The sequence below is a fragment of the Equus quagga genome, chromosome 20 (assembly GCF_021613505.1).
Source record: "Equus quagga isolate Etosha38 chromosome 20, UCLA_HA_Equagga_1.0, whole genome shotgun sequence".
Taxonomy (NCBI): domain Eukaryota; kingdom Metazoa; phylum Chordata; class Mammalia; order Perissodactyla; family Equidae; genus Equus; species Equus quagga.
The window spans coordinates 27,439,374-27,511,462 of record NC_060286.1 but is presented as its reverse complement, the minus strand read 5'-3'; positions in this window follow the sequence as shown (position 1 = coordinate 27,511,462).

The following is a 72,089-nucleotide window of genomic DNA, read 5'->3' as shown; positions in this document are numbered from 1 at the left end:
ACCACCTTAATCATCACTGTCTCTTCTTATGTAAAGCAAATTCTTCTATTATTGCTCTACTTCTCATCCCCTCTTGTCTGCCAGGTGACCTTGGTTTACTGGCTCTTCCTTTTTTTTCTTAGATATTCAACTTCTTTCTCTCTTTACTGACTCCTTTCTTTTGTAAACAGAATTCAAATCCCATCTTGGGAAAAACTAACACTCTATTCCACACTAAAACCTCCTTAGCTTCTTCCTTATTGCTCATCTCCTTTTATAGCCAAGTTCCTTGAAAATGTCTTCTTTCTCATTTTCTCTTCCCAATTCTTCTGCCTCCAACTCAAGGAAAACTAAATCTTTGTTGCTAAAATCATTCACGTAGCCTTTTAAATGACTGGGCTGCCTGTTTCATTTGTTCCCATTAATTGCTTCCTTCTGGAGTCCTCTCCCTTAGCTTCAACATTCCTGGATTTCCTTGTTGACTTCCTTTTAATTTGCTTCTAGATATTACTCATGAGATTCTCTCCCCCTATGAATACTTTAAATTATGGTATTTCTCACTCTTATACCTGGAGGTTTCATTTGTTTCCACCTTTCTTTATTTCTTTTTTTTTTTTTTAATTTTTGTTGTTAATCAGAAGTGGAAGTTTTTCAGGCTCTCTGAAGAGTAAAAGTCATTTCCGTGAATTCCCTCTTGTCTGATACCTGAAGCCCAACATTAGTGCTAAAGCATTGAGCAAAATATTCTGATTTCTATAGGAATGAAATATAGCCTCTTTTATTTATCTTTAGTAAGAATAATGGTCCTGAGCAGTGTGGGTTCTGTCTGGTAGAAATCAGAAAATTAGAGACAGGAGCTTATAGAACTAAGTGGTGAGGACGTGAGGGCCTCTCTTACTTACCTGATAGTTTTGATGAGGACTTTGACTACCTGAACAAATAATAAATGTTTTCAACATAGATGTGTCAGGCTAAGGCAACTTTTCAGTGCTTACTTTTAGGCTACATCCATCTAATGCCAAAACAGTTAAAAGGAAAGTGAAAAAAATCTCATTGTCTGATGTAAAATATCATATTGTAACTGTTCTAATACTTGACAATAGGAAAAGAATTTAAAAACGTTGGGTGGGAGTTCATGTTCCTGCCTTGTGCTGTAATAAGTGCTCTTCCCTTGGGATTAGTTTGTTAAAATGATTTTACCCATGAAGGAAGAATTTCAAAAATTACAAAGAGAGAGGGAGGTGATGGAAGGGAGGGAAGGAGGAAGAAAGGAAGGGAGAAAAAGGAGAAGGAAAGAAAAAAATATATGCGGAATTCAATGTGCTGTAACTTCAAACCTCTTTAATGGTTTTAACTTATAAAACTCATGGGAGATGAAAGAAAGAGGGAGAAAAGAAAATGTGCTTGTTCTTAATGGATTAACAAAGAGTTTCTTAATAAATGCTGCTATATTGTTTATGGTACAACAAGGGGAGCCCATATTATCTTTAAGTTGAGCCTTTCCCATGGCCTATATTGTCTAACCTTTTACTACATTTAATCAAGTTTGATGGGCTGCATAAAAAAGGAGGAATTCCAGATAGTATTTGCTCTCATTCTTTTATTCCCTGGGTAGATACAGGGAAGAGGCCAAAACATGAGTCTGAGGAATGAAGAAGTTTCAGCATAATGCACTGACCTCTAGAGCAAACTCGTTCCACATGAGAGTGCTCATGTTAATAAAAAGGTTAGCATCATTAATTCCATGATCTCTTGTTTTGACAGCCAAGATGAATCTGTCTGTTTTCTTAAACATTCTATCCTCTTTCCTGGGTAGAGATTACATCCACAATCATGTCAGGGAGTCAATTAATACAATTTCTTGAAAGGATATATGTAATAATGACCATCAGACAAATTGAGATTCAGGGCATGAATAATAACATAAATCTTTACAGTGGTTTTATAAGTGTTGGCAAAATATCCCCTCCAAATCTTTTCCGGTTTCTATACATTCTTACAAAGTCACTGGGAAATCAGCTAATAAAATCATTGTAAAGTAAATGAGAATTAATAATAAAGAGAATTACCATGAAAAAGGAGTTGTATTCTTTTCATGGTCCAGACTAAATATAAAAATTCCTTCTGAATTGATTGCAACCTTGAACCAGCATGTTTTCATTCCTGTGCTGTCCAGATATAGAGAAACAATAAACTTTGACATTGTTTACCTAACCTACTAGGTCTCAAAAGCTGTGCTGAGCATCAATAATAATTTTCTAAATGACTTCTCAGAGCCATAGAATTCAAGGTGTCAGATCCCAAAGATCAGAAATAAATTGTAAAGAGGGGATGGGTTGCTAATGCCCTTCTTTTTTGTGATATGTCTGTCTCTGGTCCAGTGATTGAGAGGCATAAAAAGGGAAAGTAAATAAGTAATGCATAAGCTAAGAGTTTCTTGGAAAGATCACGAATTGTTTGATATTGAAGACACAAAGAAAATATGATGATGTCGCAGAGATTTCCCAGTTTAGTATGAGGTCTATCCTTGTGCACACACATTTTCCACCATGCGTAAATTCTAACCACGTGCCAGCTTTTGTATTCCAACTTCAGATTGTTTACCACTGGCACAATCAAAGAAAATTGGATTTTCTTCCACTTTTATTGCAGTATCTATTAATTGGCTGCTCAAAAGACATTTCCAACCTGCTTCTCTTTTACCACCTCCATGAAAGGGCTAGAAAGTCAAATATTACTTTCCTGGGAAGCTTTTCTGTTATAGTAGTTACTCAACACAGTTCCAGCCTCTGAGACATAAGCAGATCTCTGCTGATGAGAAGAGTCTAGTTCTGGGGGAAAAAAAATTACTTTCCAAAGAACAAAGGACGTAGTGGATTTTCTGCCCTTGCCCATTCTTTTTGCCTTCAGAATGGATGGACATATCCAAAGCTGCCACAAGCCCATGTTACCATGAGGAGATAGGCAAGTAGGGAAAGACCATCAGTCTTAAGATGGCAAAGTAGAGAAACAGAAAAAGCCTGCCTCTCTCATGTCATGATTGAATGCCCAAACAAATGCCAGCAAAACCTACTACCAGATTAGGTATGCACACAGAACAGAATAACTACCAGTGTTTAAACCATTGTTATCTGGCTTTCTGGCTGTTGTAGCTCAATACATGTCCATGTGATTCAAGATCTTCTTTAGGGAAATATTTTTAGTATTGTGTAAATTATAAACATATTTGATTTCATTAACATAAATCTCCACAAATATGATATGCTTTTTTTCTTTTTACAGAATTGTGAAACTGATCACACACAAAAATTCTAGGATATCTAAAAATATAGAGAGAAATCTCATCTTACATAAACAAAACATTTTAATCAATTGATTCTGTCTCAGAAATCTTGGTGGAAATTTATATTCCATCTCTATTGTCTTACATATCACTTGTGTTATCAACTCTTTAGCCTCCCAATGTAAGTCTGTTTCTCCTCCCAGCATTCCCTGTAGTGACAATAAAAGGACATTGCATGATTCATGAATTGTGCCACTAGAAAAGGCATGTAGAATAAAAAAAAAATATGACTCCATTTTGTCATGCAATAAATCATTTAAAAATTATATTTTTATGGCTCAGTACTTGATAGACTTCTATAATTACACAATGTCAGCACCCATGACCAACTCAACATTTTTCCACTGCTTTATGCCAACTCAATGAAGCATAGACCAATGCAATAAAAAGAACTTGAGGACATGACATCTGAGGAGGTATGATGTCCTACCTACTAACTATGTGGCATCAGGTAATTTTATCAATCTCTGCTTCAGCTCTATCCTCTATAACATGGAGATAATCTTGCATGTTGTTTCACAGTTAAATAGGAATCATAAAAATAACACAATGCAGAACTTGACATGTATTAAACACTCAATGCATGTCAGTAACTTTGTATCCTTTCCTGACATATTCATTTGTTTTTGTTGTTGTTATTATGAAAGAATTCACATTTACTTCCATTGGATGCTTGTTGAGGTAAAATATATAGGTCAGTTTGTATTGGTAGGACCAAAAGCATACATCACGCTCATCTCTCATGTAACAATCTGTAGAGCACAAGAGATAAAAGAGAAACGGTGATTATTTCCTGATTATACAATAACAATGATTAACATGTTGAAAACTGACTTTTTGTTTGACATCTGTTAGGGCAATGAGTGGCTTATCTTTTTTAAACCTCTCAAGAACCCATTCAGTTAGCTACCATTTTGGTCACATCCATTTTACAAATGAAGCACCAAAGGTTCAGAAAGTTTGAAGAACCTACTCAAAATCCAATAGCTCATCAACAGTGGAATTTGATGTACTTCAGATTTAAGGAAATTTCCATTATTCTAGAGCTTAATCTTCAATTCTCCTTTAAACAAGGCCCAGAGAACAGTTGATAAGATACAATTGATCAAGGACCATAAGATGGAGGAACTTCTTCCCTAGTCTCCAGAAATCCTTACACATTTTTTAACTGAAACTATTCATTTGCATACACTATTTACCCTTTTATTCTTTAGAAGGATGTAATTACATCAAATAATGATCTGTTTATGATCCAGATGACATACAATTCAACTCCTTTATTAAAGGGCATGTTACAATCTTGAAAACCCAGCTTCTCAGAAGTCGGTGGTTACCAGGGGCTGAGGAATGGGGAAAAAGGGGAGATGGTGAGAGGGTACAAACTTTCAGTTATGAGATGAATGAATTCTGGAGACCTAATGTACAGCATGATGACTATAGCTAACAAAAATGTATTATATACTTGAAAATCGCTAACAGTAGATCTCAAGTATTCTCACCACACAAATAAAAGGTAAGTATATGAGGCGATGGATGTGTTAATCAGCTTGATTGTGGTAATCATTTCATAATGTATATCAAAACGTCATGTTGTTCAACCTAAATATACACAATTTTTATTTGTCAATCATACCTCAATAAAGCTGTAAAATAAATAAATAAGTAAATTTAAAACTCTTACCTTAAAAAAAAGAAAGAAAGAAAACATAGCATCTCAGATTTTTGATAAATCCAAATTCCGAGATATGCCCTTCAATTCAGAAGCTTTTACAGCGTGTCAGCACACAGGACCAGATCAACAGATCTACTTAAAAGAAGCCAAAAAACCAAAAATCTGAACTATGATCTGCTGACTTCAAATGAATATTTCATTCCTTACACTCAAGGGTTTTCGTATGTGACAAAAAAATGTTTAAATAAATCGCTTAGTTTCATTTATTCATCTCCTTAGGAGATGAATGTAAGAGGATTCATCTAAAGTCTTGCTTAACTCTTAAAATGCATTTTTTAGAAAAGATGTGAATTGTGAATAGGCTGTTGGAAGCGTACCTTATAAATCACCTGAACTGCTCCACTATTGGCATGTCTTGGAGTCATTATGTGTAATTGGTTAATGGTGTATTTATTCTCACATTATTGGATCAGCTCCAGGGATAATCACTGATGAATTTCAAAACTCCAGGAGGATTTCTGTGCAGAGGTAAATGAAATTAAAAACAAGATAAAACTAATTACTTTTATTTAAATTCAATTTTGGGGGTAATCATTCTGTCTTGGGGGTCTTGCAGCAGTTTTCAGAAGTGATAAATTTTCCTTGGTTTGCTCTCTTGCATTCCCCTAGAGCTGAGAAATCAAATCATTGGTGATGAAAATCAGAAAGGAAGTCATTCAAACTACAGTTCATGGTAGAATTGTCCACCTTAGCTCTCTGTGCTTTCTTCTTTTGATCTTTTCTCTTATTTTAACTTGGCCTTTGGAATTTGATAAATAGGAGAAAAAAGAATCGCTTTCAGAGACAAAATCAAATGCACACTACTTAATGATGTTAGGATTTCCAGAAACTACACAAACACCACAATAGATAGGAGCTCACATGTCCTTCACAGATGGCATCCGCCCTGACTGGACCCAGAAAATGCTGACTGCTTACGGCTATAGTTTTCGTGGAAAGCCACTGGATGTGATTAAGTGATAAAAATTCAAGACTTTTTACATACAGATGGATTAAAAATTTTTTAAATGCCTGATAAGATATCATTACAGCTTATTTCTTTGACATAAGGATATGTATACCATTCAAGTGCGAACATCCTTGGGATAGGCTCATATATTAAGCATTAAAACTAATGTATGCTCCATAAGATAAAATATATTCCTGACATATAACCTGAAATAGGGAAAGGAGTACAGTGGGAAATGAATTGCATTAAGCTTTGGTGAGCATATCAGTTAAAATTAGATTCAGTTACATATAAAAGTGGCTTGAAGAAGTGATTTCTACCATAAGAGATGACTGGAGCTAAGTGTTTGCAAGTTAGTGCGATGACTCTATCATCATCAGGGATCATGGGTCATTTTATTTTTATGGCCTAAGATCCTCTCCTTTTTTCCACTTCTCTACCCTGTTGAAGCAATGAATGTCACCGATGGAATGTGTAGAGGAGAACAATGATGAAGAATCAGTAACACGATTTATCATTGCCGTTATCTGAATATTTGTGTGTGGTAGAAGCAAAGAAAACCCAAAGTACCAGAAGTCAGGAAGATCAGCAACAAGATAGAGTAAAGCCGACCCATGAAAATGAAGAGAGACTTTTAGAACTTTGGGCAGCTCTGGGTGCCCAGGTGATTCACGAGAAATGGAACTCACCTAAACTCTGACTTTTCTCACTTACATTTGCCCATCAGTTTTTACTTGCTCTTTAGTTCAAAGGACAAAGGACTTATTGATCTTGTAATATGTGTAAGCCGTAAGGCAGTATGTATCCCTGGCCATTTGAATCATTTATAATTTCACAGAAGCCACATATCATCATTTGTATGTAACAGCATGTCATGTGTCCAAGTCATAGATCAAAAGATGCCATAAAAGTTAAGATGTATAAAATATACAAAATGAGATGTCATTGGATGAACAATTAATTTAATGCCCCATCACTGCTTTTTACATAAAATGATATTTAAAATTTCTCCTTGAGGGACTAAAAGTCTGGTGGACTAGACACACTTTGTGACCTGGATTAAAGATCTTTTGTCTAGGTAGCAATGTGTTGTTATGGGATCACAAAAAAGGCAGTGAATTTATTCTCAGTGCCCATTATACTGCATGGAATATAAGAGGATGTCTATAAATATTTGTTGAATAACTAAATGTATGAATAAGGTAAGGAATATTTAGGAGAGTCACTATAAGATAAAGTTTTAAATTTCATTATCATTAGTGTTTATGAACTACCTGGTTGCTATGCTCCTTCATGTGGACTATAAACTGATTCTGTAACAGAAAATTACAAGAAAGGTGCATTCAGCTTTTAAATAACTGCCCTCTTGGAGGTCATACCATTGCTGAATAATGAAAATCATTTGATTGTTCTTCCTTTCTGTCAAAAAGAGTTAAAACTAGTAAAATACATTTTTAAAAAATGTGTGTACCACATGTGGATGACTTGTCATTATGCCCTGTTTAACAAGCTCAGATATGTGAAAATCAGATATGGTATGGAGGTGTAAGTTCAAGAATGATACAGCTTTTTGAAATCCTATGTAAATTGCTTTTCCCTCTTTATAATTCCAGGAGAGAATAAAAAAGCAAGTTTTTGCAAACTTGCCAGTCCCTGGATCTGTTAGTTTGTCTTATGCATGGTTCTACTTGGCATCTGATGGGCCAAGGCTCTTATACATAAGCCTTGTTGTCAAGGACCTTACATCGGATAGTGGCAGAGAAGTAACTCAGAAGTTCTTGTTGCAGAAATGGGCTGATGCTAAAAGATCAAGACCACTCCTACTGGGATATTTAATAAGGTTATTATCTACTGAACTCACCACCACCGTTCAGGTAGAGGAGATGAGAAGGGGTTGATGAAGAGCAGTATTACAGTATCATGACTATTTTTACCTATTGATTTTCATATTTCCTTAATTTTATCTTGGAAAAAAATGATTGGAAGAGATAGCTGACTACATTTCATCCCGATACCGTATTTTTAGAAAGATTCTTAAGTTTTAATGTAAATACATATCACCTATAGACCTGAAAAACAGATTCCCACTCAAGTGAGTCTGATGCAATGGGTCTGGGATGAAGTTCAAAGAGCTACAGTTTCAAGAACACCCCAGGTGATCTTAATATAGATGCTTCCTGGACCACACTTTGGAAAGCATTCATCTAGGGGAAGGTCAGTATTTCTCATGATCTGAATATAGGAGCTCATGATGTTTGTATTTTGATACAGAAACATAATGGATTTTCTTTCTTTTAGTAAATTATTCTGGACATGTGCTTAGATTTGTAATTACGTACATGATTACGATGATTTCACGGACACAAAACATCCTTCACCTCATCCCAGCTGACCTAGTTAGTCTTACACAGAGGGCTTAAATACTAACTTGTTATAATATAGCATGGGTTTATCACCAATTCAGTCTTAAATGTATTTGTCGCAAAGTTTGTAAGAGGAATGTACGCTCATAATATGATTTCACCCCAGGCAGTAGGGAAACACAACTTTCCTGATTTTTATTTTCTGCTATGATTTCTACTGAATGTTTGAATAAATTCATTGACTTTTAAAATACCTACAAAACTCAGAGAAGTCTGATATAAAGAATATTATTAAAATGTAGGGCATCTAAATCCTTTGTCATTTTTGCCCTCCTGATTTTAGACTTTTTATCATTCTGGAAGGCTTTCAGAGATTTAGTTGACATTTGCTCTCTCCAGAGGTTCAGTACCTATGGACAAGATTTCTAGAACAGGGTTCAGGGTGAAATCCCAAATCTCACTCAGGTTTTATCAGAGATAACTTAATCTCTAGGATTGGGAACAATACTTCTCCTAGGAAGATAAGGCAGCCCTTCTCAGACCCCCAAATTCTCCACCTGCTGCCACCCACCCAGTCCTCGCTTTTACCTGCACCTCGCTCTCCCCACAAACCAGCTTCCTGGCTTCCTGGCTCCAGCCAACCTACCCATTTTCACTTACAGAACAATTTTGTTTCTGGCTTTCAATTTGCATTTTCACATCTATCAACTGACAGTGTATTTCCATGTTCAAGATACGTACACTTTTAAAATTCCAGGCAAAAAAGATGTAAAATTTAACTATGTTCAGACAAAAACTGATTCTCATTGTTGAATATCCTGGGAAATGCCTTGGGGACAAGGAATGAGATAGGGGTATGCAGAGACATGGGAAAAAATCTGGCACATTCTATCAGCTTAAGACAGGAAAGCAATCAGGGGGCATTCCAATAGACTAACAACATGAGAGTCTGGGACTTCTTATCACATGAATCAAGGTTTGTATCCTGGCTCTTCCACACACAACCTGGATGGCCTTTGACAAATCATTTTACTTTTCTGCATCACAGTTAGATCATTTGATAAAATGCAGTTAATAATATTTTTTGATGGATTGTTACAGCAATTAAATTAGACTTTACATGTAACATAATTATTAAAGTGAAATTTAGCTTAATGCATATTACTTGCATTCCATGGTTTGTCTTTTAATTTTTAAATTGCTTTTTGGATACATTTGCTAACATTGTCTTCATTGCATTTTCTGTTAGGTCTATTGTATTACCAGTTTTCCACATATATTGATGCAAAACATAGCTACAATTTGTATATTGATGCAAAAAACAGATATATTTATTTTAAAATAAACAAATGTAAATTTTTAAATAAATATATCTATGTTTTAAATGAAAGATAATTTGTAACTAGTAGTGCAGGCCAGACTTGGATATACCAAAAAATTTTAACTGGACTATAGGTTGAAAAACTACTATATGATAAGCTGCCACTTAGGTATTTGTCTTCATTAATTCTTCATAGCTTTTTATTCTTAGATGCAGGATGTGGAACTGTAGAATATGAGTGATAGAAAGATATTATTGCTATTATTCATTTTATACGGGCAAAAACGATGGTGAAGCAATATGCGTATTTATCTTTCAAAATACCATTCCTTTCCTGGAGTTCTGTCCCAGGTGCTGACATTCATCACAATGTAGTGAGCCCACATCAAATTGGACAAACGGAGTCAGGTTAGAAACACAGATGAAATAAATATTTCATTTTGTCTAATCTCTCATTAGAGGCATGCATAAAATAATTTGTTTACCAATGAGATCCAAGGCTCAGAATTGATCATTTATTAATAGCTAATAAAGCATTCCTGTGTACTCTGAGTTAATTGTCTCTCTTTGACAGGGAAGTTAATAGATAATGATATTTTTTAAATCAAATATGACCATGCTTTCTTTTTTTATGTAGACTCTTTCAGAGAGGATGTGCAATGGAGTCAGAGCTTAAAAGCATTCTTGTTTTAAAAATAATGCTTGTAATGTGGGGAAACAAAGTTCAAACTGCAAAAAAATAAGGTTAAGAAGACTAAGGGTCGTTTTATAAATTGCCAGACATGTTCACATTCAAGGGACAAAGAAAAACAGAGTACTTGCTATGCAATTACTCTAGCTTCCTGCAAACTTGGCAATGCATCCACTTACATCCGTTTCTTTCTTTCACAAATACGCGCGCACACAGACGTCCCTTATCACCAGGGTCCAGAAAAGCATTGCAGATGATGCTGGTCAAAATTCTAGCCACCTGGAAGGTTCCGTACTAGTAGCTATTTTATGGAGTCTTTAGAACACCTGCTGGATATCCTGAGGAGTTTTCTCACGTGCTCTTGGGATTCAGTAAGTGGGAAAAACAATTCTTATAACACGTGGTGTGAAATGTCTGTACTCCCAACTAAAACTAGCAACCATTGCAGTGATTCACAGACTTTTGAAATCTTTGCTTGTCACGTGCTTTAAATGAAACATATTATCATAAGTCTGCCACAGTCTACCCACAGGAGCTGAAGCTGGTGTCATATTTGATTCATTTTCCTTGGTTTACTACAGTGGAACACTTATGGGATGACAGAAAATAAAGCAGCTTTTGTCAGAAGAATAAATTATGTCATCAAGACAAGGACTTTTTTTTTAAACTCACATATGTTATGCGTGGCCCTGTTCTAGCATAAGCTCTAAAACTAGTTACTGCTCCCAGCAGGGAAGATCACTTTGCAATTCACAAATCACTTATGTTACACTTTTATTGTAAAAGATGCTAATTTGTTTGTTTAAATAAACCTGTAATCTCAAGTATGGATACTGGTATATGAGGGTATTAATGCTCTCAGCCACTGATCGAACATACAGAGTATAAAATATTGAGCTACTTATGAAATGTTCCTGCATTAGCACTGTTTTATGAAATCAGATTCTATGCCTTAAATTACAATTAAGGTGTAGATTTTATGTTACAGTCACGCGTCGTTTAACGACAGGGATACAGAGAAATGTGTTCTTAAGTAATTGCGTCATTGTGTGAACATCACAGAGTGTGCTTACACAAACCTAGATGGAATAACCTACTACACACCTAGGCTGTATGGTACTAGTCTATGGGACCACCGTCATATATGCAGTCTGTCATTTATCGAAGCGTCATTGTGTGGCGTGTGACTGTATATCATAAAGAGTGTGCTAAACTGTTAATACATCTTTTAGTCTTCCTTCATGCAAATATTAGCCAGCATTGAATGCGCATCTGTGACTTACCCTCTGCACTCTTTTTTGACAGAGTCAGAGATACATTTGTGGGAATAGCTTATCATGACCATGACTTTAAAGATAACCTGCCTAGATGTTTTCAATAAGTCAGAGTGCAGTGTAGAGAGCTCATGATTTGGGGTAGGAGCTCTGTACCCATTCTGCTGTTATTGATCCAATCTTTACCTTACAAATGCTTCTGAGATTTAAATAAAATAATTTATATAAAAGGTTTCCAATGATATCTGGAACAGAGAAGGGATCTAAACGTACATATTCTGCTCTATTTTTGAAAATAGTATCTGGTACATGTGCTCTCTCACTCTGCCATTAAGAATGAGAAAGAAATGCCATTATTCCCTCTTTTCATTTCTAAGAAAATATTCCCTGTCTGTTTGTGTATGTGGATACCATAAATGCATGTGGGCAGACACACACACATGATATATTTGGTTTAAAATATATACTCTCTAGAATTTTTCCTAATCTGATCACTGACTGGGTTGCATGGCATTGTCTCTAAAGTTCCTCTATAGTTCTGTGATGGCTAATTTTCTATGTTTACTTAAGTGGGCTAGGGGATGCCCAGATAACTGGTAAAACATTATCTCCAGGTATATCTGCGAGGATGTTCCTGGAAAACATTAGCATTTCCATTGATAGGCTGAGTAAAGAAGATGGCCTTCACCAATGCAGGTGGGCATCATCCAATTCATTGAGGGCCTGAATAGAACAAAAATGTGGAGGATGGGTGAATTGGCTGTCTCCATCTGAGTTGGGACATCTGTCTTCCCCTGCCCTCACATACTGCGACTCCTGGATCTTGGGCCTTTGGACTTCTATTGGGACTTACATCATTGACTCTCTGGTTCTCAGCCCTTCAGGTTTGAACTGGAATTACATCACCAGCATCCCTGGGCCCCCAGTTTGCAGATGGCAGATCATAGGACTTCTCAGCCTCTGTAATTTCATGAGTCAACTTCTTATAGTAAATCTTTCTCTCTCTCTCTCTCTCTCTCTCTCTCTGTTTCTCTCTCTTTCTATCCTATTGGCTCTATTTTTTCTGGAGAACTCTGACTAGCATGAGCTCTAAAAGACTATTATAATTCTTAAAGAAAATCTCTATGAGTGTTTAAAAAAACACCCAAACAGAAAAAGAAAAATGTTTCAGGATAGATGGTGTGAAGAAAGTAGGGGTTGGAGAGGTAAAGTATTTCAGTTTTATAGACGTTAGAACCATGTCTGTCTTGTTAATTCTGCATGAATAATATCTGGCATGTATTATCCACTCAAAGTTTGTTGAATGCATCTATTCATGCATGACTGAAGGAATGGATGGATGGAAAAATATGACAGAATCCAAAAGAAGGAAATGCAAATCACTTGAAGCAGAATTGTGAGAGTAGTGACTGAGAACATGACCTATGAAGTGATTAAGGTCTGCGTTGGTGTCTTTAACTTTGCTAATTATCAGGTATGGGATTCTGGACAAGTTACAAACTCCTTGAGGCAAATTTCCTCCTTAGAATAACTCTAGGTGGTGAGTATTACTATTTTCCCTATGTTTCAGATGAGGACTATGAGACGGATAAAACACTCTATACCTGTCAGGGTAAGTAGTCAAAACGGGTGAAGATTATAGCTCAAAAACAATAGAGTCTTACTGGATTTCCTATGTGGTGTGAACTCTCCCTCCATTACCACTTTCAGTCTATTATGAAAATTCACCCAACTGAAACTTATATTTCTCTCACAATGCCTTTAAATGAAAGACAATGTGACCATGTGACAGACTCATTTTGATCTCCATTTTGGTTACAGTAGTTTGTTTTCCAGCTTACACGGTTTAAAGTGGCTACTTAAATGTAAGCACATTAGTTAGCATTTCCTGCTAACTAATACCTCTAAAACATAGCAGCTAAAGACAACAAACTTTATTATCTTTCAGGATTCTATATGTCCTCTCGGCAATTCTTTTGGTCTGGGCTAACTCATGCAATCTTTGTGGTCAGACAGTGGTTGGGTTTGGGCTGGATAATCTATCATGTTCTCTCTCACAGGCGAAAAGTTGGCATAATGTCAGCTTGGTCAATGGCAATGACTTGTCGGTGTCTCTCTCTTTATCCAGCAGACTATCTTGGGCTCATTTACATGGTGGTGGTCACAGAGATCAAAGAAAGGGCAAATCCCAATGTATAATCACTTTGCAGCTTCTATTTATGCTATTGTTGCTAATGACTCTTTGGACAAAGCAAGTTACAAGGCCAAGCCCAGATTCAGAGAGTGGAAAAATACACTTCACCGTTAGCTAGGAGGAGCTGCAAGATCAATGGGTTATCCATACAGGTGTGGGAGGAATTTGTAGCCATTGAACCATTGTACTATTGCAATCGACCACAATCTATTTAATGGCAACTCAGTATTAAAATTAAACAAATTCCATTCAAAATCTACTATTCTTTGCTTTCTATATCATCCATGAATGCAGTGACTTGCTCATGGTAGTTGTTGATTACATGTAATTGAATAAGCAATTTTGACTTTCATCAAGTCATTCTTCCTTATAATTCACATTTTTAATTAAAATTCTTAGTGTAATTAACTTATTTCAGGTACAAAATGACTCTCATTTTTCAGGTACATAGAAAGACTGTCATGTAGATAAAAACAATAATTTTGTTTAAAAAGGCTTGACGTTTGCTTCCTAGCAAGTCATTTAAACTCACTGCATCTGCCTCCACAATAGAAATGGGAAACTAATTTGATTTTCTTACCTGTGAGACAAATGAGAAAACATATGTGAAAATACAGTATCAATTATAATGTGAGACAAAATATCTCAATAATAAATAACTAAACAATCCATGTCTTTGAATTTAATTGTTTTAAAAATGAAACCTTGTTTATCTAGTTACCTATCTCTATGTGCATTTAAAAGTCTTGCAATAAAAACCAATTACCTTTTGGTTAATTGCATTATAAATATTAAGCCAGTGTATATCAAGACAGTTTAGGTATGTACTCAGCAGTCTTAATAGCATGAATTTTTTTCCCTGAGTCTTCAAATTCTTTTGTTCTATGGGGACTTGAAAGGAAGTATCACTGTGACTTTGTGATTCTCAACTAGGATGATTTTGCCCCACAGGGTACATTTGGCAACGTCTAGAAATGTTTTTGATCATCACAACTTGGAGAGATTGGGTATTGGCATCTAGTGAATAGAGGCCAGAGATGCTGCTAAATATCCTACAATGCACAGAGTTCTCGATCCACCTCCCCAACAAAGAATTATTCAGCCCAATATGTCACTAATTCCAAAGTTGAGAACCCATGCTCCACTGAGTGAAGAATTTACTGTGGTGTTATTGTTTTATGGAGAAGGTAGTTGATAATAAGCAATATGGTGGTGGTGCAGAGGGTGTGGTGGAGGGGGACTTCTTTTCTATTTCTACTCTCCGGAAGTGGCCAACTTCCCACAAAGGCCAGGATGCTGAGGAGCAATCGCAGATCCATACACCCATTAAGGGAACCTCTGCCCTTCTGGTGTTTCCCAGTGTCACTCAACATCTCAGTGGCTTCCTCCTTATCCAGCTTTACACTAGCATTTTCTTATTGTTGTTTTCTTGAAGCATTATCTGAGCTACAGCCTGGGTCTTTAAAATTGATGAGGTACCATCAGCCATTTCAGTTTTTATCAAGGGAGCAGAGGCAAGGGGGAGTAGAGTTCTGGTATGTGTTTGGGAGGTGTTTGTTTTGACTGCCTGATGGCTGCATACCAGCCTGAGGGAGTCACAAATGTCACTGGTGTGCGATGGTATAATTTTCCTGCCGTTCTGAAGAGTCTTCTGTGTTAATCTCTTGGCATGTCTGGCAACTTTCAAAATAGAAGTTAAAGGCAATTCCATGGAGTAGTGAAAAAAGGTTCAAAGTCCCCATTCGTCTTTGTAAGGACAGAGAAAATTGCTAGCGTGCAGTTGGCCTTTTTCATTATTGAGAACATAGAGCAGCTCGGTTTTCACCAGGGCTAATTGATTTTCACAGCTGGGGCAGGAAAGTCTAAGGATGAGATGAAACTTGAAAAGTCCCTTTGTCCAGACCCTGAAGCTCATGGGTTCTGCAGGGACTTAAAATTTGGGCTTCCATAAGAGATGCTGAAATCTCCTGAAATAACTCTGGGCACCAACCGGAAAAGAGTTAGTGGTTTATGTAATGCATGGTGTGAGTAGGTTATGGCCTACCATATGGCATCCTTTAAAATTCATTATTTTCCCCTTTACGTTAATTAGCATTATGTACGTGGCACAAACTTGATTTCACCCTTGGTACCAAGTGATTCCCCCATCTAACATGATATGTTAGATGATGTTGACGTCTGCCTTTCTTTTGCCTTACAGATGACAGAGGACACTACCTGCTGACTAGAAAGTGGTCTACATTATAGGCGTTTTGGAGCTTAATTTCTCTACTTTAGGAAGTAATTGCTTTTTGTATTCCTTATTACAAAAACTTGGAAAGGCAGTGGGAATCTGAGGCAGGGCTTCCATACAGAAGCACAAAGCAGGGATGTAGTTACTGGAACTGGGATGAAAGGGGAGGATTTGATCTCATGGAATAATGTCAGTGTTAACGGCATGAGCTATTATGAGAGGTAGCAGAGTGCAGTAAAAACCATGGACGTTGGGTCAGATAATTCTGGCGTCCAATCTGAGTTCTGCCACTGAAAAGTCAAGGGATCTCCAATAAGTTCCCTTAGCCTCCTTGTAGTGTTGTGAGATCTAAAATGCATATAGAAGGCCAGGGGTCTCAAAGCACTTGGCATGCTCTCCTCCTCTTCCATTTGCCTCATTGGAAACTAGATTCAGTCTGTCTTGTTTATTAAAGTTTACTTAACGTAAGTCTTGAAATATGGTGAAGACCTTCTTGTATTTTCAACAACAACAAAATTGGTCTTATATTTTGGGATACAACTGGAGTGCTACTTTATCTGAGAATGTCTATAAAACACAAAAAGTACCAGTAAAATACATTACTAAATCCAATAAAGACAATTATCTGAAGCAACAGCCCTCAAACATTTGACCAGGCTCCCCTTACACAGAGACAGAGAGCCAGTTGCCCTGTACGCAACATATTTCTACTTTGTAATAAAAAAAAAACTTGATGATAAGAAAAGAAAAAGGAAAAAATAGACCTACTAGTGACACATGAGCATTGCATATTATTTACTTCATAAAAGAAAAATAAACAGTTATGTGATGTTATTTTAGATTACAATGTTCATAAAATTACGCAGACATTGGTCTTGACCTCATATTAAAGTTACTTAAAATCCACAATTTTTTGGCAAGATATCCCCAATAAAGTGTAAACCCATAGGCAAAGTGGGGGTTGGCAGGTAGTATATATATCTACTCAGATATAAAAATATATATTGGGAATAAGAGTGGGGGATAATTGCAACGCAAACTGTCTTAAGGTCTAGTTATTGCAATACTATTGATCAAAACTACTGATGACTCAAATATTTACCAGTACACAATGAAGTGTTGTCTATGCACTCACCATAAGTAAAGTAAATAATGAGGGAACTAAAGGAAGATTATTTTTAAATAAAAAGGAAAAAAATAATTGTATAGTGTGCCCAACTCCACACATCATTAATCACGTATCCTTACTGAAAATTGTCAGCTTTTAAAACGTGATGGGTATGCTTGCACAGTAAGGACTTTATAGCCTTGTGCAGAAGACAGACTTGCTGGCAAAATATTAATTATAGTTACCATTAAACTGCACTGATGTACGGCTGTGCTTATTTTGCAGTTTGAGGTCCAAAATCCTTCCTTACCTCGTTATCCTTTTTGAGTAACCATAACATCCTTTCGTTTTCCTTTGAAATAATTTAATACTTCAGACAAAATAACATATTAAAGTGATTATGCACTGTCCCGTTATTGCTTCCTGCAGTGAGTTGTCGAGTAAAAGGCCTCAAAATAGTGTATGCAAAACATTTGTGACAATTACATTTTTAATCTATCTGTTATGATCTTTCAAATATTTTTGGTATATTTCACTTTATCCACTTTCTATTCCCTTCATTTACAATTAAACTTATAATTTAAGAATCATTACATGTTGTTTAATAAATACTTTTAAAATTGAATGGCTTAATTAAATTAGTCAAGACAGCAAATTCACATTTCTTACTACAAACTCAAAGCGTGTTGCTCAGATGCTCTCAGTTCCATGTAGATTTAAAAACCAAGAGAATTCACATCTGATAAACAAGTGGTGAAATCCCAAACCAGACAAATTCAACTTATGTGATGGAACTCCATAATCCAAATAGACAAGATCTGAATTAATACATTAATATAATTTATCACTATAAATATTTGTTGAATTGCATAGAAATTTATCCTTGAGGTGCAGTTAATTGAACCTATGCCATTATGGAAATATATTCTGATATCTTTATTTGATTTCATAGTTTAATCTACTTCTTTATCCAGTTTTTAAAGAGTTTTATACATTTTAAGTAGGAAATATATGAAGATAATATCATATTCTTGACATTTTTTTCATTAAAGAAATGCCTAGCCCCATGAGTTTAGAATGAATCCTTGGTTGGATATGTTCTTTGAGTCTGTAGTACATTTGTGCTCTGTGGCTCCTTATCCTTTGAGAGCAGGGAACAAAATGTTTTTTGAACATGAATAGGGTTGCAATGTACCTAGTGACTGGTTGAGAATTCACCTTGAATCTTGGCTCAAATCCTTCCCATTGGGAGTGGGCACTTCTAGAGGCTTCTGAAAATATCCTATTAATGAAGAAATGACTTAAAAATTGCAAACTTTGCCCTTTACAAGACGTTGTGTGGACTCCTCACTGAAAATTCTGGCAGTTTTTATTTACAATATTACCAACAAACTTCAAAATAAAAGGATAAGGGGGCCAGCCCTGTGGCCTAGTAGCTAAGTTTGGTGCATTCTGCTTCGGTGGCCTGGGTTCGGTTCCTTGGTGTGGACATACACCAGTTGTCAGTGCCTGTGCTGTGGTTGCAACCCACATACAAACTAGAGGAAGATTAGCACAGATGTCAGCTCAGGGCGAATCTTCCTCAGCAAAAATAAATAAGTAAAATAAAAGAACAAATTAATTAGATTGTCTCTCCTTATATTTCAGCTCTTACGCTATCTTCCCTATCACTACAATTTACAATGGACATTCTAGGCTGTCAAGGTTCAGGTCTAGACCTCAGATTTGGATTTGAAGAGGGTGTCGCAAGCAGAATCGTGTTTGTGTTTACCTTTATCCTCCCTCTCTTGATTTTTTGAACTGAAAGAGAGTTGTAAGAGATATTAACTAAACAATAGTGGGAGAAGACACTGACTATTTTTTCCCACTGACATTTACTTTCTGCCTTTTTAAACCATTTATTCACTTATTCAATAAAATCTGAATTTATTTATATATTTAGGTGTTTCTCACCTATACTTATTTGGGTGTTGAGTACCTACTATGTTCCAGGCACTTTGGATACATCAGTGAATGAAATAAAGTTTCTTGTCTTCTTAGAACTTACTTTCTAAATACAAAAAATATCAATCATCATATATAAATACATTAAATATTTTGTTGTAAGATGATGCTACCATGGGAAAAAGAGAAGTTAGAAGAGAGGGAAGGATATCAAGAGTGCTGGGCAGGTGAAGGAAGGATAGGTTAAACTATTAAATAAGATGGTCAGCGCAAGGATTAAACAAGTAATCCAGAGGAGAAAATTTGCTAAGCAGATATCTGGCAGGAGGGGGTCTTAAGATAAGGAGCAAGTGCAAAATTCCGCAGGCTAAATCTGTCTAACTTTCATTCATTTACTCCACAAGCATTCATTGCCCACCTCAGAGAGGCGGTTCTGTAAAACTGACCTCAAGAAAAGGAGAAACACTGTGCAAATAGAGGATAAGTATTTAGTTCCAGATAGAACAGAAATTAAAGTGACGTGGAGAAGGCAGTGTGGCGTGGAGGCAAGATATCTAAACTGATAGTGATATAAACAAAGATAGAAAATACTCTTACTTACTAACTGCAAGTTTTTAAGCAGCTTCAGTCCTCTGAATCTCAACATCAGTAAAATTAGGAGCTGGAGAAAATTATGTCCATAGTATCACTGTTCACAGCTATATCCACTGGTTCTTAAGATAGTTCTTAGTACCTAGTAGTATTTAATAAATACCTGTGGATGAAATATTAGACACTCTGTTATGTAAGATCCTTCATGATCTGGCCCAGACCCCAATTTTATTTCTTCTATCAAATCAAATGCCTCGGATCCCAAAATTATTTTTCATGATTTCCTTCTTCATGTACTGCCTTAGGCAGTCAATTTAAACTTCTACTTTCTTTTTCTCTACTGGAAGATTGAGGTGATGTTAATAATATTACTTACCTCAAAGAGTTCTCATAAAATTTAAATAACATACTACATTTAAGGTACTTAAAATGTCCTGGCAATAATTAATGCTATATAAGCTTTGGCTATCATTACTCTTTACTTGTCTTTGCAGCATATAGACAAATACTTATGTATTGGACAGTGGTATTCCTATCTCCTCTGTTAGATTGTTGTTTACAATTTGAGGGAAGATTCTAGATCACGCTTTAGACCATATTCAACTATGTGTTCAATGCAGGAACTTGAAAGTGGTAGAGATTCAATACAGTAAGCCGGCTCATAGTATACACGTGTCCATCGATCAGAACACCCACTTAAATATCAGAAATATCAGTCCACTAGAGCCTCTTGTGTAATAAAGTCCTATCTATCTATTCACTTATCTAACAAAGGTACAGCTAATGTGAGTTACTAAGATCATGATTAATGCAGTGAATGATGATGCTAAAACAAATGAGTCATATGCAATCCAATTTATTACATCCAGATTAAATATTTCCAAAGTCTGTTGTATCCATTTGTAGGACTGTCTTAAATGTTATTCCACAGTATTATTAGTCTATATTTGAAATGTTCCATCCTCTCACTATGGTTCACCTGGCTAACAGAGAGTGCTGAAGAAAGCACAAGAAATTGGGTGAGAAAAGGGTTGAGCATCTGAAGTTCAGGGGTTCAGCTGGCCTCATTCCATCTTTGTAACAGAGCTCTACAGGCAAGAAGGAGAGGGACCCTCCCATTCCATAGTGCTATTCTAGTTCTTGTAAAAATGGCCCAACTGCTGAAATCTGAGGGCAGAACAATTCTTTCACAAAAGGACTATATTTGGAAAGAATTTTTTTCTTAACCCTGCATAGCAAGACACCCACAATCATAAAACCCAATACTTAGTGAAAAACATTGGGTTTGTGACTGCAATCAATCAATCAACACGTATGTATTTGAAAACTCATTGCATGTTCAGCCTTATAGAAGCTTAGTGGGAGAGAAAGATAATGTATTTTTTCCCTCATTTATTGATGCCACATTTTATTTTAAAAGGAAATATGAGGCAACTTATGAGAGAAAAAGTTTTAAATAAATGAGGCAATGAGAACAAAAATAAAATAAAGCTAAAACAGTAGGTAAGAATAATAAAATTACATGCTATATAGCTGTGGACAGATGCTAGTGATGTATTATTAATTTGATTTTCTAGAAGCTCCAGAACAGCAAACAGCCAGAGAAAAAGAAGACTTAGAAATGTCATGTTAGCCATATTTTTGAAGACAAAACTTAAAGAAAATCCATGAGAACAAGTGTTTTATTCGCTTCTGCAGTCTCTGTACCAAACATCCCATTTATTGAGTGCAAGGAGGCTCTCCATAAATACGTATTTAATTAGCAGGGGTATATTTTTAAATTTGGAACACTTCACATTAAATCACATGTATTACACCTTTAAAGAAATAACCTATGTAAGAAGATGAAATAGCATGAAAACAGAACTGTCTCCAAAAGTCTGTGACACATTGTTAGCATTGTTGCTTCCTTCGGAAAACATATGCTCTTAAATGAGACAAGATTAGCAAAATAATATTCGTTGAATTTTAGAGACTTTTATAGTATTTACAATCTTTAAAAGAAATATCCCATTTCAAAGGTCAGGCATAGTGTCTTAACCTGTCTTATAACCAGTATTTTAAAGTAAATAACTAGCTATTTTTTTTCTCGTAGATGAACTCTGCCCCTCCATTTCTTCCAAGACATATCACAATGAATTTAAAGTTCCATGAATGTTAATGAAGAGCCGGGGATAAATCTAATTAAATTTTGTGCCAATGTAGCATTCTAATAATTGCCTTTAATTTGAAAAAAAAAATAATTCTCTCTTTCTTTCTCTCTCTGATGAACCAAATCACAGCACAGTAACATGTCCTCAAACACTCAATATCAGGGAGAACTGAACTTTTTAGAGTTTACCATTCCACACTCCTTTTATCCTGGAAACCACTGGGTGAATACATCCTACTGGTTTAATAATTTATATTAAAACTCAGAAAAGAGATCCAGAAATGGCCAAAATCACACTACCACAACAGAGGTAAGGTTACAAAAACAGCATTTCAATCTATTGCCAATGGAGCTCTGATAAAGGGCTTTCATTCTAAATAGGGTTAACTGGGCATTGCTGTGTTACTTAAAACTTTCTCCCATAGTTGACTATAGGAATGCTGCCACCTGGAATGCATTATAAAAGTTAACATAAAAAGCGTACAGAGACAGGAGTAGAGGCCTCTGCCTCACCTCTTTTCCTCCTTTCCCTGACCAAACAGCTGAGAATGTTGATCTTTTGGGAAAAAAAAAAAATCTGATCAAGACCTATTCACTAAAATTGATAAAATGCTCCATTACCTCAGGATCAAAGAGAAGTCAGGAAAAAATTACACCTAAGGGGACCAGGAGAGCCCACTGAAACCCATCACCAGGCAGGCAAATGACAGATCAGGAAGCAATTGCAGAGCCATCAACCTAACTGCCTGTGAAATCTACCCTGGACCCACACTCTGCCACCCAGAGAATATCATCTCTAGATGAGAACACCTGGGACCTGTCAGTCATCCAAGCCCAGAGAATTAAGAGCTACATTATAATTGTTGCCGTTTCATAGCCTAGTTGTCAATGAACTAGAAAAGAACTAGGCTCAAAAATAATTTGCTTTTGAAAGGACTCAAGGAAATCAAAAATGATGTGATTTGTTAAGCTTGTTAAGATAGAAATGCAGAACAAATTGTATTGAAACTTGCTAACAACAACATATTTTATTTTTAATGGTCACTCCCAAAATACTACCCAAATTGTGACCCTCAATATTGCTCGGTAACTATACTATAGGGACATTTTCTAGATACATGATCGGTTTTTTACAAGTGTATCTCTGATTTAATAACATATTTTGCTCAAATCACAAACCAAAAATTCAATAACTTTTGAACAGATCTTAAAGGCTAGAAGTTAGGTGCCTTACTGAAAAAGGCTCGAGTCCATTAAAGAGAGAGCAAAAGAGTTCCTTTTGTTTTTGTTGGTGTTATGTTTCTCCATCACAGTTTGTTAATTTCTTTTAAATGCTGTCCTTTTTAAGGGTCTTTATTCTAATAGTGATGTAACGTTAAACCCAATAACTAATCTGAAAAGAAAAGAGCACAACCTATATTAACAAATTCGCTAAATCCTCTTTTGATAAAAATGAAAGCCATCCCCAGAATATTTAGAGCCTAAACAAGTAAGTTTTGAATATGATAGCACGTGGTTGGTTTACAACCATGCGTTTGAAGTTGCTATTTATAGTTGAGGTGTTTTTTGGAACTGTCTGTGGATGTCTTTGATCAGTGATGAATCCTAGCTTACAATTTCATAGCACATTTTCATACTTTAGAAAATATTTCCACATATGCTGTTCCATTGGATCCTCATAATAACTCCATGAGACGGGTAATCAGGCTATTGTCTTCATATGTGGTCCTTTCTTTATATGCTTATGAAAACCAGAGATGTAACCTTTCTTGAGCACAGTCACACTACCAGTCAGTAGTAAACCTGGGGCTTTTGTCCGGGGCCCTGGAGTTCCAAAGACTCTCTTCTTTCCACTCTATCCAGCAGATCTTACCAAGTAAAGCTGATTTACTGCTGTTATCACAATGTAGGCAATGTCTATTTGCCTAATGTGTTTGTATAACTTTGGCATCTAAAATTTACCTATTGCTACTATTTACAAGTTTTACATAACCATGTAAAATAATTTAAATGGCAATTTGGACAGCCTTATCATGTTAAAAAATTGTGTACATCTTCGCCTCTTGAGAATTTCACATGCTGTTTCAAGATCAATGACGGTTTTATAGTAGTGATGATGGTTTTTATACCCAATTCTCCTCTATTTGCTCAGCAGGAAAACAATCAAATATTATAAATATGGCTTATATATTTCCAATAGCATGGATTCTAATCCTGTTAGTGACAAGAAGTTGCTGGTTATTTGTAACTTAAGGTACACTTTTGTCACAGTTCAAGTGTTTCTTCAAGGATTTACCATCTCTTACTCTTTATGTCTTAGACAAAATTTCGTATCAGCAGTTTGCCTTTGATTTTTCTTTGTCTTCCTTTCAGATACAACCATCTTCTTTATAACACGTATAATAACTGTTTGTTCACCAAGCTTCCAGAATGATCATGCTACCATTATACTGGTATTCCAAACAACACCATGCATTGAAGTCGTCCTGGGTTCAGCCAGCTGACATTTCCTGACTCAGATCTTACCCAAACAGACTTAACTGTCCTATGTTTCATTTCCTCCAATCCTGTTGTCCTCACCCCGATACCCATTTATTTTCAACCTGAAGCAGAATTTCTTAAGCCGCATCTTTACAGCTGCAGTTTCCATTTCTCCCTCTTTCCGAGGTCTCAATTCATATTTACCATGTTTTTCTGATTTATGATTTGAAAGGATTTGTTAGTGTGTTATACTAGCCAGCAACTTCATATAGAAAAATATTGGCTGCTAAAATTTCTCTCTTCCTACCGAAAACATTTTCACTTTTCATTTTTTTGCAAAAAAGATCTTTTTATACTTAATCTAACTTTGGAATTTTAAGCTCTTTAGAATATAGAATGGCAATAGGAGACACGATTTTGTCTGGCTGGACTCAATGTTGAGATTTCCCTATTTAGAAAGAATGTGGTTCAGTTGCCTGGATGGAAACATCATATTTGAAACTATTGATGAAGCCATTGACTTTTTCTCCCCAGAATGGCTTCTAGTGATGGTGGGTTTAATCAGTGATGGAAGGCAATCTGTGTATTTCAGCAAAACCCTTTAGTGCCAGTCAGATGGTTAAACAGTAAAGTTTAAAAATGAAACCTAAATAGAGGTTTTCTTCCAGAGCTAGAGAACTTTGGAAAGTTCATACTAAGGTAAAGTCCTTGTTAAAAAGCTGCTTCTTCATATAAATTGTAAGTGATGAGAATAAAAGGGATATTGGAAGGGATCTCTGGAAACCGGCAGTATTCCTACCCAGGAATCTCTTAAACAATATTCCTGCTATTAGGTGGCATCCAGGCACTGTGTTACTTCACCACAAGCTGAAACTGGCTGCTTCATTATTGGATAACTTCCTGTTCGCCACTTCAGCCTCCTTAAACTTCTCCATATATAATCCTACTTCTGTCAAATGGAATACCAGATAATTAGTTGATTCCTTCATCTACCAAAAACCTCTTTAAAGGAGTACATAGAATTTTTAGCTCTCAGCCACCTAACCCTACTGCCCTCACCCCATATCCTTTCTTCCTTATGTAGTACAGCTTGTCTTTCTCCCAAGTGAAAATGCATGAAGTGTCCTGGAATCATCCGAGGAATTCGAATTAAAAATTCATTATTTAAAGGAAGAAGTAATTTGAGGAGAAAGTAATGTGGAACTTTCTAGAAGGTGGCATAAAAATGTGAGGAGCTATGTTGAAGCAGAGTGAACTTTTATTGCTCCTTAAATCACAAGAGTGATAGCCACTTTCTTGGTCTGCTTATAAAGGTAGTCTCATTCAAAATGCTAATTTTCCATGGCTTCTCCCATCCTGGGAATATGGGTAATGCTTGATCAGCTATTTTGGGGCCAAAGGTATTTCAATCAAGAGAATAGTAAAGGAATCTCTGAAAAAAAAAATTTCTTTCTTCTTTCTTCGTATGGTATTGTTGGCTTCATCTGTGAAGAACATTAAAAATATTCACTGAGTCTTGAGAAGTATGCAAATCAGGCTTAAGTAAGGTTGCTTGGGTGGGAGGAGGATGGGAGACAGGAAGGGAAGGTTGAGAACCCTGAAACTCTACCCCTCCAAATAATAAATGAAGGACTTCCTCTCTTCCACAGAGCATGCCTTTCTCTCATGCCCCATTTCCCTGCAGCTAATAAACCCTAATGAGATAGCAATGCCTGTGCACTTCTGTGTTATACAGCTGTCCTTTCTCACTCTGACACCTCCAGTGACTAATTTGTCTCTCTCATTACAGGCACTCACTCCTTCCCCTCCTTTCCCATTTCCTTTTGTCATTCATTCTCATTCCTGTGATCCCATTTCTTTCTTTCTCTCTCTCTCACCCAGAGATAAAGCAGAATGTTTGTACTCCATTATCATCACCTGAGAGAACACTGTCTCTCTCACGAGTGATGGAAAAAGAAAAGGAAAAGAGGATGTCGTAATGCTTCTTGGGCTTGAAATGTCACTCCAACAGGTTAATAGTAGGAGCACAGCATGGTGCATATTGACTCTATTGAATTGTAGTAATGATATTCTAATCATACAATTTTCTGTCTTTCCCCCAAGACAAAATTAGTTAGTGTGACTGTTTGTAATTAATCTTTGTGACTGATGTCTTCTTAGAGGTGCTCACGTTGAACATCTATAGTCATATTCAACACAACTGTACCAGTCTCATAGAAATTTCTGGCAGCATTTTTGGAAGAAAAAAAATAAAAACGTAGTGCCATGTGAAACCTCTCCAACCAAAAGTCAGAGGAGTGACTTCAAGTCTCTTCTTTGAGATGCTTACGTAAAGGACAGTAAGACTTGGGAGAAGTTGTTTTGCATTGTTTTTCTACATTAAGGTTTAAAGCAGCAGGAACTAGCATACTGTATCTAAGTTTTGAAACTCATGAGTATTTTACTAAAAATTTAATCCGTCTGTTTCTGATTCGTTGACTCTATGCTTATCAACATAGTGTGCTGAGGGTGATTGAGTTGAATGAGACTTCAAAGGTGTTTTTAATTTTTTTTCTTTTACTAGGAATTTAAGGGTTGCCATGGATAAAAACAACCTACGCTACACAAATTCTTAGTTTGCTCCCAGGTAGAAATTTGGAAGGTATAACTCTGTTCTAAGAATGTCAGACTGATGTGCTTACTCAGGCTTCTTCCTCCCTGTGGTTGATGGGATTGTTTACGTGAATTAAAAGACTTTCCACTCCCTTCCATAACTATGACCCAAAAGGAGTAAAATGCTATTTCATCACTTTAACATTTTGAAGTAGAATTAGGTCTGGCCTTTCTTAGCGGCCAGAATTTATTTTGTTCTTCCTTCAAAGAAAGCATTTGGCAGGAACTAATGTACAGAAAAGACGAAAAAGACAGACATTAAACACTACAAGATGTGAATTGAATGGTTAGAGGGTAATTTGCAGATCTTGCTGACAAGAGATACACATGATAGTGGGAAACAGCAGAGAGGTTTAGATTAGCTGTGTGATGAAGGAGACACCCGGAAAGGGTGAAAGCAGAGGCTTTGCAAACTTTTCCTTTTTTCTTTTCAAAGGGCCCGTTCAGATGGAGGGTCTTGGACAGTGGTTCTCATCATTTGGGGAACTGATGATCTCAGGATATCCTATTGATTGCTAATGCAAGAACACCTAATCTTAATAAAACTGAAGGAAACAATTGCTTTGAATGAGACATCAATGAAGAATAGGGAAATAAATTCATCTTAAAAAATATTTTATTACCATTATAAAATAATCAATGACAAATAGACCAGCTTACTATGCTGCCTATGATCCTTTCATAGACAGTGACTCAAGGATCATCTACACTTTGAGAATTTGTTTCCTAATCGCAAATCAGCCCTGATTCAGTGGGATTAGGAATTTCTGTCCCATTAAAAATAATTATCCCAGGTGGACTAGAATGCTTTCGAACAATGTAGTGTTGAAACCACCTAAGATAAATGCAATGGATTCTTTGCTTATATGGTCTTTCATGAAAGCTGTAGTGATATTTGCAAAACAATAAGAACTGGGATTGGTTTTATCCAAAACCACCTTCAATTGCCTGACCTGTTTCATTAACCCACCTGAAATGAAAGATCTCCTGGCATTAGCCCTTGCCCTCATAAAATCAAGTTTTACATGGTAATCAGGGAGGTCTCTTTTCTATTTGTATCAGCTTTATTGAGAAATAATTCACGTACCTTAAAAAGTGACTCCTTTAAAGTTACATTTCAGTGGCTTTTAGTGTATTAGCAGAGTTGTGCAATAATAACCACTATGCAATTTTAGAACGTTTTCATCCCCGAGATGTCTCTATGCATTTACCACTTTTGGACTCTTCACATAAATGGAATCATGCAATATTCAGTCTTTCGTGATTGGCTTCTTTTTTCTTAGCATAATGTTTTAAAGATCCATCCATGCTGTAGCTTGTATTAGTATTTCATTCCTTTCTAATGCTGAATAATATTCCATTGTATGGAAATATGACATGCTGCTTATCCATTCATTAGTTGATGGTCATTTGTGTTGTTTCCACTTTTTGGCTGTTATGAATAATGCTGCAATGAACATTTCTATACAAGTTTTGTACGGATATTTGTTTTCATTTCTCTTAAGCAGGTATTTAGGAGTAAAATCACTGAGCAATGTGGTAATTCCATGTTTAGTATTTTGAGGAACGGCCAAACTATTTTCCAAGGAGATTGCATCACTTTTTATTTCCATCAGCAATATGAGAGTTGCAGTATCTCACAACACACAGTACTTGTTAGTGTCCCACTTTTTAGTTATAGCCATCCAAGTGAATGGGAAGTGGTATCTTAGTGCGATGTTGATTTGCATTTCCCTAATGACTAATGGTATTGAGCATCTGTTCATGTGCTTATTGACATTTGTGCATACTCTTTGGAGAAGAGAGTTCGAATCCTAACCCATTTTTTAAAATTGAGTATTTATCTTTTTATTGTTGAGTTGTAAGCGTTCTTCATATTTTCTGGATAATAGTCCCACATCAGATAGATGATTTGCAAATATTTTCTCCCATCCTGTGTAATCTTTTCACTTTTCTGATAGTGTCTTTTGGAGCAGAAAAATCTTTAATTTTGATGAGGTCCAAATTGCCTTTTTTTCCCCTTGGTTGCTGTAATTTTGGTCACATCAAAGAAAATATTGCCTAACTCTAGGTCATGAAGATTTACTCCTATGTTAACTTTGAAGAGTTATATGCTTTTAACTCTTACGTTTAGGTCTTTGAAACATTTTGAATTAACTTTGTCTACAGTGTAAGGTAAGGGTCCAACTTCATTCCTTTTCGTGGATATTCAGTTTTCAAACACTATTTGTTGATAAGACTATGCTTTAGACACTCCTGTCTAAAATCAATTGAACTCAAATGTGAAAGTTTATTTCTGTACTCTTAATCCTATTTCATTGATCTATATCTCTCTTTTTATGACAGTATCACACTGTCTTGACTATTATAGCTTTGTAGTAAGTTTTGAAATTGCAAAGTATGAGTCCTTCAACTTTGTTTTCTGTTCCTCTTCTTTCACGATTGTGTTGGCTATTCTGAGTTCCTGCAATACTTTGTGAATTTTAGGATCAATGCAAAAAAGGCAGCATGGACTTTGAGACAGATTATTGTAAAATTTGTAGATCAATTTCGTAGAGTATCGCCATGTTAACAATATTAATTTTTGTAATTCATGAACACTGCCTATCCATTTAACTCAATCATCTTTAGTTTCTTTCAATGTTTTATAGTTTTCAGTATTTGAATCTTGTACTCCTTTAGTTATATTTATTCTGAAGAATTTTATTATTTTTGATACTATTATAAATGTTTGGGTTTATTTCTTAATTTTATTTTTACATCATCATTGTTAGTGTAGATAAATACAATTTATTTTGCATATTAGCTTTGTATCATACAAACATGCTGAATTGTTTAGTAGCTATAATAGTTTTTTGTGCATTTCTTAACATTTTCTACATACAATATCATATTATATGTGAAGAAAAACAGTTTTACTTGTTATTTATTTTCCATTATGGATGGCTTTTATTTCTGTTTTTTGCCGGGTTCTCCTGGTTACAGCTTCTAGTACAATGTTGAATCAAAGTGGTGAGAATGGACATCTTACTCTTATTCCTGACCATAGGAGGAAAGTTGTCAATCTTTCACCATTGTTATGTAAGCTGTGAGTTTTTCATAGATCCTTTTTATCAGATTGGGGATATGCTTTTCTATTTCTGGGGGTGTTTTTGGTGTGTTTTAATCATGAAAGGCTGTTGAAGTTTGCAAAATGATTTTTCTGCATCTATTGAACTGATCATGTGGTTTTGCTATTTATTGTTTTAACCTAGTGTTATACATTGATTGATTTTTGTATCCTGAACCAAACTTGTGTTCTTGGGGTAAATCCCAATTTGTCATGGCATGATCTCTTTTATATATTGCTAGATTTAGCTTGACAGTATTTTATTGAGGAATTTATGCCTAAGTTCATAAGAGATATTGGTCTATAGTCTTCCTGTGTTGTCTTTTGCTGCGATATCAAGACAATATTTGTCCCAGGCAATGCAATGGCAAGTGTTCCTTCCTCTTCTACTGTTTGAAATGGCCAGTGAAGGACCAATGTTAATTGTCCCTTGAATGGTTGGTATGATTTTCCATAGAAGCCATTTGAGCCTGGGCTTTTCTTTGTGGGAAATTTATTGAATACTAATTCAGTCTTTTTAGTTGTCATATGTCTATCAAGATTTTTGAATTATTATTTAATGAGTTGTGGTACTTTCTGTCTTTCTACAAATGGGTCTGTTTCATCTCTGTTATCTAACTTTTTGGCATGTGATTATTCATTATATTTCCTTATAATCTTTTTTATTTTTCTAAGATCTATAGTAATGTACCCTCATTCATTCTTGATTTTATTAATGTGTGCTATTTTTCTTAGTTTTCTAAGTTAACTTAGTTAATCTAAAATTTCGTCAACTTTGTTTGTCATTTCAAAGAAGAACTTTTAGTGTTGCTGTTTTTTTCTATTATTTTTCTATTATCTATTTCATTTATTTCTGTCCTAATCGTTATCATTTTCTTCTTTCTGCCTCCTTTGGTTTTAGGGTAGTAGTCCCAGCTTCTTTAATAAATCCTGATGCTCAAATTGATCTCTCTAGAGAACTTTTAAAGGATAAATGCATGAATGAATAAAGAATGAATATGCAGAAGTCTCATTGCCAACTTCGTTTACACCAAGTCTTTTTACAATAATGCCGAATAGCATGGAAAGTTAACCATACAACAGTCAGCAATTAAAGTTGAAAGAGCGAAAGATCATCAGTTCTGGAAGGTGGAATGCTGTGAAGATTTGTAAGATAGCAAAGAATTAGGTCTTATAAAGTGTTTTTTTTTTTTTTTGAAACCAGGAGTATGTACCCTGAAAAAACCTGTCAATTTTGCATGTCTTACTTTAAGCGTCTTCCTCACTGCTTCTTGATCCCCACTTTGCCCCTCTCATCAGAGGTATTCTAAATCCAGATTTTCTCTTAATAGCCTCCACTCACTGTGTTTCTAGGTTCTGCCAAAGGGACACCCCAGTCGGAGCAATGCCTATTATAGAAATGAGGAAGAAAAGAAGCAGATAAATCCACTAAGGAGAGAAAGTCTCTAGAGATTTTAAAACTGAGAGGAATTTGTCACTGGATCTTTGATTGATGGTCAATGCTAAGAAATGTGCAGGTGTCTGAACATCTTTGCAGTTTCTATTAAAAAAAACAAAAACACTCTGCAGATGATTTTCCCTGATGCTATCCAATGTCCCTTAAATAAATCTGAGAATAAAATGGTAATTCATGGTTCTATAAGCAGGGTTTTCTTTGCTTCAAAAGGAAAATTGAACAAAAAAGAGCAAAAATTTTTAAAAAGCAAATCCAAGTAATAATGAATATATTAATGTTTGGCTCAAAAGCATACCTAGAACAGAAGAGTTATTGGTTCATTTTTTTTAAATAAATGAGTATATGAATGGATGAATATACACATATGTGCGTATATATACATGTGTAAATTAATCAATACATGAATGACATGAAATATACATGGACAAGTGACTTAAATATTACTTTCATTACATTTTCCCTGACTCAATTAAATGGCCATGCTTACAAACATATGTAATAGCCATTTTCACATAGATTCTCTAAAAATATGTTTCTTACCATATGTGAAAACAGAGCAAGGGATTTTTGAAATGCTCTAAAATGAACTTCATAAACTATATTTTAATAGGCTATCGAAGTACTTTTTCCCTTAACTATAAAATGTATGGTTTTATTATAAATATTTTGATATCCAATACTTCTTGAAACTGATGATCAAAATGCGAGTATAAATGGCTCTGAAGAAAAAGCCGTGTGAAAACTGGGATGCAGAGAACCGGTTTTATTCTGACAGGAAAGATAGCCCAAAGGAATATGTCATTCTCTTAGGCAAACACTAGGAATGGGGATGTGCCTTTTAGGGGAAGACTCTCTGAGTAGAATGAAAGGGTATAGGGTTGGTATTCTTGATAAATAAATTTGATGAGCATTCCTAGATCATAGTGAGATGTAGCATTGGATGTCAGAGGGTTATACAAAGAGCTAACATTAAACCATAATTTATTTTATTCTGTAAGCATAAAAATTCATTAATTAGATGTGAACTTTTAGAATAGGCCCATGATCTAAACTAATGGGAAGAGTTCTACTTTCCTGTTGGTAATATGTGCTCTGACTATTTGAAGTCTCAATCTGCTTTGTTACCATGTGAGCAAATCTTCTAAATCATGTGCTGTTTTTTGTTTGTTTGTTTGTTTGTTTCAAAAGATCCCTGCTCCAGAGGATCCAGAGGGCATATATGGGGAATCACATTCTTGGACCTTCTAAAATGATAGCTTATTAAAGAAAAACAAATAAACCAAAATACAAAACAAAAACGAAAAACAAAAGTTGAGCCTTTAGTTGATAGTAAATTCATCACTGTGAGCATAAAACTCAACAAAAGTAGCTTAAAGGAGGAATCATTTTTTTTCCAATTCCATTTGCTTCCTTTTTTACTCTCCCTTCTATCTCCTAATTTCCCCTCCCTTCTTCTTCTCCCTTTTCTTTCATTTATCTTTACTGCTCTTCTCTCTCTCACTGCATCATTTGCTGTTTTTTTAAAAAATTATTATTTTATGCAAAAGACACCCCTTTTTCTTAGGTGACCATGGTATTTTGATGTTCATTAACATATTTGTAAGCATTGAGTATTTGTGCCTTAAATATCATTTTAAGTTGACAAATTGCAGAGTAAAGATTTATAATAAAGCCAGAACCTGGGAGGGGCAGCAAGCTTAGAAACACTGTCTTCAACATTTTATTCTTTTTTTTGCATGACATGTTATCTTTCTTTTTTTTGGTTTTTTGAAGAAGATTAGCCTTGAGCTAACATCTGCTGCCAATCCTCCTCTTTTTGCTGAGGAAGACTGGCCCTGAACTAACATGCATGCCCATCTTCCTCCACTTTGTATGTGGGACACCTACCACAGCATAGCTTGACAAGTGGTGCCATGTCTGCACCCGGGATCCAAACCGACGAACCCCGGGCTGCCGAAGAGGACCGTGCACACTTAACCACTGCATCACTGGGCCCATGTTATCTTTCTTTTCAAAACAATTTTACAACTTTAGTGAATATTCTAGGCTCAATGGAATATTGGCTAATAGAAGAAGAACAATGAGCAGGTAGAGAATTGTGTGAAAATTTTTACTGAGAAATAGAACAAAATTTTTCCCTTTCATAAACTAGTTGCTGGGAACAAAATTAGGAGATATATTAGAATTGGATGTAACCAGTCTCCCAGCTCAAACTGGATTTATTTGTACAGTACTTTATTTTATTTAAGACTCGATGAGTCCAAATTGAAAATTCTGAGGTTGTTTAGAATTTCTGGAATGTGCTTGTCAATGTCTGGTTGGCCCTCGTTGACAAGAAACTATACTTTAGTAATGAAAAGAGTCCTAGAAGAGAGAGGACCTGAGAGTCAATGGCTATAGATTCCGTTCAGGACTTGACAAAACAGTGGAGATGAATATTTTGCAGGGGGCTAGGTCCTAAATTCAGTGTAAAAGGCTGAAATTAAGTAATCACATACCGAGGTAATCACATACATAGTTACAAGTATATGAATTCTTGTTGAATGCATGGATGACCTACTTAACTGTTGATAATTTATTCTAAAACAAACCAGAACATACATGGTCAACTCTCTCTTCCCCCTTTTGGGAATTCTTTTACTTACTTATAAACTTAGCAATATATTAAAACATTGTTTGTTGGCATTTATCTAGCATGTTTACTTTTGAGTTGGGTGAGGGGTTCAAAAGATTCCCTAGTGAGGATTAGAAGAACACCATATAATATTTAATGGTTTTAAATACCCCACATGCTTCTATCGACCAACAGGGGCTTCATAATTATATATTTAGAATACATCCTTCACTCAACTATCTGAATAATTCAATTTACTCAACTATTTTATTATACAAAGTTTTTACACCAAAAAGCATAGGAATTAATGACAAGAGTTTATGCAGTAAAATTTTTCAAGGCCAAACTTTCAGATATGTTTTTGAAATACATTTTTTAATATGGTTAATCTTGAAAGTTTTAGACAAGTTTTGAATTTGCCCTAGTCATGTGTGACGGTAAAATGCACATGCATGCATACATACACACACACACACAGATATACACAGACACACAACTACAAATCATATGGAAAAAGACCTGTATTATCTGCATTTCACCAATAATGACAAGCAGTTAAGTTTTTTAAATACTTACTATTATATGACAGTGAAGGCCCATTCTTGAGTGAAATTCTCCTTACTAAGTTTTCATTAAAGGATGAAGTAACAAATATTGAAGAATACGCTGCTGCATTCATGGATTTCAGATTCGAGTCATCCCATTTAGTGATGTTATCTGGGAAACAGGAAACAAGGGTAATTTTCACAGCTTCTTGCTTCTTTCTGCTATGAAAGATTTAGAAGTTTGGGGCTTAGGGCTATCCTTCCCATGTGGCCACATCAGAGCATCTAAGAATGGTGGGAGGGAATTTTGACAACCATTACAGTCCAGAATGTCTTTGAAATAGAAAAGATACACTCTAATTCAGGAATAAAGTCTAATATTGAATACCCAAACGTAACACTGTAGAACCCCAAGTGTGACAAGTTTTAGGAATAATCTAGCTCAACAGATTCATGTTCTTTATGAAGAAACCAGTGTCCAGAGTGGATTGATGACTGACCTAAAGCCACAAATCAAGTTACTAGCAATGCTTGTCAATGTCTGATTGGCCCTCTTTACCAAGAAAGTATACTTTAGTAATGAAAAGAGTCCTAGAAGAGAGAGGACCTGAGAGTCAATGAGTATAGATTCCGTTCCGAACTTGACAAAAGAGTGGAGATTCATCTTTTGCTGGGGCTAGGTCCTAAATTCAGTGTAAAAGGATGAAATTAAGTAACATCAAAATTAGCCTTAAAAATCCCTTCCAGTCATCCAGAATGTTTACTGTGAATGAATAAATCCAATTTGGCCAGTCCCCCAGCATTGGAATGGATCACTATTTCTTTGGTAAATACAGATGAAACAATTGACTTTAAATATCACTTGGCACAAAAGATGCAAGACTTCTTGAAGTTTACTTGTTGGTTATTGATAACTCAGTTAAGTTAAGTGTACCTATGGTGAGTCTCTTCCGTAATAAGATTATGTGACCCTAAGAAAGTAAACTAAGATTGTTCAATTCCAGTTTTTAAAGGCTTAAATTCAGACTTTTTTTTCACCTCCAAATAAGCTGGTCTTTAAGCTTACCTTCAACAGTAGAAGGTTATCATGTTAAATTATAATGATATCCAGGTGTTAATTAAAATGGTAGAGATTTTCAAAGTGACTAGAGCTATAGTCTGTGATTCTTGTTGTTTCCTTACAGCCCATTGCATCTAGCATAGACTCTTACACATGGGAGCTTCTTTCGTCATTTGTTACGTGATCAAGTATAACGCTGATTTAATTATTGAGTGGTGGTTGTTGAAGATGGTTTAAAATTTTTCTCAATCTTATTGGATTTAAATCTTTATGTAAATCATTTCCACTGCTTTTATACTTCTATTTAAATCCATTCTCTGTAGCATGGGTGAAAACTGGTTTTATTTAAAGGATCTTAATACACCCACACACAAACACATACAAACACATTTATACATATACACAAATACGTGCATATGAATATAATAATTCCCCACCAGGCTGTTTGTTTCATTTCACATTGTAAGGAAGTAATTAAGAGATCTCAAGTCTATTAGGCCGTATGTGTGGTGTAATTATAAATAAAGGATAGGAAGATGAAAGCCAGAAGATAGATAAGGATGGCTAGATGGCCTCCAACAACGTCCATTATAATAGTGAAATGCAGCTGTTCTGTGGAGTCTTGCAATTTACTATTATTCTTTGCTCCGCAAAAAGAAGTAAAAGAGAAAAACAAAACCTGTTTCAGGGTGCTTTTTTTAAAAAAAGAATCTCTTTCCTTTTATATTAAATTATAAAACTGGCTGGTACAAAATATGCCATTTTAGCTGCCACCCAATGCCGGAGATATCAAACAAGCCATAGGCAGAATGTGACACATAGAACACTGTGGCGACTTCTGTCCAGCCCAGGGAAAGGTCCACACACCCATTATCACAGTCGATTACCAACTGTTCTGTGTTATTACTCAGAAAGACTTTCTTTTCACATTCAGGGCAGATGAAGGACTTCTACGGGCTCCTTGGCTCCTGGCCTAGATTTTACAAGATCCTAGGATTGTGTTGAGTATTCAAAATTTAAAGAGGCTCTCACTCAGGCAGCCAAATCACCTGGTAGAAAAACTATAACTAGTTGCTAGTGTTTTCCCCACCAGCTGACAGACCAGGCAGCTGACTTTCGAAGAGTTGCTTTCATTGTTACCTCCCATCCAGTGAAACGCAATTTGAGATCAGTTCCTCCACTTGCCTAATATCAGACTTTCCTCACTGAGGTCTTACTAAATGGGGCTTGGTGAAAACTACACCAGAGGGATTCTTTTATTGCAGACCAGTTTGTTCCTTTAATGAGGCTGAGCAAATCTTGGTTCTAATTTAGCAAATTCGCATATTGCATAGTGGTATTCCTACAATATTAATGGACCCAAGAGATACTGCCTAGTCCTCCATAGATCATACGCTCTGCTCCTGCTTTCAGAATTATTCCCCTTCTCCCTTCAGGTTTGCGAAGCCTCTAGTAAATCCATCAAGGCTTAATGGGGGCAGTGTGTTTAGATGGAGAGATGTGAGGCACTTCCATATGTTGAAGAAACAACAGATCCTTGTGCCAGAATGACACCTTTTACTCCTGTACAGAGGTGCTGGCTCCATTGGAATAGGAGCTCAGTGCTTCTTTCCCCCACAGGGTCTTTTTGTCACAACATCTGCGTGAACTGAGTTTCCATGTATTACTGACACATTTTAGCCAGAAATTAGAAAATAAACAATAACACATTAAATGCACTTATCTAAAAGCGTGGAAAGAACAGAAAGATATCAATTCAGGAGAGAAAGAGCAGGTACCGTATACTTATGGCAATATTCACTCTTGACAGATGGATGTTAATCTCAGTCAGCAGATCAAAATGGTTTCTTAGGGAAAAAATAAAAAAGAGGCAGACTCCTTGGACAGTTTCAATTGATAGAAAATGGAAAACAAAAAGGGTAGGATCTAAATGTGAGCAAGAAAAAAGGAAATGGCATTATGAGTGTCCATTGGATTCAAGGATTTTGAGAATTGATCAGCAGTTGAAGTTGAAGAATGGATTTAGCACAGGACTTCTTTTGGGATGGCATGGACCTGGAAAAGCACAATTAGTCTTCTTGACAATAAGGCAGAGTCCTTTGTTTGTTGTTCTTTAGTTCTAGCTCATTTTATCATCCATGGTATTTCCTTTGATATTGTATTTAATGTTGATGTTATCAAGTATCCGGGGGAAAAGTCACAAACATCTTAGGTAGAAGTAGTTCCTTGAGTCCATATTGGATCTTTGGATTCTGTTGTGTCCCCCAAATCCAACAGGGTATACACTTAGATTGAAAAAGTCCTGTGTATGTCGTGCTAAGAGGAGTTCAGACCCAAATAAGATTGGATGCATACTGATGTGACGGCTAAGTTACATAGTTAAGAAAGAAACCTGTTTACATAAAAAAATTGATTGGCTTTCTTTTCTTTTCAATTGAGTTAACACATTTGTTTGGTCATCACATAGGGATACATGGTTGTGATGTCAGATGTCACTCATTGATAGCAACTTTTACCCAGTATGGTATGGCCTTCTGAAATGGCAAAGTGCTCATTGTCCAGCAATTAGGATGATGTCATGTTGCTAGAACTTTTAGATATCCTTAGCTTACCAAAGAGCCAATACAACCTCATGCTCATTCCTAATTTGTTGGAAAGTGTCACCATTCTAACCAGTGTCTAGTTCATATGTATAGAACAAATTACATCCCACCTGTTCTCTCCCTTACCTCATCTCCCCTTAGGTCCTCCTTTTTCTTTGCTTCTGTGCTGAACAGGTTTTGTTTTAACTCCTGTTTTTATGTTTTTGTTACCCTTTCACTGACTTCGCAACCCTCAAGACCCAAAAAGTTAATGTGTAGCACAGAGATTTTGTCATATGCTTGTTCTTCGCAGTTATTCAGATTGCCAAATGGGATTTCATGCCTAACCACCTGCCTAGAAAACAAGCTGGGCAATAGGCTCATTGCAAAACAGAAGGACCAGTACCAGGATAAAAATGGATTCTCAGACTTGCAATTTGTAGCGAAGTAGAGTGTTAAATGGTGGCCCTATTAAGATTCAGAAAATCAGGGTTTTGAAGCAGGATACATCCTTTGTCCAATTAGAATAGCTCCAAATGTTTAGAGAAAATCTCCCACTGCTACCACTGTGGCAACACTATTAACATTCGTTAATAAGAACAGAATTGATAAAAGAGCAGAATTGTTTTCCCTTACTTGTTAACCAATTAAAATGTTTCACTTGGTGGCTGGCTGCAATCTAGATCCACCTTTTTCTTTGAAGGAGAATGTTTCATAAAATGCATCATCATATGTGCCAAGGCCAGAAGCAGATTCACGGAAGACCCATGGCAGAAAGTTTGAGCCAAGTTTCTTGCTAAGAGAGAAAAAGGGAGAAGGGTTGTGATAATGGGAATGATGGACAATCTCTGAAGGCCATTTGAAGATAGTCATCCAAACATGTGAATGTACAATAAGTGAGCATTTAAGAGCACTGAGGCAAGGGATGAATGGTCCTGGCAATCAGTCTTCATGTGAGAATATACAGAACTCAGTACACAGGAGCAAATGATTTCAAATGTAAACAGATTTATGGTCAAAGACTAGTATTGATTTTAAAGGAAAATGTAAAATTTAGCCTTCTTGATTGAGTAAACATACATTGTGTTTTGTTTTCAATTAAAAGGGATGTTTTTAAAAAATAAAAATCAGAATTATAGCTCTGTCATGTTACTGTAGGTGAATTATTTACGTTCTCTGCAACGCTTTTTCCTTATCTGTAAAGTGAAGGGGATAATGACTACTTTTAGGATTATAAACCAGGCTAAGCTACAAATCCAACCAGGCGAACAAAAACATATTCCATAGTTCATCCATTGTGACTGCTCTGGAGGTGGTCTCTTGACCCAATGTTGCCTAATCAAGAGATGTTTTTCAGGATATCTCTGCTGGAACTTTTGGAGAAGATTGATTCGTTGTTTTCATAGTGTCAAAATTGCTTCAACAATATTGAAGGATCTCCTGCAAGATACACATAGAAGCCTTCAGGTCGTTTATACTTGAGTTGGGAATTTGAATCCCTGAACTCATCCGGTTCCTCTACCTCTTTGTCCAGTGACATAGGACCAACTAGCCAACCTTCTTATATTTATTAGCTTTCCAAAAATCTTCAAAAGTATCATAAACACAGTCATCCAGCTCCTTGTTTCTGATAAGTGGTTTATTAGGAGAATCCAAAGGAGATACTTTGTGTATCTCTATTGCCAGAACACATCATGAACGATCAGTGCTCTGTTTACTACTGGCAATAGAGTCACTAGCATCTTTAGATCTAATCACAATAGACAGCCAATTTCAGAAAGTCCAGAAGCAATTCAGAAAACTTATCCTTAAAATTCTGTTCCTCTAAGATCACTCTTGGTAACAAATCTGTATTAATGAGGGTTCTCAACAGAAACAGAGCCAATAAGATAGATAGACAGCGAACTATATATAGGGAGATAGATTGATGTTATATAGAGATACAGATAGAGGTATAATATATATCTACATACACATATATAGATATATCTATATATACATATACCTATGTAAAATGTGTATACATACATACATATAAAATTTGTATGTATATAAACATATATATACACATATATAATTATATAGCTATACATATATAGATATATGTAATATGTATCTATATATGACTAACATATATATAAATATATGTGCATGATATATATGTGTGTATATACATTAATATATGTGTATAATGTATTTATACATATATTCATATGTATATAAGCATTTTATATACATATATTGATATTTATCTATATCTATATCTATATATATGTATACTATTGGTTCTATTTCTCTTGAGAACCCTGACAAGTACAGATTCTGTATATATAAATACATGTCATATATATGTGTGTATATATATATTATCTGTGTAATGTATACTCATACATTAATATCATGTGTATATATGCATATATGTGTATCTGTGTATATATATATGTGTGTGTATATATATATTAAAAACGAAATTTTGTTATAAGGAGCTGGCTTATGTGATTTTGGAGGCTAAGTCCTACGCTTTGCCCTTTGCAAGCTGCAGACCCAGGAAAGCTGGTAGCCAATAGTGGTTCAAAGGCTTGAGAGCCAGAGAGTTGATGGTGTAGATTTGAATCTGAGTCTGAAGGCCTGAGAACCAGGAGGCTGAGGGCAGGAGAAAACTGGCATTCCAGCTCACTCAGTCAGGCAGAGAGTGAATTCATCCTTCCTCCATCTTTTTATTCTATTCAGGCCCGCAATGAATTGGATGATGCCTACTCACATTGGGGAGGGCCATCTGCTTTACTCAGTTCACCACTTCAATGCTAATCTTTTCTGGAAAGAGCATCACAGACATATCCGGAAATAATTTTTAACCAGATACCTGGGCATTCTGTGTCCCAGTCAGATTGACACATAAAATTAACCATTGCAGCCATATATCATCATTTGCAGTATCCAAAGAATACTTCTGCTTCAGAATTTCCAGTAAGAGTTCTGAGAAAACTCTGATTGGAGCAGCAGAGGTCATATGTTCACTGATAAAATAGTGACCCTGGCTAAAGAGATGGATGTGGCAATTGGTTTAGTTTGAGTCATGTTTCCCCACTTATAGATACAGAGAAAGAGTCAGCATCCGTGGAACCAGAGACGTTCAAGAAGGAATTGAATAGAATTTCCCATCTACATAACTGTGGGTTATATATACCTGACCAACCCTGTGACTGAACATGAAAGAGAAAGTTGGACAATTCTTTTCAAGAATCTTCATAAAAGCATTGAAGAACAGTAACATAGTGAGGAATTACCATTTTAAACTCTGGTAGAAGTAGAAAACTCAAAGGCTTAAAATTAGGACTCAAAACAACTTTTGCCCAGATGTTCTTTGCTTATTGGAAATAAACAATTGAGAAATTGAACAGATTTTCAACAAGCTGGCAGGTTGAGGGAAAAGTTAAACTCCAAGGTTGTTTACAGCAAATATAAGAGCCAGTTTTCTTTCATTAAGTAGGCCAGTAAACTCTAAGTCTTGAAATTGTATTTAGATGGTTCTAAAATGGTACTGAATCCAGGAACTTAATAAAAACTAATTTAAATTAGTTCTGGAGGAAGAAGTTATATTTGCATGACTCAAATTGTTCTTATAATGCACATTCTGAGAAAATTCAGTCCATCAGAAAAAGACACAGAAAGTGAGAATCCAGAAAATTGACAGGTAACTCTAACAGTCTTGTAAAATATTACATATTAAAATCAGATACAAAATTTAGAAGAGAGGAAAAAAAAACAAGGGGATATGTGAGAAGGCAATATATGTTTAATTGGAGTCAAAGAAAGAGCTGAGAGAATGGAAAGAGAAAAGATGATATTGGAGAAATAAATACTAATTTTTCACAACTAACTGTGTTAGAGGAAATATAAATTCAAGAAATTCAATTATATCTTGTCCTTTGTATTCCTTTTTATCCTTTTTTTCCTAGCACTTCATTTTTACTGTGTTTTGCAAAAGTATTAATCTGTGACACACTGAGAAATAATAAAAAGGAAAAGAAACCCTGCTTTTTAGCCACAGATATTTTGGGAAGCACACATATACATCATTTTCTTATCACTTGCCAGAATCCAGCCTCATACTCAAGCATGATATTATGTGTACCTAAAAGTAAAATAAAATGACCTTCAATGGCCTTGCAATGCTAGATTTGTGAATAAGCAGAAAATTGTGACCTGTAACCACAAGAAACTTTAATCAATCGAACTAGGCTCAGGAGAACACAGGTGACAAAATTAGCAGATAAGGACTTTATGATAACTATTATAAATAAGTTCAAGAACTTTATGGAAAACATGAGCATAATGAGAAGAGAAAGAGAAACCATAAAAAAGAGCCAAGTGGAATTTCTAGAGTGCACACTAGAATATTTAAAATTTAAAATTCACTGTTTTGGCTAGAGAGCTTAATAGACACTGCAGAAGAAAGGATAAGTGAAATTGAAAAAAACTAGAGTGCATCCAAATCGAAAAGGAGAAAAAGTGGTTGGGAAGAAACAAAAGATTGTCAATTACTTGAAGGGCAATATCAAGTGGGCTAATATATGCATAATTGGAATTATCAAAAAAAGCAAAAGAATATGACAAAAAATATTTATAGAAATAAAACATAAAATTTGTTTTCTCAATGAAATGACAACTGTAGTTGATCAGATAAAATAAGCACCGTGAAACTTAATGAAAAGAAACAGAAAGAAAACACCACCAAGGCTCATATAAAAATCAAATTGAAGGAAACTAAAATAAAGAAATATTTTTTAAAAAGCCAGAGGAAAAAAGATAAATTATATGCAAGAAAATAAAGCTAAGAATTATTGAAGACTTATGAAAAGGTACAATTCATGATAGAAGACAATGGAACAACAAATCTGAAAGTCAATCCATCAAAAACACACAGGTACAAAGGCAAAAGACAAAAACACATCTTCAGCCAAATAAATGCAAAGAGAGTTATTCCAGCAGACTTGCTCTACAAGAGCTATAAAAGCAAGTTCCTCATTCTGAAAGAAGACAGAACCACATGGAAGCCTGAAATTAAACAAAATGGAGGCAGAGAGAGTATGCGATGTGCGGTTCTTTTGCTGTTTGCTTCTTTTAATTTTTGTAAAAAGATTAGACAGTTAAAAGTAAAACTATTAACAATTTATTGTTGAAATTATAAAATACATGAAAATAAGCTGATTATTGATAATATAGAAAAAGATGGGGCATATGAAACTATATTGGAATGAAAATGAAGTGGTATAATTTTTGGAATAGACTACGGTAAGTTACAAATGCATTTCATAAACACTTGAGCAACTACACACACACACAAAGCTAAGAGAGGAGTGAAATGGAATGAAAGACTAAAATAATTCAAAATAATAAAAGAAAAATAATTTAAGAGGAACAAAAAGTTCATGGCACCAATATCAAGATAGTAGAATTAAACCCAAACACATTTATAACTATAATGTATTTAAGTGAACTAAAAAATTATATGGTAGAAACTGTCAGAAAGATAAAAATGCAGGATCAAATGATATGCTATCTATAAGCAACACAATGTAGAAAATATTTATCTTTTAAATAAAAATAGCCATATAGATTAGAAGTAAAATGATCAAACATATTACGGAATATATAATCATTAAATTGATGGAATGGCTATATTTATATCAAACAAAGTTGACTTCAGAGCAAAGAATTTTACAGAGATAAAGAAAATAAATGTCATAATGATAAAGCATCGATTCATGAAGACATAAAGGTAAATGTGTATGCATCTAACAACAATACTTTATAGGGCATGAACCAAAAATGACAGAACATAAAAGAGAAATAGATACACAATCATAGTTGGAGATTTGAAAATTATGAGAACACATAGATAGAAAGTAAGTGTGAATTTTGAAGGTCTGAACAACACTCTCCTCCAACTTAATATCAAATTTCTTTATAGTTCACCATACCAAACAACTGAAGAACATACATATTGTTTATGGGTTTATAAATCATCTGCCAAATAAATCATATTCTAGACTATAAAGCAAGGCTCAATAAATTTCAAATAATTGAAATTCCTTGGAATTAAATTAAAAATCAATAGCAGACCATCTGGAAAATCCACAAATATGGAGAAAGTAAACATTATTGCATATAAGCCTTGAGTCAAAGAAGAAAGTACAAACAAAATTATAAAATATTTTGAAAGGTTAGATAATGAAAACTCCAAAGGACAAAATTTTCAGGATGAAATTAAAGGATTGTTTACAAAGAAATTTATTATTTTGTATATTTATATTAGAAAGGTTAAAACTCAATAATCTAAGCTCTGTCTTAAGAAGCTAGGAAAAGAGCAAATCAAACCCAAAGTAAGTAGCAGGGAAGAAAGAAAAGCCAGAGGAGCGAAAATCTGAAAGAAGAAACTGGGCAAATAATAAAGAAAATCAATTAAACCAAAATTTGTTTGTTTTTCAATGCCAATAAAATAGATAATTATTTATTGGCCCTTTTAAAGGTAAATAAAATGAATATTGGGCTGGGTGTTAAACAGCAAGCAATACTACAGACTTTACAAAGACAACAAGCACATATGATAATTCATAGCAGTAAATTTGACCACTTCGATGAAGTGGATGTATTTCCTGAAAGATATACATTACTGAAATTGACAGAAGAAGGAATAATTTGAGTGGCCCAGTATAAATAATTGAAATTTGTAATTAAAGACTTTTTGAAAAATTCTAAACCCAGATGGCTCGGCTGGTAAATTCTGTCAAATATTTAAAGAAGAAATATTGCCTATGTGACCTAAGTTCTTTCAGAAAATGGAGGAGCAGGGAGCATTTTCAATTTATTTTATGAGATCAACATTATATACAAAGACATTACAAAAATGAAACAGTACAGTTTTGTTAAGATAGCTGTCCTGAGTACAGATACAAAAACCTTTACAGAATATCAGAAAACAGAATCCAGCAAAATGTAAAAGTAAGTAATTTGTTTTCTATCCGCTGCCTCCTCTGCCTCTAGCCTGGTTCACAGCTTGGGCAGGGGAAAGATTAATGTCATTTATTAAACAGCTGTGTTTTAGTCCAGGCCCTCCATTAAAGTGACTGAAATGCAACTCATACAGGCTTAAGCAAAACACTGGTTTTTTTTTTCTCAGAGCAATCGTTTTTATTTAAATCTGGAAAGTTTGAGATATTCCCAAGTCGTCGTTGGGATTATGTCTCTCTATCCCTTTAAACAACTTTTATTTATATTGGCTTTATTTTCTAAGAAGCTTGCCAGGTTTCTGTGAAAAAGACCTCTAGAATCTTCAGAGTTACAAGGTCCTTAGCACCTGCAATCGCAGAAGGAAAGAGCAACTCATCTCTGATGTCTATAACAAATGCTGAAGAAGAGCTCTGACTTGCCATGTGTTTGGCTCGTGTACCCATTTCTGCAACTCTTATAAATGTTACCCAGGGACACACCTTTCATGGGCCCCCTGGACCATTTTCCCTCTTCTAAATGGTCAGGGCCTTGTGTTGATGCCACCTGGAGAAGGGGAAGTTTCCAGAAGGGAAAAAAAGTCCCAGGCAGAACAACGGCCAAAGATTAAAGTAAATGTCAGAATTTATTTCATTTTTATATTTCTCTGTTAAAAATCTGTGGAAAGAATGTTGGAAATGGAGTTAGAAAACCTGAGATTTAATCCAGGCTTAACCAAAGGTAGAAAAGTGTGTGCCATGTGCCATAGTTTTTCCTCATCTCTCAAAAGGGATAAAAAAAAAAAAAACAACATTTATTGAGTGCTTACTATGTGAGAGGCATTTTTAATGTATTCACCCAATCAATAAGATCAACTTTCTAGATATACTTATGAGAATCGAGTAAGATAAGTTAGATAAACTGTGTATCATAGTGCTGGGCACTTAGGAAACATTCAATACATCTTAGCTATCATCATTATTACTGCTCCAGCTGATGATATCAACAATTCAATAAGAAACCATATATGTTGTTTCCTATCACCTGATACACCCTCAATAACGTAGTTAAATTTACTTAAATAGTATATTGACAAATATTTCTTGAGTGATAAGTTGTATTTTTACACACTTTTATAAATAACTAAGCTAATGTTTTACTGTTGTTGCTGTTTTTTTTGGCTGAGGAAGATTAGCCCTGAGCTAACATCTATTGCCAATCCTGCTCCTTTCTTTTTTCTTTTTTGCTTGAGGAAGATTAGGCCTGAGCTAACATCTGTGCCAATCTTCCTCCACTTTATATGTGGGTTGCCACCACAGCATAGCTGACAATTGGAGGGTATAGGTCTGCTCCTGGAATCTAGGCCTACAAAACTGAGCTGCTAAAGTGGAGTGTGCTGAATTTACCCACTATGCCATGGGGCCGGCCCAAACTAATGGTGTTTGTTAAGATTGTAGCAGACTAGTACAATGAATTAAAGTCACATTCTAAACTTTTTCATTTCCTCAAGACTTTTTGCCAAATCAGCAAATTCTGTTTTAGAATAATCTTTTTAAAAAATTGTTTTCTATTCGAGTGTGCCAATAGTGTTTAAAAAAATACAACCAAAATTTAGAGTATCTCTTTATATAACAAAAAAGGTATAAATTCAAGAACAAGGGCAACTTACAAATGACGTTAAGTAGAATAGAGAGGACATAATGGCAAATGAAATTATGTTGTCCTTAGATTGATGTTTAATAAGAGGAAATTAATTTTATTTCTCAAATACAATTATAATTCTATTTAATCCTGTTTAATCATCAAAAAGTGGTTCCAGTATGACTGGAACATAAAGAGCAAAAGCAGAATTGCATTATATTGAGATTGAAAGTAGACCTAGATTAAGCAAGGCCACATAAATGAGGCTGACATTTTTAGAGCATATCTCAAGGACAATGAGAAGACATTAACGTGTTTGACAGGATCAGATTTGCATTTTCAGAAGGTTTATCTTCCACAGTGTGGAGAATGGACTGGAGGAGGACAGTGTGGGAAGTAATCATTTCAAAATGACTTGCTGTCATCAAGGAGTAAAAGGATGTGTGAGCAGGGACTGAGGTTGGTTGGAAGATCTGAACAGACTTGCTAAATACTGTTAAAAGGAAATTTCCCAGACATGTAAATTTCTGATCTAGATGGCTTTATTTAATTATTCCTGAATTAGGAAGCATCCAGTCTAGAAAATGGAGAGGACCTTCAAAGACGTGCACAGAGCAAGAAGATTTTATAAACCAAAGTGAGCAGGAACAAAGAAGTTATTTGGGGCAAACACTGATTGGTTATGGCAGCATTACTTTCCTTCTCTGGGGCAAATGGAAGTTTTAGAGTTAGGTTATGAAAAACTAAAGCTGAGCAGGAAGATTCTGAGTGGCTGGCTTTAGGTTTTGATTTCTTAACCTTGCAGCCCATACAGGGTTAGGTTTTAGTTTGCTTACATAGGCTGCTGAGGTATTAGAACCACCTGAGTCTATAGGCCTCCTTGTTTAGTAATGTAACCATACTTCGAAAAATTTGCTAATTGGTGAGTATGTAAGTAAGTGAGAAAGAGTATCCGGAATCGCTTTCGGGTCTCTAGCTTATTTAACTGGGTGTATTGATAACGCAGTTTCCCAAGACAGAAAAAAATGGCAGAAGTTAGATGCATATTAATGAAGAATTGAGCTTGACATGTGTTTTCTTTGAAGTTGTTTAAAATAAAAGGGTTAATTAAGTAGTTAGATATTTAATTCTAGAACTTTGGAGATAGTTCTGGACTAAAGATATAGATTTGGAATATAGATATGAAATAACATCATGATAGTGGATATCTCCTGGGAAGAAAGTGCAGTTTGATAAGAGACATGAACTTAAGACAGAATCTCAAAGATTTCTACCATTTAATATTGTATAAACCATGTTTTCTCTTTGGGAAGAAACGGTTATGAAGCAGTGGAAAAAGCTCTAGAGTAGAAAACAGCATTCTAGGACCATGATCCCATTTTTTTGTCACCTCTTTTGTAGAAACTTGGGCTCAACAGGTAACTTTCCTGAGTCTTAGTTTCATGCTTTGTAAAATAAAAATTAAACCATATCAGTGCATCTGATCAGAGCCATTCTTTTTAAAAGGCAGATTATTGGGATCATTCCTGCTCATGTGAATTACATTCTTTGCAAGAGAGACCCAGAAATCTGTAATTTTAAGAAGCACCGTGAGTGGGAACATGTGCACTGCATAATTTCTATAGGTCCTCTCAAGTTCAGAGTTCTGTGATTCCGTGAGAATATGCAAAAAGCTATGGTCAGTATAAAATAAAAGGAACAATAAAGATGGCAAATTTATTCCAAAGAAACGGTTTGAATTTGGGGCTAATTTAAACATCTTTTGTTCTTCTTTTATTCAAATTGAATGCCTCACCTTTAGATTTACATCAGAACTTGAAACCATATGTCTTAAAGCTGAATGGCTTTAGTGTCTTAAATGGTGTGCCCCCTGTGGGAACTAACTTTATAATTAGTGACTGACGGGCTGACTTAAATCCCTGATTATAGAGATTTCCTCTATAGCGTATTTACTAGTTGAGGTTCATGAATTTTGTTTTGCTTTTCTTGGAATGTTTTCTTAATAGGATATATTTATTACCAATTTATCCAAAATAAAATTAAGTTTTAGCTCCTTATCATGTTTCAGCCAAACAATCTTTAAGAGCAAGCAATGTGTGGAGATTCAGAACAAAACAAAACAAAACAAGCTATCATTGTGGGTTTGGAAAGTTAATTAGAGCACAAATTAGCAATGGTTCCTATAATGATGGCCAAATGTCGAATTGTTCCCAGAAGTCAAAGAAGTCGACTGTAATATGAGTTTGCCAGGTTCCTTAGGGTTAAGTTGTCAGACGTGGTGAAGTAGTATTCACACATAGGATAGGAGCATTCTACCGAGGAAAATGAATTTCAGTGACCTGCAGATTGAAGCAGAAGAGCATGGCAATTTCATCTGGGACAACCCTGGACCAATAAGGGTTATGTTTGGCATATTAAAATTAGAGCATTGGAATCATTTCTACTCACTTTAGATAAAAGAGGTACATTTAAATATTTAATGATAGGTGATAGCGTTAAAGAGTTTCCTCAAGACACCCAGTCTCACACACACTTCGATTAATAGCTTCATGTCTCTGGATGGTTGATATTCCTTATCATAAGCATTGATTTTAATATAAATACTTCTTGGGATATCCTTTCAAGGCAACGTAGAAAGAAATTTTTCAACCTTTCTAAGTTATCTGTTAGTCTAGCGCAAAAAGACATAATCTATGATTTGGGGCTAGTTACATATTTGAATGCATGTCATTCCCTCGTAAATAATTCCATAAACAACGGGCAAAATATCATACAAACTTGAATTGCAGGCCTTTGTCTTAACTGATTCTTTGAAGCAGCAGCTGGCCTTCTAGTGAGGAGCTTTGGCTTTTTTCTTTAAATAGTCTATAAGTTTTTTAATTCATTCATTCAAAAAATATATACTGAGGGCCAACTATACATTAGGTATAATATTAGGCAGTGAGAATAGCAAGAAAAAGGCAGACACCTGTACAACCTTCATGAAGTTTATGAAATTAAGGCCAAGATATTCCTATCATGCCAGACTGAAAGTAAAGCTGAGACTTCATGTTCCAGCCATGAAAGCGTCATGATCATTGAACCAACCCCTATCCCACGGATAACTAGAAAACTTGACAAGATTTTCAGGCATTGGACAACAAGCAGAACAGGACTATGATCATTGGAAGAAGGGAAACAAAGATTGTGAACTCTACAGTCACCCTGGCTTGCTACCTGGAAACTTCTCAGACTACAGTAGAGGGGAAGGAATCCCAAGTACAGTCAGTTTGTCATGCTTACAGAGGTTGGAGGTCAGGGAAGCAGACATGGTTAGAGTGTTCACACCCAAGTGCTGGAGAAGATTGAGCTACACACAGAAGGAGCTTCAGAAATCTGCATAGAAGTCTCCTCAAACGGCTACACATAGATATGTGCAGAATCGGGAAAAAGAAGTTAAACATTCTCAGAGCTCACACAGAGCTGGGAAAATTTTTGGTTTCCATCTAGCCAAAGTAGTGAGACCTTGCTGATCAGTTAGAGCTATTAGTAGAGCCCCTCAAAAGATCACCTCTTAAAAAGGGCTATTCAGCTCTAGAGTAAATGCCACTTAATGCCACCATAACTAAGTTTAATAATAAATCTTGAAAAGACCATGTTGATCTGCAAGAAACATAAAAGCCTTGTAAAAACAGATTTTAACTCTTTATAAAAGCATGCATCAAAATCCAAACACTCAACAAAGTAACATTCACAGTGCCCTCCATTCAAAAGAAATTATGTGACACATGAAGAAGCAGAAAATTGTAATCATAACCAGAAGAAAAATCTATTAATTTAAACAGACCCAGACATGACAGAAATGATGGAATTTGCAGAAAAATCTTTTAAAAATCTGCTATAAATATGCTCAAGGATTTAAAGGAAGACATAAACATAAGAGAAGGAAAATAAAAGATATAAAAAAGAACCAAATGGAACTTTAGAGGAAAAGACAAGTCTGAAATGAAAAATCTGCTGAATGGGATTAACGGCATATGGGATACAGCAGAAGAAATAATCAGCGAGCTTGAAGACATAGCAATAGGAAAATATCCTAAGTGAAGAACAGAGAGAAAAATAATGAAACGTAATGAATACCTCAGTGGATTTGTGGTATAAAATCAAGGGATCTAACATTCAGGTAATTGGAGTCACTAAAGGAAGGATGATGAGAGAGAGCAGAAAAAAACATTTGAAGAAAACATAGCTGAAAGTTTTCCAACTTGATATAAACTATAAACTCACTTGATCAAAAAAATCCAATAAACACCACACAGAAAGACACACAGAAAATACCCCAAGACATCAAAGTCAAGTTGTTGGAAACCAGTGTTAAAAACAAAATCTTGAAGGGATGGCCTGGTGGAGCAGTGGTAAAGTTCACACGTTCCACTTCTTGGCGGCCTGGAGTTCACTGGTTCAGATCCCAGATGTGGACATGGCACTGCTTGGCAACAGCCATGCTTTGGCAGGCATCCCACGTATAAAATAGAGGAAGATGGGAATGGATGTTAGTTCAGGGCCAGTCTTCCTCAGCAAAAAGAGGAAGATTGGCAGTGGTTAGGTCAAGGCTAATAGTCCTCAAAAAAAAAAAAATCTTGAAAGCAAGCTGGTAAAAAAGAATGTAAAGAAAAAGAATATTTTTCACCAAAAACTGCCAGACAAAAATAAAACATCTTTAACTGCTATAAGTTTTTCTTGCCCATAATTTTGGTGTCAAATCCAAGAAATCATGGTCAAGATCAATCAATATTTTGAAGATTTTTCCCCTGTGTTTTCTTCTAGAAACTTTGTATTTTCACATCTTATGTATGACTTTATTCTATTTTGAGCTGATTTTTGTGAATAGTGTAAGATTAAGTTCCAATTTCAGTCTTTTTCATGTGGTTATCCACTTTTCCCAATACCACTTATTGAAGAGACCATCCTTTCCCCATTGTTATTCTTGGCATCTTTGTCAAAGATCACTTGACTCTCTGTGTGTGGGTTTATTTCTGGGTTCTCTATCCTGTTCCATTGATCTGTATGTTTTTCTTTATGCTGGTACCATACTCTTTTGATTACTGTTGCTTTGTAATATGTTTTCATTTTGTTTTGTTTTGTTTTGTTGAGGAAGATTCACCCTGAGCTAACATCCATGCCAATCTTCCTCTATCTTCTAGTATGTAGGCCACCAGCACAGCATGGCCACTAACAGAGTGGTGTAGATCCACACCAAGGAACCGAACCCAGGCCGCTGAAGCAGAGTGCTCTGAATTTAACTACTAGGCCACCGGGGCCTAGTAATATGTATTGAAGTCAGGAAGTGTGAGGCCTACAGCTTTGTTCCCCTTTCTCAAGATTGTTTTGGCAATTGGGGTCCTTTGTGCTTCCATATGAACTTTGGGATTGTTTTTCCTATTTCTGTAAAAAATACCATTGAGATATTGATAGAGATTGCCTTGAAACTGTAGATTGCTTTGAATAAAATTAACTTTTTAACAATTTTAAGTCTTCTGATCCATGAATACAGATGTCTTTCCATTTATTTGTGTCATTTTAAATTTATTTCAGCAATATTTTGTATTATTTAGTGGACAAGTAGCAAAAGAAATAATCAGTAATGTAAAAAAGCTACCTGAAAAGTGGGAGAAAATATTTGCAGACCATGTATTTGATAAGGAGTTAGTAGTCAAGATATATAAGAAACTCCTACAACTCAATAGCAAAAGAACCTCCAAATAATCCTATTAAAAATGGACAAAAAACTTGAATAGACATTTCTCCCAAGAAGATATACAAATGACCAACAGGTATATTACAAGATGCTCAAGAGCACTAATTATCAAGGATATGGAAATCAAAACTACAGTGAGATGTCACCTCATACCTGTCAAGATGGCTATTAGCAAAATTATCACAAAGCAACAAATGCTGGCAAGGATGTGGAAAAACTGGAACCCTTGTTTACTGTCAATGGGAATGTAAAACGTTGCAGCCATCAGGGAAAATAGCATGGTGGTCCCCTTAAAAATTAAAGATAGACTTACTACATAATTAATTAATAAAAAAAATTTTGAGGAAATTCTTTGCCTACATGCCCACCAGAATAAAAATCTTAATGGAAATTAATAGAGAATACGATACCTGAAGGAATCTTGTATCTATCAAAGAAATGAAGAATGTCAGAAACAGTAAATACATGCATACATGCAAAATGACTCTATGTCTTATTTTTAAATTTCCTTGAAAGATAACTGTTGAACACTGAAATAATAGCAGTGTATTGAGAGCTTTACAATAAGTGTAGAAGTGAAAAGAATGACAATAACACACAAGGTGAAAGCAGAAATAAAGGTTTATTGTGAAACTCATATAAAACATGAAAGGACATGGTATTATTTAAAGACAGAATGTGGTAATTTAAAGATGCATATAGGAAACCCTAAATCTACTACTAAAATGCAAAACCAAGAAAAAGATATAACAAAAAATAAAGGAAATAAAATGGAATACCAAAAAATATTAATTTAACTTTAAATCGTATTAAAAGAGAAGAGGTAACAAAGGACACACAAGATAAATAAGAGATACATAACAAGAAGATTGACATTAAATGTAAATGATGTGAACAGAGAAATAAAAAGATAGAGATTGTTACACCGAGGGGAAAAATAATCAAGACACAATTAAAAGTTGTATACAATAAACCTACTTTCTAAATAAAGACACAGATTGTTAAAAAGTGAAAAGATGGAAAAAGATTCAGCAGATGTCCATCAATAGGTGAATGGATAATCAAATTATGGCGTATTCATACAATGAAATATTACTCAGTAATTAAAGACACAAATTAGGGATACATACAAAAGCATGGATAAACCTGAGAAACAATAATTTGAGTGATAGAAGCCAGACAAAAAAGAGTATCTGCTATATTGTTTCATTTATATAAAATTCTAGAATAGTCAAAGCTGTGCTCGAGTGCAGAAAGCATATCAGACTTTCCTTGGGTCAGAGGTGAGTAGATGTGTGTGTGTGTTGGAGTATGGAGGGATAGATTGCAAAGGAGTATGAGAGAATTTTTCACGGTCATGGAAATTTTCTATATCTGTTTTTGTTCTTTTTTTTGGTGGAGAATGATTCACCCTGAGCTAACATCTGTTGCCAATCTTCCTCTGTTTTTTTTCCTCCTCAATGCCCCAGTGCATGGTTGTATATCCTAGCTGTAAGTCCTTCTATTTCTTCTATGTGAGCTGCCACCACAGCATGGCAACTAACAGACAAGGGTGGTGTGGTTCTGCGACTGGGAAATTAACCTGGGCTGCCAAAGCAGTGAGAGCACCACACTTCAACCACAAAGCCATCAGGACTGGCTTGAAATTTTCTATTTCTTGATCATGGTGGTTAAACAGATACATATATTCATCAAAATATTGAATTCTACCCCTAAAATAGGTGCATTTTATTATATATAAATTGTGATTCAATCAATTGTTTTAAAAAACATAGATTTTCCTGAAGAATTACTAAAATAATAGTAGCTAATACTTACGTAATACAGATTATGCCTAGAATTTTCTAATTGGTTTACTCATATTACTATTTATAATCCTCATCCCAACCCTATGAGTGAAATCAAATACTTTTTCCATTTTACATATGAGAAAACTGTTAAATAACTTGCCCATTGTTATTCAACTAGCATCACATGGGATTTTGCTGATGAAGACAGGTAGACTGAATCACTACGCTCTTGTCCCTTTCCTATAGTTTTATGAGAAGACTGCTTGGCACTAACTCCAAATATGTCTGTAATGGCTAAAGCAACTTTGATACGACCCTGTTCATAGCAATGATGACATCCCATTTTTCCTCTCAATCTCCCTCCAAATCTGGCCTACTATAGTGCCATTAATTTCAGATTATTGAAAAAGGTTATCTCTTTGCACTCTTTATCCTATTTATCACTTATACAAAACATTCTCAGACACTATGCTTACTCATGCATTCTTAACTATATATGTTTTAAGGTTTATTGTTTGTACTGTTTCCTGTTCTCTTCATTTTCCCCTAAGATAGAATTCCTGTTATAATTTAGTTTATTATATATTTCTAGCATTTTCCTTGGATAGATTAAATGGCTGATATGGTGACTTTTTTGACCATCTGAACTTTTCTCATCCTGAACAGGTGAATGATATTGGTTGGTAATAGGATTCCTGGGTACACTCATTTTGTCTCAGTAGTATTTTGATGTTATTCTGCCTTTTTGTACATCCAGGGTTGTAGATAGCTGGTGTGATTCTGGTATTATTCGCTTTCTCTTTGCAATACATTTTTCCTTAGCTGGAAACTTTTTAAAAAAAAGTTCATTCTATCCAGACAATTCAGAAATTTTACCAAGAGTTTTAAATTCTCGTCTGAAAGTGGATAAGAACTGATTCTTACGAATGAATGTATCATTCTCTGGAAGTAAAATAAATTGCATCTTTGTTTAGAATGTGAAGAGTATTTTTACTTAAATTTGAGTAATTCGTAACTTTAACATGGACAGGATTTATTTCCTATAACATTCCCGAGTGGAATCCAGGGTTGAATATGAGCCCTGGGTGATAATGACTTTCTGCTATTTGAAAAGTACATAGAATGATGGATTTAGAAATTTCAGAAATTAAAATACACTCACACACACTTCTAGGTTATCTGTGTAGATAAATTACAAAAATGACTTCAATTCTCCGCTTCCCTAAATATATGCCCTTTGCAATGTTACTTTGTAACTTCTGCCCTTACAGGCAAAGTCCATTTTTCTTTCTCCTTGAAGTTGGAATGGCCTTGTTTTGTCAAATAGAATGCAGGGTAAAGGATACCATGTCAATTCTGAGTCTAGGTCCAAAAAGAATGGGTACAATTCGTTCTGTCTGTCTCTCAGAAGCGGGCCACTATGAGAACCAACACAGGTTAGCCTGGTGGAGGTTGAGAGACAATGCAGAGAAAAGCCAAGTTATCCTTCACAGAGCCCCTGACATGTGATAGGACCTAGTCAAGATTAGCAAAGCCACCCAAGCTACCAACAGCTGTACATGGAATCATGAATTAGCACAACCGAGAGCAGAATAACCAGCCAGCCATTTTACAGGCTAGTGAACCAGGTAAATTCCTACTGTTTTAAGTCACTAAGATTTGTGACTTGCTCCTTGTCTGTCTGCTGGTACCGGCTATTATTATGGTAATCGAGGACTGAAAGGGCATCTCAACTAAACGTATTTTTTTGAGAGAAACTGAGGTTAGAATGCAGTTCAATGCTACTTACTTTATACTCAATTACATCTGTTCATATTAGCCCCATTTCATTTATCCAGCTTCTAGGATTTCTCCAGATAGTTTTGTCATGCAAACAAAGATTTTTTTCCATGTGTTATGTTTATGTGATTTGCAGTAGACTAAAAACACTGCAAACACATCATTATTGTAACCGTACTGAAATACATGAAAAGGCCCTCTCTGAGCATGATATTAAAGTAAGGGCTCTAAGGTACCAACAATCTGAGACAGCACCTTGATTCATGTCAAATTTGAGCCAGATTATCATATATTCTCACTAAGATAATTTGTATAATGTTTTATTTCTTTGAATAGATAATTGCAAAGTTGATAAACTCTAACTTCACTTAAGACATTCATCTTATTAGCTACCGACCTACCCTCTCTTACCTGCCCCCCCCTCAACCCCCAGCCATTTCTCCCAAGATATCTATTTTGCTTTAGTGAAAACTCTTCTGGTTGAAGATGACAAAACTCAAATTATAAATAGTTAATTCAAAAAAAGTAATTATCTTAAAGAAATATAGTTGTCCATGTAAGTGGAAAGGATATGGGTAGATCTGGCCCCAGGCATGTATGACTTGATCCAGTGAACTACACGATGTTTTTCATATGTAACCCCATCTCCCCATCTCTTCTCCAGTTCTGCTGATGAACTGGCCTAATTCCATTAGCCCTCTCCAAGTAGGTGAGATGTTTACTCAAGGCTCTCAATCCAGAGGAAAGAAAGGAGCCTCTCTCTCGTCTTCAGTAAGGAAAATTCCAAGACAGGACTCAGATTGGCCTGCTCGTGTTACATAACCATCATGCTTTCAGTTCCTGTGATTCAGAGGATGGGGTTTTACAATTGGCTTGGGTCGTCTGTGCAAACCTATGTCAGTAGGATACAGTGATGAGCAACTTCAGGAGAACAGTGTGAGTGCAGAAAGAAGAAAAGTTTGCCCAAAGTGTGGGATGTTATTACTAAAAGAAGGAAGCTATGATGGTAAGACATAAATGACAGCTGTTCTCTGAGTCTCAATAGGTTAGGTCCCTTTTTATGGCTATGCCAACACAATTTTATAATTCATATCAGAGAAGATTTTTCAGATGCAAGGCATTTGTTACATAGTCTGGGAACATTACTGTTATCAGTTGGATAATAGTAGTTTTATAAAACTAAAAATAATTCAGTTTAAATTTATTCAGAAAATGGAGGAAAAGATATTAAAATCACCATTTAGAAAACTTAATCCTGTCCTATAAACATTTCCCAGTATATTTTGTGACAATAAAATGTGAATGGAAATAGCGTAACAATGAAAGGGTTTTTATTGCTGACTCTAACCATGTCCCAATTTTATTCCTGATTATGTAAGAGTATGTAGTTAAAAAATTAAAGCAAATGAAATTTTAGTGAAGTGAGGGATATGGAAAGAGGTTTAAAAAAAGAAAATTTATTTAATAAAACTGTATAATATTGTGTCTTATAAAATGATATAAAATCAACTGTACAAATAGCATGATTGCAATCATTTTTCAGATCCGTGGCATAGAACAAGACAATAAAAATTCAACCAGTTTCAGAATTCATGAATATTGATGCCATCAGAGCTATAAATAAAGGATATTTATAGTCATGGGTATTTATCCCACTGTTCAGATAAATAACTTTTCATCAAATTCTATTTTTACATATGTATTTTAGCATTCATAATCTAGGCAGTATCACTACTTTTAACAATCTATATCCATATACTAAATAAAGAATTTGATTGTGAAAACTACACATGAAAGTCAGTGATTCGCAAAACATGATTTAGATAAACTCCTTTGATTTATATTTATTCATTGTGCCTGGCTAGTAAAAGTCGAGTCATCAATTTTTAACATTTCCATAAGTTTATTGAAATAAAGAGGTTGCACAGATTTTTATTTCTATTTTCCTACTAAAGAGAGTATATCATCAAGCTCAGGCATTATCAGAAAACTCTGGGAAACACAATGGGGAAGACCAAACAAGATAGTGGGGAACTAAGAAACTACTAACAAGGAACAACCCATGCATCCACCCATAAAATGTGGAGGTAGAATGCACCAGATAGAATAAAAATCATAAGAAATCATTGAAAAGAGTGCACTTGAGGAAGAGAAAAACTGGGGAGATTTTTAATTTAGAGGTCAAAGTTTATTGAACAAATAAGGCAGTGAATGAATGAGTGTCATTTTATTTGAGCCTCAATTATTTATTCAATGCAGTGAGGGAACAAAAATGAATGTCTTATTATCTGACTTCAAGGTGGTTATTGTCTATAAGTAGAAAGACACAAAGAATTACATATAATAAAATGATAGACATATTCTTGTAGGTAGGGTTTAGTGGAACTGAGAGAGAAGAGAAGAGAAGAGAAGAGAAGAGAAGAGAAGAGAGAAATTCTATCTGAGTAACGAGAACCTGAAATGATTCCACTCTCAGGGATACAAGGACCTTCACTTCTGTAAATATTTGTAATAAAAGTTAGTGTTACTTTTCAAGAATATGCTCAGAGATTAAAGAAATCTCATTCCACATAGCCCTCAAGTTACAGAACTCCTTCATAGCTTAAACGACACTTGAAGTGAATAGAAAAATGAGTTCTAGTTTGTCAGACTATTGGGGGAATAGAAGGAGGCATATGAACAAGAGTGTTCACTCTGCCCTCATCAAGAAACATGAATGGAGACGAGCATCTTGAAATCAAAAGGACAGTTAGCAAAATAACTGTTTGCTCAGTTTTGTCAGGCTGGAGTGGAGGATAAAGGGAGCAGAGCAGTGAGTCAGATAAATAACTAAGAAGAAAGACCAGAGTAGTAGAGCCAGGTCGTAGATGGCTTCAGTTGTATGCTCTTTCTGTACTTTATTCTGTAAGCAGCATAAAGTTGCCAAAATATGGTTTAAGCCAGTCAGTGACATGATATGATATGCATTTTAGAAAAATAAAGTTAGGATCAGTATTTGCCAAACAGAGTTCTTTTCTTTTTTTGGGGGGGAACAATATTGATCCCATGAAATGTTATCAATGCTTTAAAAAAACTACGAGAGAGAGGGTAGTCTTATAGTCAAATGAATTTGAGGGACTCCTTTTGTTTTTTTGAGGAAGATTAGCCCTGAGCTAACTGCTGCCAATCCTCTTCTTTTTGCTGAGGAAGACTGGCCCTGAGCTAACATCCATGCCCGTCTTCCTTTACTTTATATATGGGACGCCTACCACAGCATGGCTTGTCTTGCCGTGCCATGTCTGCACGTGGGATCCAAACCAGCGAACCCCAGGCCGCTGAAGTAGAACATGCACACTTAACCGCTGTGCCACCAGGCTGGCCCTAAGGGACTCTTAACTGAAGAGAGATATATGATGATATCACAACTTCAGTTATTACTCTCCAAAGGAGCATAAAATACTGAACCTTTCCTAGATTGATTTAATAAAGGAATTTTTCCTTCTAGAAAATCTGTGAACATTAGTGTGGGAAATGCTAGAATGAAATGTACCAGGCTGCTAAGAATGATGCCTACTTCCAGACTGGTAAACACTGAAATACATCAAAATGTTGACAGACATTGAAAAGGAAACTATGCTACGGTTGGATAGGCTGAAACAGATCCTGAGGGAGAGAGTACAGAGAACTCAGTGTTGGATATGATTGGTCAGGGAAATGTGGAGTCAAAGTATTCTTTGATTTCTGGCTATGTTGTTTACCTATATTATCTATTGCTGCATAAAACTTTACTCTGAAAAGTACTGGCTTAAAATAGCACACATTTATTATCTCACAGTTCCTGTGGTCCAGGAATCCAGGCATGACTTAGCTGGGTTCACTGCTTTTGGGTCTCTCACATAGTTGCCATGAAGGTGACAGTTTAGGCTGCAGTCTCATGTGATGGCTCAACCAGGGAATGATCTGCTTCCATGCTGATTTACCTATTCGTTGGGAGAATTCAGTTCCCCTTAGGCCCTTGGAATGAAAGCCTCAGTTTTTATCTGTTTGTTGTCCAGGGGTCAGTGTTAGCTCTTTGCCACGGGAATCTCTCCATGTGGCAGCTTGCTTCATCAGCGTGGACAAGCAGAGAAGGTGCAAGCAAAAGAAAGATTGCTAGCAAGACAGAAGTCACTGGCTTTCACAGCCTAATCTTGGAAGTGATATCCAATCACATTTACCATATTCAATCTGTTGAAAGCAAGTTACTAAGTCCAGCCTGCACTTAAGCAGAGGGAATTATACAAGGGCATGAATAATAGAAACCATGAGTCATTGTGAACCATTTTAGAAGGCTGCCTGCCACATTATCTAATGGTACCTATGAAAAGAAGTCTGCAGAGGCTTTTCACTTAGAAAGAGATGACTGCTGATTAAAGCAACAACAGCAAAGAGCAAAAGCATCAAAAGAAACCCTTTCTCTTCCTTTAAAGTGAATTAAACTTTATTCCTTTTAGAAGACCTAAATATTATTGGGTAGCTACCCTTTTAAATGACAGATGCATCAAAGCATTTTTGTAATTTCTGGAGTCCATGAGCTGAATCTGATAAGTGATCTGTGTACTGAACTGTGAATATTTTATAATATATTTAACACAAATACAGCTAGAAATAGACACAATTAGTAATTAGAAAGTTTATTCCAAGAACTTGTTTTATTTTTACTAAAAGCATTCTTGAAACAAAATATACTATTTTTTTTTTCGTTGTAACGCAATACCCACTATCATTCTCTTTTTCTTCCTTTTTCCTTTTAATGTTTTACAGATGGTGTGAGAAACCGTGTGTTCCTGATTAAGGACTTATTGTTTGCTAAATTGTTGTGGCCTTTCAAATTCTTCACACCCCTTTATCTTCTCTCCCCCACCTCTCAATATTATAAATACACATATACATACATTTTTAAACTAATGGAATACCCGGTCTTTTGGGCGATCACACTCAAGGCAGCTTAAAAGAATGTAAACATTAGTATGAGGAATTTGGTCTGTGTGTCAACTTTCTAACTACAGCTCCAGTCAGATTAAGTGGACCTAATGATTTAACCCAAGCATTTGTGAGTTACATAGCTAAGTCTGAAAGATTGGTATCTGGAAATCATAATTACTGATCACATCCTGGACAAAGGTGGGGTGTTTCTCTTATACACAAAGATGTAAAGATACCTTGCCCAAATACTTTCCTAGACAAGGTAGGCTGGCCTAAATCTAGCGGAAATGAAGTAAAAGATGAATTATTTGTGTGTTTAGAGAGTGTGTGCCTGATCTAATTCGGGGTGTCTGCACGGCAAATTAATGATAATTTTGGGGAGCAAACAGCACTGCTGCTTAAATGTTGTTCAACTTACATATTTAATCTAATCCAAGATCTTATCTTCCATATAGAGACAGTAATAATAATATTTACCTCAAGAATTATTGAGAATTTTAAATAAGATGATGTGAGATAGTAGTAACCATTAGAAGATCAACAAAGCAGAGGGATATGGTGGTCAGAGCAAAAGAAGACACTAGTTTACTCTGATGGTCAGCAAATGTCTCTATGAGGCAGCAACATGACAGCTCAGACTTGAATGGGAAAAGGAACCAGACTGGCAAAGATGTGAGGAAGAATCTTCCAGACTCAGAACATCTGGAAAGTGCAAAGGACCTAAGGGAGAAACAAATTTGGTGTATTTGGCTAAAAGCAAAAGACCCATGTGGCTGCAGTGTACACTGATGATTAGGAAAATTGCAGGAGGACAAAAAGCCAGCCCAGGCATCCCTCATACGAAATCCTTACAGGTCACTCAAGAAGCTTAAATTTTATTCTCTGTGTAATTGGAAGCAATTGAGAGTTTTCAGTATGGAAGTGATGTGACATAATTTATGTTCTAAAAAAAGAGAAAGATTACTTTGGATGCTCTGCATGGAATAGATTATACAGGAGTTAAATATGAATTAAAAAGTTCTGAGTTGATTTAGGTAATCCAGGCTAGAGATGATGATGTTTTAGAATGGGGAAGACAAAGGGGATAGAAAGATATGAAACAATTCAGAATACATTTTTTTTTTTTTTTTAAAGATTTTTTTATTTTTTCCTTTTTCTCCCCAAAGCCCCCCGGTACATAGTTGTGTATTCTTCGTTGTGGGTTCCTCCAGTTGTGGCATGTGGGACGCTGCCTCAGCGTGGTCTGATGAGCAGTGCCATGTCCGCGCCCAGGATTCGAACCGACGAAACACTGGGCCGCCTGCAGCGGAGCGCGGGAACTTAACCACTCGGCCACGGGGCCAGCCCCTCAGAATACATTTTTGAGATCAATCCAATGAGGCTTTTTGCCAGACTGGATTCAAGTGTCAAAAGAACCAAAAGGCAGATAAAATTTAAACTTGAATCCTAGTTGTTTGAATTAATTAGTTGTATATAAGGTAATGACATTTCCTGTAGTTGACTTGGATTTGAGGTAGGATTTGGAAATGTTCATTTTGAGAACATGATTATTTAATAGAGATGTAAGTACATCGTAGGATATGATACTGGGCCTCAAGGGACCGTGGCTGGAGATAACATTTGGGAATCATAGAGATATAGATTGAATGAGTTAATACTCGTAAAGAAGTTGGAAATGTCGACACATAGTACACACTATCTAATTAATTGCTGAAGTTGCTCTGCTGTTATTATTGCTGTCATTGATGTATGAAATGTGGGAAGAGGAGAGGACTGAAGATCAATTATTATTATATGATAATATTCTGATTCCAGTATAATATTGCTATATTTCAATAGTTAAAGGTGAAAAGAGGAGGCACTACCAAAAGAGGCTTGAAAATATAAAAAGTAAATTAAGACAAAGAATGGAAGTGAACACTTTCTCTAAATGCAAGACAATGTGGTTAAAGAAGTAGAATATGAGTATCTAAATCACATGCTGCTGAGAGGAAACATATGAGGATCAAGAATTACTTTTTAGACATAGCAGCCTGCAGGTTACCAAGAGTCTCAATTAGTGCAGTTTCAGTAGGTTGGAGATTGAAGTGTCATTGGCTCAACAGAAGGAAGGGCAAGAAGTAGAGTAGGGATAATAGTTAATGCTGTAAAAAGTTTTACTGGGAAGAGGATCAGAGACATAATGGAGTTGAAGGAAGGATATATACATAGACTTTTTGTCATTGTTGTGTGCTTTTACCATGGTAAATCTTAGAGCATGTTTGTATACCACTGGGAATGAATCTATAGAAGTGGAGAAAACCATGATTTAAATAAGAAAGGAAACAGTAAAAAGATCTTGAGAAAACTAGAAGAACCAGCTTGTTGAAGTGTCATCTCTTGTAATAGAAAGAAAGTCAGAGAGTGTGAGGTGAGATGTGTGTGGAATTGTGGAGTAGGTGTAAGGTAGAATAGACTCCTTTCAATTGCTTCTAATCATTGGGAGGAGGAATGGGTTGTTTTCGATTTTAGAAGACAATGGAAAGTATAACAATTATTTGGGAGATGCAAGAATGAACATTAGAAAGGAATGGAGTAATATTGCCCATTTGGTATTTGAGGTGTTACATGTAATTGTGGTTGCTAAGTTCAGTTGTACACATCTCTAGCTATGTGTAGTTGCTTGAGTACAGACACAGAGAAGTTGGTGGTTAACTTCAAGTAGATTTAGTGTTTTCGGGCAAAAACAACAGAGAGAGAAAGGGACAAGGGATTTAAGAATATTTGCAAGGAAATAATTATATGACATGCCACAGAATCTAAGATGAATAAAGAAGAAATTAATAACCTCAAGAGGATGTTTGATAGAAAGACTAGGGCAGACCAATGGAGAGGACCTCTCAATAAGGCAAAAGAATTGTTGGAGAAGATAGAAAAGTAGATGACCTGGAAGAAGTGGAGGTGGTGTGAGAAAGTTCAATATTTACACTTGAGATTTCAGAAGTAAGGTAGTGATGACAAAATCAATGATATGACCCTCATAATGGTCAAATTAAGATGGAGTAAAACCACTGGACATGAAGAGGTCAAGGAAATTTAAGCCGTGAGTGTCACTCAAGGGATCCAAGGTATTGAAGTCACCAAGAATGGTGATAGGAGTGAACATGGAGAAAATTGATCATGATCTAAGAGGTGGAAGCTTGAGCAAGTACGAAGATACCCCAAGGAGGTCAATAAACGATAGCAACAAAGGACAGCGGTTGCTGTCCCCCCATAATAATTAGTAGGAGACATTTTTCCAGAGGTTCTTGGATGAAAGAAGCTCCTTAGAGCATATGGTTTTCTGTTTCCGTTCCTAATGTTACTTTTTTATGCCATCTGTATTTTTTTGTACAATCATGCCAGATGTTTATTTATTTTTACTGTTTTTAATCTTTTCAAAGATTTGTCTTTCTAAAAATTTTCTCTTGTGTGTCTCTCCTTGTATGTTCCATTGATTTTCTATGCTTTATTATCTCTTTTATTTCTACTTGTTTTGGTAGCATTATTGATTATTTTGTAATTTCTTATGTGTGATATATTGTTCATTAATGAACATGCTTTCTTTTTGTGTTAGGTTTTTCTGTATTGCCTCCAAATTTATATGTTGAAAGCCTAACCCCCAGTGTCATAAAACATGATGGTATTTGAAGATAGGGCATTTAAACGGATAAGACAGGAGAAACCGAGCCTGCTGACACCTTGACCTTGGACTTCTTGTCTCCAGAAGTGTGAGAAAGCAAATTTCTGTTTTTTAAGCCCCCAAGACTGTGCCACTTTGTTATGGCAGCTCTAGCAGACTAATACACTTCCCTCCCATGATGAGCGTGTCAATTCCTGAAATCTTTCTCCAAATGCCGTTTGAATTGTGTCACACTTTCATAGGAAGTATTTTCATAATCTTTCAGTTCTACAGATTTTCAATTTTTACTATGATTTCTTCCATGATATATGAATTACTCAGAACAATGTTTATATATTTTCCAAACATAAGGTTTTCTGATACATTTTTGTTATTGATTTTTAATTCAGTGGCAATATAGTACAGCGAACATACCCCACGTGATTCTAATTCTATTACCGGCACTGAGGATTTTTGACGTAAGATAACATTAACTTTTGTAAATGTTACATGGATGCTCTGAGAATTTGAACTCTCCCTTTGTTGGAAGCATGGTTGTCCCTATATCCATTAAAATAAGCTTCTAATTTTGTTGTTCAAGTCTCCCACATTCTTATACATAGGTAGTCTTTTGTCCTATGAATTATAAATAAAAATCTCTTTAAATATCTCACACCAGTAGATTTACTAATTTATGAATTCTAAAGTTTTATTTATGAGAGGTTATTTAATAGGTTAATTTCAATATGTATTTATTATAACTTCTCCTGCCTTGAAATATTTTATCTCCAATACTGTATTTATCTTAAACTCCATCTTGTTTGAAATTAGCATAGCATATCAGCATTCTCTTCCATAGCACGTGGCTGGTTTATCTTTTGCCATCTTTTGTTGTTGCTACTGTTTGTTCACATTAGATTTTGCTCCTCTAATTGAAGAAAATAAATTTCACATCTTATATGCCACTCCCAAAGCAGAATGATATAGCCTTGATTACCAAGGACGTGTTAGTAAAAATGGAAAATGAAAGAAGAAAAAGCTAATAAACATATGCTCCAGCCCTGCATCAGCAATTTTATTCCCCATCTTCACCCCATTGACAATCAGAATTTCTTTCTAAGGTAACTTCTGGCTCTTACCCAGAAGGATGCTCCAGGGCTCATTTGGTTAAATAGTTTTCTCTTTGTCCTGGACAAAAATTTAGCCTTAACTTTGGCGAACAGGAAGGATATTGAAATGCTTGTTCTGTGTGTACCAGTGCACTCTATTGCATGTATAAGTGCATGTCCAACATGAACAGCCACCTGCTCAGTAACTGAAACTTTATGTAAAGTTATGGCATTGAATTGGTGATGCCATATGATGCCAGACAGTTCTGAATTTTTGAGGCTCTAGAATCATTTGTTTTCAAAGCACCGTGATTCTGTGATTGCTATCAAACAGAAGACTACGTCCTTCTTAAATTAAGAAAACAGACTTTATTTGAGCTTTAGGTGTTGGAGAAAGAGAGGGGCTAAGCTACATGAAAATAAACAAGGCAGAACAACTTTGGAGATATATTTGGAAAAGTTGAAAATGTCATTGGCTGCTTTCCTGAAATGATGTGGATGCACTTGTCAGCAGTGTCTCCTCAGAAGAGGAGACACTGAGGCAGGCTGTTCATGGCAGGCTGAGGGGAGTGCCCCATTACAAGATGCACTCGTCACATAGACTTCTTCTTTAAAATCATTTCTGTTATTTTATGATTTTGTCAAATTCAAAGATAGATAATTTGTATATTTATTGTAAAAATATTCTAAAAGATGGAGTATTTATTCTAATAAATCGGTACATTCAGACTCTTCAACAGAAGAAAATATAATGTTTTGTTCTATTGGGGTAGTACATTTTTGTTTTGCTTCTGTTTAGAAAAGAGGCTTGAGTTGGGTGATATAAATACCTAGTAAATCTACCATATTTTAAAAAATATTTAAAATAAAAACATTTAAAATTTAAAATCATTCTCTGACTGATGTACCTATTGATGAGTATTAAAACCTCTGTTATATTAGTACATTAATTATATATGCCACTTCACATTGTAGTCAGTATGGCCTACTGTGGACTTAATGTGCTAGAATGATACAGTCAACCTCCTAATTTAAATCCGCAATTATTTTTGTTGTAATATGAATTGGTACATAGTCCCTGATTTTCATTTACAGTTAATAAGTCACAAAACAGTGAGTAATAAATTAGAAATGAATACATAATGATCCACTAATTATATTATAGCAAGTATTTATTCAATGGAATAGAAATTTCATGAGTACAGCTTTAATTCCTACAACAATTTTTCAGGAAGGTTGATAATATTTTAGCTTTTTACAAATTCTGTGCCATAATACTATCTATTATATCATTTCCTCACTGGTTAAAGAACTAAATACTCAAAGAATTATCAGAAAGAAAATAGAAAACCACTAGAGACAAAAAGAAAATACAATGATCTGAATAAGTGAATAAAGTTTTTGAGAAAACAGGCAAAATGCCAGAAAATAGGAAATGACTTCCAGGCTACTAATTCGGCCATTATACGGCAGAAGACGCTTCACTGATAGAGCAGGATATAAACAAACTCTCTCCCTCTATGTCAGTCAGCATGGAGGAACTTCAGGAGAAACAGCAAGGGAAACTATCCCAAAGTTTCCAGCAAAACAAATATGCTGTTTCTTAGATAATATGATGTGAAATTTGAAATTTCAATATTAAATTATTGTTCACTTTTTTTGAAAATCATCCATTTCAATTACAATCTTTTAATTGTCTAAAAGATGGTCTACATAGGAAGTTTTGGGAAACATTTAATCCATCTTTCTTGCATATGTTGAAAAAATGATCAGATCCTAGTTATTTTGTCCTGCCTCAAATGATTTTTGTTAAATTTGGTTAAATTGCAAATGTTCAAAGGATGGAAAATAGTTCATTGAAGAATTAGACTGGGTGCAAAGATTAGCAGTTTCATCACATATTCATTGTAACATGAATAAAGAAAATGTACATCAACAGATTTAAGTATTCTAAACTGAAATATAATATTTTAAAATGCTAATAACTGCCTTTGCATAACAAAAATTGTACAAAAATAGGAGAAAAATGTTTTTCTTTTTTTTTCTTTATTTTTTTAATTGCAGTAACATTGGATTATAACACTATATAGCTTTCAGATGTACATTGTAATATATTTCGAATTCTCTGTAGATCACATCATGTTCACCACCCAAAAACTAATTATAGTCCATGCCCTCACATGTGAGCCTCATCACCCCTTTTGCCCTCCCCTCTTCCCCTATAGTAACCAGCAATCCAATCTCTGTTGCTGTGTGTTTGTTTGTCATTGTTTTTATCTTCTACTTATGAGTGAGATATTATGGTATTTGATTTTCTCTCTCTGACTTATTTCACTTAGCATAATATTCTCAAGGTCCATCCATGTTGTCACAAATGGACAGATTTCATCATTTCTTATGGTTGAGTAGTATTTCATTGTGTATATATACCACATCTTGTTTATCCATTCATCCCTTGATGAGCACTTATGTTGCTTCCAAATCTTGGCTATTGTGAATAATGCTGCAATGAACATAAGGGTGCATGTATCTTTATGCATTTATGCTTTTAAGTTCTTTGGATAAATATCCAGCAGAGGACAGCTGGATCATACGGTAGATCTATTCTTAATATTCTGAGAATACTCCATACTGCTTTCCATAGTGACTGTACCACTTTGCACTCCCACCAGCAGTGTATGAGGATTCCCTTCTCTCCACATCTTCTCCAACACTTGTTGTTTTCTGTCTTGTTAATTATAGCCATTCTGACCGGAGTGAGGTGATACCTCATTGTAGTTTTGATTTGTATTTCCCTGATAGCTAATGATGTTGAGCATGTTTTCATATGCCTGTTGGCCATCTGTATATCTTCTTTGGAGAAATCTCTGTTCAGATCTTTTGCATATTTTTTAATTGGGTTTTTGGTTTTTATGTTGTTGAGATGTATGAGTTCTTTGTATATTTTGGATATTAACCCCTTTTCTTATATATGGCTTGCAAATATCTTCTCCCAATTGTTAGGTTGTCTTTTCATTTTGTTGTTGGTTTCCTTTGCTGTGCAGAAGCTTTTTAGTTTGGTGTAGGCCCATTTGTTCCTTTTTTCTTTTGTTTCCCTTGCCTGGTCAGACATGGGACTTGAAAATATGCTGGTAAGACTGATGTCAAAGAGCATACTGCCTATGTTTTCTTCTAGAAGTTTCATGATTTCTGGTCTTATGTTCATGTCTTTAATCCATTTTGAGTTGATTTTTGTGCATGGTGTAAGATAATGGTCTACTTTCATTCTTTTGCATGTGGCTGTCCAGTTTTCCCAACACCATTTATTGAAGAGGTTTTCCTTTCTCCATCGTTTGCTCTTGGCTCCCTTGTCAAATATTAGCTGCCTCTTCCACAAAAATGAAGAGGAAGGGAGGCATTCTATCTCATGCTACGAAGCTAACATTATCCTGATACCAAAATCAGACAAGGACAACAAAAAAAAAGAAAATTACAGTCCAATATCACTGATGAACAGTGATGCAAAAATCCTCCACAAAATACTAGCAAATCAAATACAACAATGCATTAAAAAGATCATACGTCATGTTCAAGTGGGTTTCATTCCAGGGATGAAAGGATGGTTCAACATCCGCATATCTATCGTGATAGGCCACATAACAAAATGAAGAATAAAAATCACATGATCATGTCAATAGATGCAGAGAAAGCATTTGACAAGATACAGCATACTTTTATGACAAACATTCTAAATAAAATGGGTATAGAAGGAAAATACCTCAACATAATAAATGCATCTATGACAAACGCACAGCAAATATCATTCTCAATGGAGAAACACTGAAAGGTATCCCTCTAAGAACAGGAACCAGACAAGGATGCCCACCGTCACCACTCTTATTTAACATAGTATTGGAAGTCCCAGTCAGAGCCATCAGGCAAGAAAAAGAAATAAAAAGGACCCAAATTGGAAAAGAAGAGGTGAAACTGTCACTCTTTGCAGATGACATGATTTTATATATAGAAAATCCTAAAGAATCCACTAAAAAACCTTTAGGAATAATAAGTGATTACAGTCAATTCACAGGATACAAAGTCAACATACAATAATCTGTTATGTTTCTATACACTAACAATGAAGTAGCAGAAAGAGAAATTAAGAATACAATCCCATTTACAATTGTAACAAAAAGAATAAAATACCTAGGAGTAAACTTAACCAAAGAGATGAAAGATTTGTACATTGAAAACAATAAAACATTGTTGAACAAAATTGAAGAAGACACAAAGAAATGGAAAGATATTCTGTGCTCTTGGATTGGAAGAATTAACATAGTTAAAATGTTCATACTTCCTAAAGCAATCTATAGATTCAGTGCAATCCCTATCAAAGTTCCAACAACACTTTTCACAGAAATAGGACAAAGAATCTTAAAATTTATATGGTACAACAAAACACTCCAAATAGCCAAAGGAATCCTGAGGAAAAAGAATAAAGCTGAAGGTTATCACACTCCCTGATTTCAAAATATACTACAAAGCTCTAGTAACCAAAACAGCATGGTACTGGCACAAAAACAGAGACACAAAGATCAATGGAACAGAATCAAGAGCCTAGAAATAAACCCACACATTTATGGACAGCTAATGTTCGACAAGGGAGCTGTTTTTCAATGCATAATCTACATGATTCTGTTCTTGGCAAAGCCATGTCTGACATTGAGATGATCATTCTAGAAATAATGTGAGTGTGGGAATTTTCTTCATTTGGCAAAAACTGCAGCTGAATTTGATAACATTTTGGCAGAATTTTATGCAAAATACAAACGCTGATATCAGAAAATATTTCACATTGTTTTGTACATTGATATACAACAGCAAATGATCAAAATATGAACAGATGCAATGAAATAAATCATATTGAATTAAGAAATGCTGAATATTACTGAACTATTACAATCCCTTATGTAAGTCACACAGAAGAGATCATTATGTTCCACATTCTACATATGAATATATTTGGGGGAATTTTATTCACTACTTGATTGGAGAAAACATATATAAATTGTTAGTATGACATTTAGACAAACTAATAAAATACAAACATAAATTCAAATGAGGGAATCAATTTACTTTATAAGGCTCATAAAACCTTGTTATCCCAACCAAAGATTCCATGAGAAAGAAAATATGGTAGGTCAACCACGTTTGTGAAATCACAGATATCCTCAACAAAATATCAGCAAAACAAATCTAGAAATATACATATGTTATAAAGTATCATGAACAAGTTAGTTTTGTGTGTTTTTTCCACTCTACTTATGACTATGTAACATACTACTTATTCAGTTTAAAATATTTGTTCATAGTCTTTTCCTCTGACTACACTGTGAGCTCTGCTAAGGCAAGTCTGTTTTGTTTATAGTTAAGCCTCCATGCCTAGAACAGGACTTTATAGAGTAAACTGTCATTAAGTACACCTTGAATGAATTCATTCCAGAAATGAAAGCAAATTAACTTTCAGAAAAAAAGATTTATAATTCACCAAATTAAGTGATTAAAGGAGAAAATCATATAAGAGTCTCAATATATGCAAGTAAACCAGTCATAAAATTCTACAGTTGTGTTAAAAAAAATTTGAAAAGGGAGGAACTTTCTTAACAAGAGTAAGGTTGTCTACTGAAACCCAAACCTCATACATAGAGGTGAAATAATAAACTTTTCTGCTAAGATCGGAAATAAGAAAAGTGTGCTCACTATTCATTCTCATTCAAAATTTTTACTCAACATTCTAAATATTGCAGAGAGTGTAAGTGCCTGCACAAAAGGCAGTAAGGATCTACACGTAGTTTTATTTAGAATTATTAAAGGAGTTTATTAATGTTCTATACACCAGCAATAAACAGGAAACCTAATTTCAGAAATTACCTTTAGTAAAATAAATATATGAATCGAATAGCCTTCCATAAAAAGATCCACACAAAAAAACATACAAAAAGTATTATTAGAAGTTATACAAGAATATATGTATATGTGTGTACTTATGAATTCACGTGTATGTGCATATATGTATATGCAATGTATATCTAAATAAATAGAAGACAAAA